The sequence below is a fragment of the Anser anser genome (genome assembly GCF_964211835.1).
Source record: "Anser anser genome assembly, chromosome: 1".
Taxonomy (NCBI): domain Eukaryota; kingdom Metazoa; phylum Chordata; class Aves; order Anseriformes; family Anatidae; genus Anser; species Anser anser.
This window is the reverse complement of record NC_139720.1, coordinates 20,357,470-20,429,558: the sequence shown is the minus strand read 5'-3', so window position 1 is coordinate 20,429,558 and position 72,089 is coordinate 20,357,470. Positions and strand designations below refer to the sequence as shown.

Genomic DNA, 72,089 nt, shown 5'->3' with positions numbered 1-72,089 from the left:
GAGGCAAAGGACAAATCTGCCTTTTTTGTTTGTTTGTTTTCCTTCTGGTCACACTACTTCGTCTGAATAGTAATTTTATATTAGTAAAAATAGCAAAGTGACAAAACAAAGCAAAACAATAATTCCATAGGTAAGGTCTCCTTAAATGTTAAGATAGACATAAACCATAGGGGACAATTCCATTTAAGTTTCAAAAATAAATTTCAGTCTTAGAAAAAGCTGCATAATTAAAACAAGCAACCAACGACAACAACAACAACAACAAAACACCTAAATGTTATTTTTACTTTAATATTCAAATCTAATTGTGCAAAAATATCCATTTTGGATGAAACATTGATGAGTTAATCTGGACTGTAAAGCACCCAGGTTCATAAGCCTAGCCTACTTAATACATAGTTCATCATTTGACACGAATTAAGAAAAGCACTACATGAATATACATATTACCATTAGCTGTCAAGTTTTGAGCTTACAGGTGTGGAGACCATACAGTGGGACCTAATAAGATAAATCAGAAAACTTCATAACCTCTGCTTGTTCTCTCTTTCCTGCCCTTTGTGCTATGCCCCATTAGGCAATACCTTCCCAGTCTTTCTGTCTCCCAGAAACTTCACTGAACTTAGAACTTTGCTTTATAAATCTTCAAGAAACTCTATGCCAAAGCAGTAGTGATAGAAATTAAATTTTAAAATAAAAAGGAAGTAGGGATCTTTGTGCAGTAAAATGTCTCAAGAAGGTATGTTATGCCTCAGCTAAACAAGGATGAGATTCAAAATGACACTGAAAGACTTAGCAACAGTGCTGTCACATCACTCTTACCAAAACCACTTTCCATTAATCATAGTGTAAGTGGTATTCGCTATTCCTTCAACCTGAAGTTTCAGTGTAAGAAATCTGCAAGCGCTTTATAATTTAAAGGTTGATGAAGAATCTTGATGATAAAATAATCAGCAAACATATATATATAAGCAAAATAGTACATTCAAAGTCAGAGATCTATTTCTGTGTGTTTTGAGTCATACAACAGTAAAATAAAACTACCAGATAAAGTACTTAAAGACTGCTTTTGCTGCCTCAGACTGGCATCAGGTACTTATACTAAGTATCTATTTAAAAACAATACATTTGCTACTGCTGTCAGGATAGTTTTACATGCGCTTTATTCACTGCTTTATATATGAGGTACTTGCTGGTTTTAATGTTAGATTTTCTGATCATCTCAGGATTATTTCAGTTCAAAGAAGAAAAAAAAAAAAAAATGCTCAATAGGTTTAATACCATATATGTTTTGGTAGCTATTGTAGGCTTCCCAATACTATTATCAGCCTTACATATCTTGCTTGTCCTGTAGTTAAGGTCTCTGTGTGGCAAGGTTTATGGAAAACTTCTTGAGTAACAGTTATCAATAAGATCTCTGTTAGCAAGTGGGAAATAGACTTGTCTCCACTTGCTTGAAAAATGTTTTTACTTAAATAAAAGCAAAGAAAATAGAGATATTTTTCTCTGATTATGCAGTCATTACTGTATAAGAGTGTCCATTCACTGCCAGGGAGATGCTGTGAGCAGGGGGCAGAAGGAAACGGGAGCATTTGCTGAGTTTGATTGTTCCCAGAAGCTGATTTAGGAAAGGGAGCGTCTGAGTCCGATTGCATACAAAGACTATCTCCTCACTCAGGATCTTATGCGGAACAAGAGAAAGCAAGCTGCAAGTTCCAACTCAGCAGAAAATTGCTGAGTTCAAGAGTCTTTTAAATAATTTCGCTTCCCTTGGTCACTTGTTATTGCAGTTAACATTTCAGTCAAGAGTGCAAACATATATGTCTGCTAGTGTCTTGATGATAGGAAAAGAACAACTGTATTTTTAGAGGTGAAATGTGCACTTTTTTACTGCATGGCAAATAATTGTGTGGAACAAAGAATAAAAATGGGAGAGGCCTTTATGTTTACGAAGTAGGCAATGTGTGCACTTCTGCAGCACTCATACTTCCTCTCTCCCAATATAATTCACTCTAATACAAAAGAGCAGAACTTGTCAAATGAGCATGGGCACCCATTTCCACTACTGAAATGGCAGGCAGCACAGATGAATGGCCGCCTCCTTTGGGAGACATTTAGAGGCCTCCAAGTCTCAAACTCTGCAGTGAACACCTAAGAAGTTGTCGTGGCATTTATGGAGTGTAAGGTGGGAATTGAGCCATGCCAAGTCTGCTATTACTCCAGAGTGGCTGTTTCCTGTCCTCACTAATCTCAGTCAAGAATCACTGCTGGACTTCATGCCAAGAACTGCATTTATACATTAGATTTTTTGTGGCTATCAAAATAACATTCAGGGTTTGGAAAAGCCCCGTGAGAATTGCTTGATGTTCACATGGAAGGGAAGTGAAGAAGGAAGTAAAGAGCTTCAACCCCCCTGGTTTTTATGGGAGGAGGTACTGGGATGTTAGGCTTTCCACTGAGACATTATGATTTCTAAAGAGGTGGGAGGTGGTGATTGTCAATAGACAGTAGAAAAAAAGGAGGAAAAAAAAAAAAAAAGGCTTATACTTGTCTTCTATAATAAAGGACCAATAATGTTTCAGGGGAGACAGAAAGAGAGGATTTGACTTAAATCTCTAGGTGACTCAGGAAAAGATGGAAAATACAAGCTAACATTCCTGTACAAAAGACCCTAATAAGTGATCTAGTAATTGGATCATCCACAACCCATCTGCTGGACACACAGAAAGAAAAAATCAGTAAGGATCATTTTATTTCTGCCATACTTCAGGTTTTTTAAACCTTTGTAACTGTTGTTTAAGATTTCACAGATAAATATTGCTTGTTCTTGCCTTAATGTGGGTTGAATGAAAGGTAACTTCAGGGTAAAGGACAATTTAAGGGCTAACAGCTAACATCAAAGCATCATTCCTGTGCAGAGCAAATTCTTGTAACTGCAGATCTAGACTGCTCCTGTGACACATGTGACTTTGGCTTCCAGAGTACAGAATGGCACAAGGGAAAGGAGGAAACTTGAGGACTGACATATTAAATAACCTACCTTGAGAACAAAATCAGCTCACCTGAAGCAAACTCTGTTCACTTGTGAGCTGAATATTTCTCTATACTCCACTGACAAGATCTCCTTTGAGTGCAGTGAGAGCTTAGATGCTCAATGGACATAGAGACAAAATCCTACCTAGATGTGCATTGTACAGATGATCCCAGGAGCCAACAGAACAGGCAAGCTTTGAGAGGAAGAACTCTCAGCAGCCAGCATTTGCTAAAAAAGCTTTCTGGCACTGGCAAAGTGCCTTGTGAAGAATATCGGCAAAGTCCAAGAGCCCTTAGTGACTATAAAACTACTTATAAGCATATGTCTATGTAAATCAAATATGGCACAAAAAGTCCTAAGCTGGTGGTGACTGCGTCTTTTAAAAAAGCTGAAGCAGTTTACTTGCTTTAGCTTTGCTGGGTCGGAGCCAGTCAAATCAGCCTTTCCTTCTAGAATCGTGCACTAGAACGAATGCAGTGCCACCATAATGCTACTCTGTTGGTCTGAGATTCGGTTTCATATTTCTGCCTGGCACTGTGCTGCACTAGGCAGACACGTCAGTTTGGAAACCTTTAACCCCACTGTGATTTATAAGCGTGCCCTGTGTTTCTGCCAGAAAGTGGGCACCAAAAAGTCTAAAGTCTGAAAGCTCTGAGCAGGTAATTCAACCATAGCCAAGCTAGGGGATGCTTTTCGTATGTGAAGGGGAGAACATCTAATGCACTGAAGAATGCAAGGCAGGAGAAGGCAATATTCTTCTAACCATCCTATTATAGCCAACAGCCCCAGAGTCAGAAACCAGGACAGAATGGGAGACTTATATTCACATATTAATCTGTCTATCTGAGTAAGAAAACTGCCTTTTGAGAGAACAGACTTAATTTTTTCCTGGTGAAATTTTACCACTTTGTCAAAGACAAATATCTGTTTAAATAAAGGTGAAACTTCATTTTCCCTTCTTGAAACCATCTTGTCTACTGAATAAAAGACGAACATTTCCTGATTCTGCTCCTGGGACTGATATCCAGGCCAAATCTCTCTTGGTACTTTAGCGACTGCTCAGCATGAGCATCAATTCCCTTCAGTCTCCACTGTGCAACCCTTTTGACTGGATGAGTCACTGCAAATGTACATGCATCCAGGCTGCAAGCAGCCCTCTTTGTTCAGTCTCAGGAGAGGGTTGTATGCAGCAACTTCTTTTTTTCTGACCCTCTGCAATATGTCCCACAACCCTTAGGTATACCAGATTTGCTGTTCAGTTACAGAATGACTACTTTTGCAAGGGAGACAGGAATTAGTAGTTTTCTATATGTGCAATGAGTCTAGTAGTTGCAAAAAGTTGTTTTTAAAGCACATATGCAATGACTCCTGCAGTTTCCCAGAAAATTCAAGCATGACTGCATATTTGCAGAATGACTACATGATGTACAGCACATACCTTCCCCTCTCGTGACAGACGATGGAGTATGGTTAGGGTGGAAAAACTCCGAGGAAAATGGTTTCTGGAAACAAGCTAGTCTTGCCACTAGGACAATACTTCTGTCCCACTATTAGCTAGTCCTGGAACAGAAAAAGCATCTCTTATGTGGGAGGTTACTTAGGTGTCTCCAAGCCTGCCTCCTGCTCCTCTGGTTCTAGCCTGAAGTAACTGGTTCACATTGTACAGACAATGGATACAATGAGGGATACAGTTTATGTATTTCTAGGTATAAGTCCTTCCAACCTAAATTCCTAAATTAAAAACAGTCACTCAGTCACAATCTGTGTCTCCCAAAAGCTTTTGTACACATTACCTAATTTCACTTTAGCTTGATTTCTGAGGAGTGATGGCCATGACCTAAAGTTCCTAAAAATTTTAAGAAATGTCGTAGGTGGTGAGATTTAGGAAAAAGCTTCATCATAAGTAAGTTTCTAATGGGCACAAGCAAATTTCAAAGAGAAAAAGAGTGTCTTTAAGCACAATAAACTCAGAGTGTGCAGTCAAGCAGAAGGCAAATCCCAAGAATATGAAATTTTGTTTGTTCTAATGGTAATGACATTACTTTTTGGGTTGAACAAAGCATTAGGTTGGCTAGCTACTAACATGGCACTATTCAGGATAGGCATAGCAGGAGTGTAAAAATGTCATCCAGCAAGTAACAAGATCCTGTGATGGGAGTAGTTGGTTGTTTGATGTACTTGAACACAGCAGTTCATATCAATTCACCACAGTACATAACGTTTTTTAACACAAAAAGTAGAGTCAAATGCTGCATTCCAGCTCCAGCCAAATTGCTATTTACTTTGACAACTAGAACAGAGAGGAATTAGTTCTTGTGTGGTCTAATGCTATTTAAGTAGGATGTTGTGCCACTTTCTCATAAGCTAAAATGATCATTTGAACACAAAGGTAAACATAATGAGCAGCTTATCTACAGAGGCTAAGGAAATATTTTATTTATTTTAAGAAAAAAAAAAAGAAAATTGAGGAAGCAATTGTAAACACTAATGAAGGAAAGAATGTTTTGACAAATATAATGCTGGTACGTTTTTATAGTAAGGACAATGAAAACTTACCAAAACTTACCTCACCTCACCTCTATGCTTTTTCCTTCTCAAATTAACTTCAATAACTACCAGACTAGGACACAAATGCAATATATGGGAAAATCTGGAGTTATGATGAATTTTTGTGTTTCTTGGTTCATGTAAATGTGGCAGCCAGTAGCTATTTTCATTTGGATTTCAGCAACAGGTTTTCTGTTTAGCTTAGGATCCCAAAGCATCAGAGCCATTGAGGGACAGCAGATCCCAGTGCTGCCTGCTAATTAGGAGCCTTACAAATGTAGGTCACAAAAACAAAAGCAAAGCTTTTCCGGGGGAAGACAAACGTGTGATTTGCGAATGAAAAGCCAGGAAGTTTTAAAAGTGAAACAGAAGTATTTTCAATCAGGCTCTTCTTACAAATGAAAGCAGTGAAAACTCTTGGCTCTTAGCACTTTAAGGGGAGAGAAGATTTTCTTAACCCTTTATTCTTGTAGATAAACTGAAATTCCAGCCAGTTAGTGTTAGAAACATCTTTTCCATTGATTATCAGAATGATGAATTTGTTTGAGAAATATAAAATGACAGAGCTAACCTTTATACAGAAGTAACAGGAAAAAAGAGGTATAATAATCTCTTGTTCCTCTAGCTGTTTTCAGACTGGACTTTGTTAAACACTGCTGTAGTCTCACTCCCTCATTCAGTACCAAGCACACTTCAAATTTGTTGTTGCTTGAATATTTATTTTCCTCAAATTTTCTTTAATTGTGAAATATGTTTCAAAGTTAGTTGAACATTTTCACATTTGAAGATCCTTCACTGGGAAAAAAAAAAAGTGTGAGTTTGTTCTTAATCAAAGTGTAACGTCTCCACTATGTGACTTCTGAAGATGCAATTATTCTCTCCTTTCAAAAGACTGACAAGCTGCCTGATTATACAGCCTCACAGATAATAAAATGTATTCTAGAAAAGAATTTACAGTAGTACGGCCCCAGTCCACACATGTATAACTGCCTTGCTGAAGAACTGCCTGTTATTAAAAATCTAACAATCTATCTTTTGCCTTACTGAAGTCAACAGAAGGGTCTTTTCTCTTACTGACATTAATTTAAATGTAGACTGATTTACTAAGAAAAGGAATCTGAGCCTGAAGTCAAAAGAAAGGTAGCTACTGCAGCCCCCCAGCTCTACATTTACATTTGCATGTATTTTTAAGGCTTGTTTTCCTTTCCCAACAAATATTTTTGAAGTAATGTCTGAAATACTCATTTTAACCACAATGAATGTCATGGCTAAATAGCAAGGCACAGTAGGTTTTATGTTTGTTCTGCAGTAACAATGCACTTGAATGAGGGCTTCGGGTATCTAAGTCAGTGAAACCACCTGCTATAGCTCTTTTTTTTGCTGAGGAAACTTTTTTTGCAAACATCCCTTCAGTGTATTTTTCCATGTTATCAAACTTAATGAATCTTTACTTTTTGTGATCTTAGTAAAGTGGTGGAGAATAGAATTCTAAAAACACAGTTACTCTCATCACTCTTTGCCACATCTGGCTTTAAGAAATTGTTCTTCTGAACTAATTTCCCTCATCTGTTCCATTGCAAAATGTAATTTTAAATTATAAGCATGAAAGTGCATTGATAGGCCTCTCACAGAGACTGTAGTAACCTTCCCCTTCACAGTAGTTTCCTCAATCGTTTAAAATATTTAGAGTCAAAATATCATCTACCTTATCAGTATGAAAAAAAAAAAAGAACAAACAAACAAAAACTTTTTGACTAATTCTTTAAATACCTAAGAAAACCTTTTTTATTACATTGAGACAGTGATTTATCATCCAAATTATTTCATATTCTTTTCCGGAGCTCAGTGTTTATGGGTTGCGACACAAGACAACTGGATTTCATTCTCTGCTACACCACAGCTTCTGATTTTGGGAAAGCTTCCAAATCCCACAAATTAGTACTTAAATTCTGCCAAAGGCCAAAACTGTGACCTTCAAAACCCATTGCTCAACTGTTGCCAACCCTGGGGGCATATTCTCGGACTGAGCGATTATCTCCCAAGACCAAAGTCATAACCATGGAATTGGTCTCTGTATGAAATGCAATAGAAGATAATTCTTTTTATATAACCAGATCCAAAGGAGGAACTTTCCTTTATTCATTTGCGCAATGATTAGAGCTCTCATCCTAAAATTAAGTACCTCATTCCCTAAAAATGCCTAAATCCAATATTCCCACCAAAAAAAATGGTGGGCATCTTATCCATTACCACCACCAACTGGCCTCTGAGATTCCTCTGGACCACAGGGATGAACATGGTTTTTTTCTAATTGTGCATCTACAGCATATTCCCTCTTCCACCCACAGATTTTCCCTTAATAAGGAGACTGTATCCTGCTGACATACAATACTTCAATTCACATTTTGGGAGTCACACATGTAATTTGCCCTTAAGCCTTATTTTGATCTGTGATACAGGTAAAGAGTTGGAGACACTTAGTATTTTCCACCCATAACATCACAAACAGTATTATTGGCAGACCCAGCAGAGATGACAAATTTCTTTTAAAGAAAGTTGCCATAATTTCCATGTGCAGGTCAGGAGCACTGTCAACAGAAAGAATGGGGGGATGTAAATAAAAGTCCACTAGCAGAATCAAAAAGATGGAATTAGATGAAGACTAATATTTCCAGAGGTGTTTACTGTACTACAAATATATATTTAATCCCCAAATCAAAGACGTTTTGAAATACTTGGGATACATATAGTAATTATTTGTTTATTGAAATTAAACTTCACTGTTTTAAGAAATTTAGTTTGACTTTTCTTTTAGTGATAGAATATATGACTTTAGATCCATTTATATGCCAAACTAAAGGAACATTTTGCCTGCTGACTTCCTTTACTGAGGAAACAAGTTTAAAATGTTGAAAATAAGAGTAAAAATATTTTTAATTGTTAAGGAAAAAGGGGAAATATATATCCATAAGGCATAAGAATGTTATAAGGTTAATACAGAAGAATCTTTCATTTCCAGAGGAAAATAACTCAGAATGAAGAAAAAAAAATAAAAAAAAATAGAAGAAAAAAAAAATCCCTTTGTAATATAGTGCAACACAGCAGAACTCTAAGGAGCAAGAATAAAACTGACTTACAATTTCAGAGCATTTTAATTGTGTAATGTATTTTGAAACAAAGTAACAGGTTTCAAATTAGGAATTAGTTACAGAAAGTTTTTTGAAGGATTAATGTATGGCAGTAGCATCTTTCAAGTTTTTGTCTGGAAATTTTCACTGTTCATTCTGAACAAAAGTATTTCTCATTAGAAGTCTGATCTTATTTTTCCTCCCCCTTCTCTCCCTCACATTCTCATTTTTTTCTCAGAGCAGACCAAAGAAAATGTTATCCATTTTCCCTCCCAGATGTTCACCCATCTCTCTCCTATCCTTTGCTTTGATCTATTACTAACCTCTTCAATCATTGCTTAACCACAGAACTGCTATTTCTTTTGAATCCTAAGTTGAAAATAAACCAATGAACAGACTAGACTTTGGTGAACTACTTTCTTTGTTAGAGATTAATTTTGGATCTTCTAATAACTGGGCTTTCCTTTCTTAGATTTCAATCAGGATGTGATCTCTTATGACAGAACTCCATAAAAATGCAAGCTTGTAACTGATCTAAACCTAAGTAAATGATGAAAAGACATTTTCACTTTATTACTCTATCTCACAATACTTCTAAGACTCACTTCTATATGAAGAAAATATTTTAACTTCTTTAATAAAATTCCATAGGTTTGCATCCTTTGCATGAGGTAGAAGATGATACCTATTAACATCTCTAAGATATCCTCAAAGTGGATCCTTTGTGCACTCTTCCCCAAACTCTTCTAATTCCTCTGTTCATAATCCATCGAGAAGCTGAAACAGGAGTATAGATTTAAGAAGTGGGGTATTTGCATGAGTCTTTTCACCCACAACATGAGACAGATTAGAATTACATCTGTGGTGGGCTTTGAATTATCAGCAGAATATGTGGGAGAAAAAAAAATATTTTTCATCTTGCTTTATTCTTCTTCCTCACTGATTAATGCAGTATTTTGGCAGTTTATTTCTGCCAAGAAAGAGGGAGGTTGTTTCTTAATAACTGTTTATTTGTTTTCTGTCTCATTCAGTTGTTCCTTGGTTCCCAATTCAGGAAGTACCTCTTTCAAGGAAGTTATGTAAACAAATAAATTATATATGGACTAATTAAAGTCCACTAGAACTATGTGCTAAATGCTTGCCAGGACACTGGTATTCAAACATGAGGTGCTGTGATAAACCTCAACACTTCTTTCTACATCACAGGGATTTACCCTTTTCAACACTTCTTTGATGTCCCTATTTATGTCATCCAGATAGTGACCATAGAACTTCCAGAAAAGAGAAAATTAAACCTGATGAAAGCTTAATTAAATGAGTATTGCAGGTTTGCTTAAGCAAACATGTATAAAATATAAACTGAAAAAAATGTATATATAAGTACAACTTTGAAAAATCAAAATAGTTGTTTGTGATTTCAGTGCTAAAACAGAAAATAATTACCTCATTTAGACATACAAAATAATCCCAACCTTACCTTGTAGGTTTCTCAGGTATTTTCTATTACAATTGAAATTTTGAAAAAATGCTGTTCAAGTAACTCATCCTTAACCTTGTGAAGTTTTGACCCCATTAAACATGAAAAGGATATCTTACCTAGTTTCAGCTGAAGATTATATTGCCAAAATTTCTTTACTGTGATGCTCATATTGACAACTTCTCAAGACAAAGGGATTAGGAAGCTTTGAGGATAATTCTTTGAGTTCCTACCATTGACCTAACCTTGTTCACAATATTGATTATAATTTTTTTCCACCCAATTAGCTAAATACATTTCACTGAAAGGTGCTGTTCATATAGAAGTAGTTATTGTGAAAGAGCCCCTTGACACAAGCTCTTTAAAGACATCCTTTTCATTTCAACTAGAAGCTCAAAGAAAAGCTCTTTGATACAGCTATCTCATTTGATTTGTTTATCATTTTCCTCGCTTCCCAAAGGTTATGGGAGCATTTCTAATAATGCTTTTCTACATTCTAGCATGATGAAGAATGGTTCTTTTATCTGTTCACATGTACAGGAACCTCCTTACATGAATATAAGGTCCATTTCTCAAGGCACTGGTTTTGCAAAATTAGAATAAACTTTTACACAACCAACCCTAACTGATGCATCTGGCAAAAGGTTTGTAAGCTGTTTATCTGTTTATAGGTATGCCTGGCATATGTTTCTGTCCCCACTTCTCTTTTATACATGGATTATTGGGGTCTAAATCCAACAGAGTACCTAATGGGACATCTTCATATGTTAATCACATGGAGTTCTCCCTACCTTTCAGTTAGAATAATTTAATGTAATTTTCTTAAATTTGCATACTTGGATGGTTGAAGGAGGGAGGAGACTTGGATTCTTGTTCTCTGCATTGGTAAGTCCTGTATCAAACAGCAATGGTTCCACTGACAACTCAGGGCTTTCCATTCCAGTGCTGAGTGGCCTTCTACAGCATAACACTAAGTTCTCCTGAACATGCTCCCATCAAGAATGTCGTGTTAAGTTAGAGTAATTTTTTTTTTTTTTTTTACCTTCTAAAATGATTGTATTAAATGTCAATAAACAGGCTATTCTTCTAGGACTGTGACCTTTTATGCCAGATATTTAGTTCATCCTACTCTTAACAAATATGTAAAATTTATTAATCCTTTAATTCTTATGAACTGTTAACTATGACTGGTGTCTACTTCTCTAAGTAATGATATACCAATTTCTCCAGGTTCAAATTTCTCATCACTGCACTTTTCCTCTCCAAAGGGGGTCAGGGTCTGTATATTAATACATCATAAAAAAAAAAAAATACAGCCTGTATTCATTTAGCTTATTTTTCTGGATGTGTGACTTGATACCATGGCAGAATTAGACTATTTTATCATCTGTGTACATATAAGCCTTCAACCTTCTGTGGAAAAAAAAATAAAAAATAAAAAAATAAAAAGTGGGGGAGATACACATTAGGGTGCTATGTTTGTTAAAGGCTGAAAAATGACTAGATCCTTCTTGAGAAAACGTGTCACTTACTACACAGTTATAAGTCACCACATTTATGGTACACTTTTAGGTGAGCATAGAATGGAGAATTTCTTTGTTGACAGATGCTAGCTATTAAATTTCCAAGCAGGGAAGCTTAGGTGCTAAACTGTCTTATGAACAGTCAATCAAGCTTCTCAGCTCAATGAATGAGACAAACTCAAGCACAGTTAGCAAGGCAGTTTATAGATCACCACTGTCAACTCAACTCCCTTCTCTATGGCCCATTTGGATGTTTCCTCTCACTAAGATCTCAGACTAAATAAAAGTATACAGGGAACTTCCAGCCATTCAGGCCCAAATTTACTCTGTTCCTACTGTAGAGAGCCTGAATTAGGCAGTTATAGAAAACCTACCTGCGTCTTTGTGTTCCTCTAAACTTAAATTCCCTTATTGACTATACAACTTTTGTCTCCCTATGAAGCTTTTCTCACTTTATTATTCAGTTTACTTTTCCAGAAGTGGTTTGTCTCAGCTTCAGTCTTTTAAACCAATGTTTGGTAACTGACTCCTTAACTACACCTACTATTTGGTGCTTTTTTAATCACATCTAAGTTGCTACAGCATTGGATCTCATCACAAGATTCAAGGCAAGTAAAGGCTGTCCTTGACTCGATACCAAGTAGGAAATGAGTACATAGATTTATAATGAAATACAATGAGCTTATTAAACATACAAATAACTCTGTGATCTTGGTATATGAAACCTGTGTTGTAAATCCCTATTAAAGCAGATGGGGACTGTCAATGCATGAGTTACTATTCTCAGAGTCATCTCTGTAGAGCCAAGGCACCCCATGTAAGATGAAGGTATTATGATCCTCATTCAGGAATGACTCAAGTACTGAAAAATGACTGATACTTAGAATGTATGCATTTTTGGACAGACTTTCCACTGCTTTGGGCCAACATTATGCCAATACAAGGACAGGAGTCTTTACTGATAAAACACTAATATAAGACAGTAAAAAAAATCAGAAGCATAAAAACAGAGGCTGTGCATACATTAACACTATCATGAAGTGAGAAGTGAGAGCATATTTTGAGTCAGATCCCCCACAGGGACATAGGAAAAAGATGACAAGCACTGAGACTAGCTAACCTGACTATTAAAATTGTACCAGAACATTAGCAAAGAATATAGACAACTCAGCTTTTCAAAATTAGTCATGTAGTAAATCTGTCTAGACTGTACCACTCTTTGGACCCCATGCCGTGTTTTTCTACACAGGAAAATGGGTATAGTACTACCGTATGGGGTGATGAGGTAACTGTCACAAGAATGAATCAGGAATATACCCAGAAATCCTGTAGATGAAAGATAACAAGCTGCTCTCCCCAATTTTGCTGTAGATCAGAGGGTTGCAGGTTGATTACCTCCCCTTCATCAGCTCAGAGGTGTTCACAATGTGCTGGCATAATCCCAAAGGCATATAAATCAAAACCATTTATACTATACTTCCTGAGCACACTTTGTTAGGTCAGCTATTAAGAAAATACCTTATAACTTTTGGCTATTTATGAGTAACAAAGTTTCACAATAAAAAAAAAAAAAGAAAGAAAAAAAAGTGAAAAGAATGGAAACATTTTTCAAACATCTCAGTAGTGAAAACAATCATTATTAAAATTTCAATCAAAATCTTTTTCATTTTTCAGAGGTTTTTCCGACTATCTTTATTCACCTCTTGATAGACAGGGTTTGATGGGCTTACTCAGCTTGAATATGTAGTATGATTCAATGTATAACCTAAGATGTCATGGTTAACTTGACAGTTTCTTCATATAAGCTGTCGCATCGGTAAGTTCTACCCTGTAATGTGGTTATTACCTACTGCTACACCAAATGCTTTAAACTGCCATTGAAATTAGTGAACTAAAGGTGATCAATATATATCATTAGGAATGCTAACGGTATAACAGTCTGTAATATGCAGTTGTTATTATCAGCAAATATATTATTATTTATATTTGAAGCTCATGTGACCTCAGTGCAGTATCAGTTCTCTTCTGTATCTTTTCTCAGATTTGATTTCATACGATAAAAATATATGTATAAGAGAATTACAGACCTCTCACATTTACTCAAAAAAATAGCTTAGTTGGGGCCATATTTTAAATTTGGCATTAGTTCTAGACCTGATTTCAGAGTTACTGCAAGAACCTTGCTTACAGGGATGACAGCAAATGATTCACTCAGTGTTATGTTGTTCATCCAGCTGTAGGGCTGAATTAAACAAATTTCTAGAAAGACAGAAAAGTATAATTTTACAGCAGACAAAGAGTGGCATGCCTTGGATCCACCAAGATGACTCACATTCTTACAAGTGAGAAGTAACCCTTGTCTTAGCCAGTTCACAAATTAGCAATGATTAATCAAGCATAAAAAAGTCTGGGTGACTACAGAAAAATGCATCCCAATACAAAGCTAAATCCTTCCCAAAACATTTGTGAGCTTTTTTTTTTCTTTTCTTTTTTTTTTTTTTTTAGTATATTCATATCTGTTATGGTTTCTTCCACTTGTATCCTGCCACTCCTGCCTGTCACTGAATGCTATAACAAAAAAGAACAGCAGAAAACTTAATTTCAGAATAATATTTGCAGTATTTTGAACACATTTGACTTCAAATTTCCATGTCAGCTTTAGGTCCAGATATGACTCAGAAACCTGCTTGTTCTATTAACTACCCTTTCTCAGTTTTATTTTATTCTGTACCTGTTTTTGTATCTTCCCCCAGCTCTTATTATTGAATAGAGTTGAAACATCTAAGCTTTTTCATAATAGATCTTAAAAACAACCATCAAAACAGGCAATTTATATATAAAAAAGAAAAAGAAAGAAAAAGAAAAAAAAGTTTTAACAACACCAGATAACAACACGTGAGCTTTCTGTACCTGTGACCGAAATATAAAACCCTGTTAATTTCTGTGACCAGAAAATACAGTTCAGAGATCAGGTCATAATCAGTCTATAGATAATAACATTGGCAAGAAAAAAAAAATAATTGCATTTTTGCAGACAGATAAACATGGGGAAACTGCAATCTATTCATAGCTACAGGCAGATGGTTTAATAGATTCATGTCCAAGAGCAGAAAAAGCAGCTCAGTTTGTCAGGGAAGATATATATTGTGAATTATTTACTCAGCTCAAGTAATAAGTGGGGTCAGGATAGAACAAAATAATACATTGATTTTTCCTTTAAAAAAAAAAATATGAACAGGCATTTATCCAAACTGCTACACCAAGCCCAAGAAGCAGCTACCTGTCCCTCAAACTAGATTTCATTTTCACTCCCTAAGTCCTTGACACCAGGTCTGTAGTTCTCAGATTGCTGACACTCCAGTCCCATCCAAGCTTAAAATCAAAATCAAATCAAATCGTTCCTTTCTTTCAACGCACCAAGTTCCTCAGGACTGGCATTTCACTTAGAGATGTGTTGGCTGAGCACATAAGCATCAGTGTAAGCTGATAAAGGAGCAAGGTAGCTAAATCTACCCTAACTCCCTACAGAAACCTGATCCATTAGACATGCTCAGGTCATGCACTGACTTCCACACAACAACCTAATGGAATAGACTAACATTTATAATACAGAAGTATTTATAATACACTCTTAGCCCTTTTTTTGGCCCACAGTATTTTTGAATCCATAGATTGCACTCTTTAAGAAGGCTTGAGACTGAGCAAAAGAGACAAGAACTAGACTTGAGTCTGATGGGGTTATAGTCCAGAAAAGTTGAAACGTCATCCTTTCTAGTAGCATTGGTTTGGGTTCACAATGCAGATTATGCAAAAAGGGCTATAGGTCCCAGAAGATGGGTACTCAGCTTTGTCTAAAAATTTTAATCATTCACATTTCTTGTGCACTTGTAAATATCCCTTATTGCTGCTATTCTTCCAGGTCTTCATTTTCACTCAGTGAAGCTTTGAACATTTTTGATACTTTACTCTTTGTCTACTGACTGAATGTTCTGTTATTTACCATAACCAGGTGCCATTATCATATTTTAACATTCATAATCTGGTTTCTGACTAAACCATGTATTTCTTACAAGCACACAGTAAAAGTTTTTTGTTGTTGTTTGTTTGTTTGTTTGTTTTCACAGAAGCTCAGAAGAAACAACAGGCATGAAGAGAAATGGGACAGCCCAGCTCAGCAACTTGCTGTGGGCTTGGAAGGAATGACCATGAGAGAACCCCAGGACTGTGACTCACTATCTGGTATTTCAGTGTCTAGGTTCATTACTTCCTTTCCCTGCTTCCTTCATTATGAAGCATGAACAAAGATGTGCATTTGGAAACTTATAAAGTCATAAGTTTTTAGTTTATCTACATCTGTGGTAGTGACAGTCCCGTCAAAAACTTCAAAAATGGGGAACTGCAAACTGGTTTATTACTATTATTATCATTATTTTCATTAGCTTTGCTAAAGAGAGTAGCATGGCATATTATCTATTGTCTCATAAGCTGGACAAAGTACTTGCAACACTGAATGAATGAGTAGAGGGAGCTATATAAAGATTTTATGCTATTTTGCATTATATTCCCACGGAGACTGAAATTCTGGACTTCAAAGGATTATTGAGATGCGGGTTAGAGACAATGCAGTGACAGCTGCCAGGATTTAAACTACACAAATTGAATTTTGGACATTGAAATTGCATTTCTGACCACATTCTATAGACCTGAGGAGTGAGATGTTGGACTTGGGATATAATTAATTTTCAGTATATTTTAGAAGAAAAAATCTATTCATGGTTAATATACGTCTATCCTTTCTGCTCTGTAAAGTCCATCAAAATACCATCTATTGTCATTTTAGATACAGCAAACTCTAGTGAACCAGACATTTGGAGCTTATACAAGCAGGCTACTGTTTGACCTAGTTTCATTACAAGCCTGAAACTGCCCATTACCCACTTAATGATGAGTAAGATGAAAAATTGAATCCAATCTACCTTGCAGGACTTGAAAAACCATCCAGACAACTCTCAGCCAAGGAAAGCAGCTTAAATTAATATGCCAGACTATGAACTCCAGTGGCTGAGGGAGGAGCTGGCATACTCACTTCTTCTGCCCCTACCCCAGGTGCCAAGTCTCACTAAGGCCAAGCTGCGGGGCAGGTATCTGGGTGAGGCCGCACCTGAGCTCACCACAGCTAAAATCACCAAAGCCTTCCTGACAGAGTCCATAGATTTTCAGTCACCTTTCAAAAGCAAAATAGCTGCAGCAGTGGGACTGCCATGCTCAGGTTAACAAGCTCTTCTTTCGCAACAGTACCTACTGACTTGGACTTAATATTTTGTTCACTGTCACCACTGGTTTTAGGAACAAATCAGTCTCTGTTTGGTCTCTCTGCATTGCACGGCATTACAGCCTGTGCTATACATAGCTATACTCATATATATGAAATGGTAGAATGAACTACACAAGCTGAAACTCTCTTCCTTTCACCACCATAAGGAAAAAAAAAAAAAAAAAAAACAAAAACAAAAAAAAAAACAAGCAAATTAATAATAATAATAATAATAATAAAAATCAGTATATCCTTAACTATCAGCATTTGATGAAAATGTGTTTAAGCTTAAATGCTTGTTTAAATCATTGGACAAATCAAGGTCTAACACTGATGACAACAGATGGCTTATCATAGATTTACACTAGTATAATTGAGGGCAGAATTTGTTCTGGGGTGTCAAATAAGTATAACAATGAATTAAACAGTGCAACCAATCTAAAAGAAAAAATGCTCATTAGTGTGAATAGAAAACCATCACAGCAGAAAAATGCCAGCACTTACTGCAATACATCAGCTATTCCTATTAACATAGTAACTAACCATTTCTGGATAGTATGATGTACAGCTAAACAAAATAGTGCAAAATGATAACTGTCATCCACATGACTAAATTACAGTTCTTCCCTGTCTTTATCATATTACCTCTGCTGATGTTCTATTAAATAATTTTCACACAGACAGTGAAAGAATTGAGGAACAAATGTAAAGTGTTTTGCATACAGTAATGCATGCATACATGAGTTGTGCTAATCCTATATAAAAATAAATAAAAATGAACAAAACAAAACAAAACAAAAACTTTGGTTTGAGAGAGATTCTCCAAAAAAAGTAATCTTTAACATGTCCCATTTTTGAGTGGCGTGATTCCAGACTGTCTTTGAAAATCCCAGTCAAAGCACATAGTTTTGCAGTAGACTCATCTGGATAGTTTCTTAGCCAAAACATTTCAACAAAAAAGCTGGTTCCAGACATACCGTATTAAATAACCTCTGAATTGGCAAAGAGTGATGCATACATTCCATCTGAGAGTCTGCAATGGGTCCGGTCAGTTGAGGTAATGTAAGTTCAGTTTCACAGCTAGAAATATAGCAGACTTTTAAACACATAATTGTAAAACAGTTCTTTTATACTTTCAGAGTTGATGTAGATAAGAAAATCTGTCTAGATAAGGAAAAAGAAGACTAATATACTACTTCAGACTTTTAAAACTTTTAGAAACAAAACAGTAGAAAAGTGGGATGAATGGTTACAGTGAAAACAGAAATAAATACAAATGTTTAATTTTATTGGCAGACAGGAGCATACGGTCATCGTTGTACAAGATCCTGTTTTTTCCTCAATTATGTCATAGTTCACATGACTGTAATTTCACTTGCTCTCTGGGAGTTATGGTCCAGATTTAAAATCAGTCTGCAAACTATAAAAATTGGATAAGCCCTCATCTTCTCAGCCTAAATTATATTTTATTTCTATTTTCTCCTGGTCTTTCTTCTCCCCTCACAAGCATGGCACATTTCTGCATTCCTCTCATCTGAGAGCCATTTGTGTAGGTGGCGAGGAGGTGGATGGAGCCACACAGAGAGATTCTTCCCCACAGCAGGGTGTGGAGGTTGGGGCAAAGCAGGAGCAGGAGTGAGTGCAGTGATCTGGCCCAGCACCCTCTTCCCCTTCCATCAGCATCATTCTCTTCATATGATTTGTAGATCCTCTGCAACTCTGCCTTTCCCACCTTTGTATGTATATATATAATTTTAGCCTGTCTTGGGTTCTGCTACATTCAGTTACTGGTCTTGATGATACTGTTATATAAAACTTCTGAAACGAAGGAAATTTCTAATGTTCACATTGACTTCAAGTAAATATCTGTGAAAGATCACAGTAATATCTCCCATCAAATATTCATTTTCCCCACATGATTCAAGGACAATCTAGTCTTTACTCAACAGTCTTCTGTATTGCAGTGTTCTTGTAGACCCGACAAGGTAGAAGGCTTGAGTGCAAATATAATGCAATATCCCAGTAGTTTCCATCTACTTTGAATGTTTTAATTATAGAATCAACAGTAGAACATTATCTAGAGAGCAGTATGGCAACAATATGCAATCTCACATGTGAATGCAGTTATACCGAATGTATCTACATATTTAAATATAGATATATAGATATGTATATCTAGTGTTCTTGTTGAGGATTAATTGTATAGCTTGCCACTTACAGAGAAGCATCCATCACAGAGAAGACTTGACATCTTTCCCCCAGTTCACCCAGAAAATTTTATTTGAACCTGTGTTTTTCTTTATGCTTTTCTTTAAAATATATTTATATATATATACACACACATATATATATAGCATTTCAGACATCCTAATAATACAAAGAATCTTTACATCAATAAGAGCAGAATTTAAGCCAGTTCTATTGATGCTTACAAGTGGTTGTAGAGAGGGACAACAAAAGGGAGAGATTGCTTATTTGTCATAAGATTTTTCCATAGAGCTTGAAATGTGCATGAAGAGTGAAGGAAGAGAAAGAAAAAGAGCTCTGGTGCATAGACTGACACAGATCTTTTACTCCAAATAAACCTCAGAGGCATTGAATGCAGCACACCAGTTTGGATTCATGTAGTCTGAGTCAATTCAAACTAGCATAGCTTGCTAGCATGTCTACTCATGTGAAAGCATACTCTTGTGCCTCTAAAAGCAGAACAGAGGCAAATTCAGTTCACATCTTTCCTACTGTAAACCCCACTTCCAAGGTCACTGGGTCATTGCTTCAGCACTGATTTCATTTTGATGAACTATCAAAATCAACTCTTCTTACGAGGCCTCATACAAAAATGTTACTGGATCTAATCCTGACAATACTTGGAGGACTATTAAAAATGCAGAGTAGAAAAAGCCAGAACTATAAATTACAACTGATGACTGCTGGTTCTTCAGCAGCTCATGCTTTGTTTAAGGTCAAAATCTGAGTATCAAATATCTATAGCAATAGATATCATTAATCAAAATTAAGCTCCCACAAGTGTTAGTGCTTTCAGTTTGGAGGCAGATATTTTACTGCTTTTTGCACATTTAGGATAGTTTGCATGTTTAGTAGCATGTAAATCTTTCACAGGAAAAATGTAGCATGGCTTGCTTTATGTACTTCATTTTGAGTCTGTTTTTATTGATATAAAGAATAGCTTCATTATGTCATAAGTGTCATGCTAGTGCCTTTCAAAACAAACAAACAAAAAACAAACAAACAAAAAACAAACAAACAAAAAAAAAACAAACTGATTGATAGTAGATATTAGAAATATTTTGGATGCTTCAGTGCATACAGGGCCTTTCAATTCACCATAAAAATGGGATAGACAAAAACACAGAACTTTAAGTGAAGTTCACACAAGGGAGAAAGAACCCACGAAGGCCTAAACTCTTAAATCATAAAAACTAAGTCCATTCCTGACTCTACTGTGTTTTCTTCTTTACACTGTAAACTGTTAAGGATTGTCCCTCAACAAATGAACTTCCTGACTAAAATATTAAAGCTCAGCTTTGCCAGGGTCTGTAGATATTAATGTAATAAAAATTATGTAAGTAATAATTTGCTTTGCAGCCCAGGAATCTTGCTTATAAAAGTTAATTACTGGATAAATCTATAAGCAGTAGTGGAAACAAAGCAGAGTGTAAGACTTTTTCTGTGGGTGTCTGACAGACCCTATGTGCTGGCTGTCAGAGATGCACCTTTCTCATTTGTTTTTTCTGTGGAAATACAAATCCTTCACTCTTCCCTGAGAAGTAGGCTGGCTGCTGTGGAAATCAGACTTATGGCTGGTGGCCATCATAGTGATAACTGCAGTAGGAGTGATTTCCTTGGCAGTAAGGGCTACAGACTCCCATCCCTCAAGATGGAGATTTTCTAGGCTGGTGTTCAGACTGTTTGACTCCCATAAGAATGGTGATACGAGACACTTTTCTTCTTGAGTGAAAACAATAACAAATGTTAGGTTTTGCTAGTTCAGTGTCTCAGACATGTTCAGAACAAGTCTGATGGTTAATGGAGAAGTTTAGGCAGTTCCCTGATCAGATATGAACTGCTTAGCCACAAGGTAAGTACACAAACTAGGCTGTGTCCACACAGCCAGAGACTACTTGGAACTCCACTGTGGACAGATTTCAGGTATTTCTGGCGAAGCAGCCTGGGCTGCTCTCTGAGACTTCTGCTCCAGAATATTGTCTGATTTCCAGCCTTGAAAGAAAGTTGGAGTAACCTGAACCCTGACACAGACCCTCAGTTTTTTTTTTTCTGTTTGTTTTTTTGTCAATTTATTGTAAAATATTCTCAGAATCAGTTGAGCAGGAATAATTTAAAAGATCCACATGCTAGGACAAGTTAATGCTCAGAGATATTTCAGTAGTGGAGACATTGGATACATGCTTGAAGAGTATAACTTTACCGCTTCTCAGTCCATATAAGCCATATAACTAATGAATAGAGCTATAGATTCATGTTGTCCTTGAAATTTGTTGCATTTAAGATGGCTTTCTTCAACTATCCTTGTGCTGAGCTAGATATCAAAGTTTCTGCCACTCCATCAAACCAGATAATCTATTTCAAAAGTAACAGCTCATTTAGCATTAAAATTGGCACTTAAGGGTTGATATAAAATGTAAATTAAATGTAGGGTATGAGTAAATGAGGCTACTCTTATAATTCAATTTTTGTATTGGTCCCAAGGTTTATATTTTTATCCGAATCATAAGTGTTCTTTCTCCTTTTAAAAGCATGGTTTTCAATTTCATTTGTGGCATTGCTTTCAAAGCAGAGAAACATCACCTTCCCTACAAATTCACATGAGAGTAATATGACTATCAACCACAATGTCTTGGAAAGAGCTAGTAAGATTTCAAAGGCAGGGATAAAGATAAAAGAAATTAAATTAAGTAATGCTAGAATGAAGCAATCAAGATTAAATGTGTTCTCAGCTGCTGAGTTAACCAGTTCTGAGTTTTTATCTAACAAAAGGTTAAAGAAATGAACTCTTAACAGCAATTTATTTCAGTTTAATGTTTTTTAAGCTCAAACTCAGTGCAGTCAATTTTCTTCTGTCACTTAAAAAAAAAAAAAAAAAGGGCAAAAGAACTGACATTATCATTACTCTTTAATGGCTCTCCAGAAGTTAATTTAACACTCATGATGATCACATCCAAACACACAGTGTGATTTTGCTAGAACCCTATCGGTTTTGAAAATCCATTGTAGTTTGCAAATTCATTGCCTGATCATTATCTGCTCAACATTTTTGAGTCTGAATAGAATTGGATTGATTATTTCATTGAAACAAATTAGTTTTAACTGGATTAAATTGAAAATAATGAAAATATTTCTTAAAATGTGAAGAAATATCAAGAAATCTTAGCTGCTAAATGCTGTCCTGGGGGAAAAAAACTTCAGTGGGTGATGAGAAAATATCTTTGACGAAATTATTGTAAATTCAAACCATGATTGTCATATCTTAAAAGAATTTCAAATAGTAATGGAGACCTCATGGCTCAATTCTCTTCAAAAATGAACGTATTTTCCTGGATAGTTTTACTTTGAATTCCGTCACCCACAAGCACCCCACACAGGACTAAAGCTGTTACTAGTGTGTTTCTGCCTTGCTTTGTGAAACATGAGATGGAAGGTCAGGGAAAGGTACATCTGGGTGATGGGTCTCATGATAAGTGCACCTTGGTCACATCTTGGAAAACAGGCTGTCACCTCCATGTCTTAGGGTTGCAGTGAGGCATCGTGCCTTCTACTGGCTCTGCTCTGGATAGTCTTCCCCAGCAGGCAACCTACAGCCCAGGGTGGCCTGCACACCATAGTTTCTCTCCTGCTCCTCAACCCATTTGTGTGTGCAGCTAGCCAGCAGATCACAAAGCTGGGCTGCAAGCAGCTTGCCGAGAGGGAGAACAATGATACACAAGTTATGGTTGCTAGCACAAGCCTTATAATGCAGTCATGTGGACTGCACAAGGCTTGAGCACACAGTTTCTCCTGAGGTTTTCTTTAATGGTATTTCCCAAGAAAAAGTAGCCCAAGTAGCCTAAAGGGCATGAAATTTGAATAGGGGAGCTAAACTACGGTAAGCTGCTGTGTCGACTTTTCATCCAGAATTACATGCCTTAAATCTAATTTCAGGATTTATATAAAGAAAGGAAATCTCAAAAAAAAAAAGATGGACAGAATGGTTTGATGTGTATTTCTTTTGCCAGTTCTTCCAGGCTGTGACATCCTCATCCATCTCTACTCCTTTCCCTCCTCACCAAGAGCCCTCCCAATTTACAAGAGCTGAAAGCTCTCCAGGTGTTTCCTCACCTAAAGCATCACCTGCTCATGCCATACTGCCTGGCCGTTTGTCCTCCAGACACAGGTCCCTGTGCTTTCCCATCTCAGCCTCTGCAGCTGCAACATCATGAGAAGGACTGAAGAATTGACCTGATTAAAGAAACAGCTCTTCTAAAGGGAAAGCATCCTTGTTTGACAATCAAGGGGAGAAGGCAGAGATTGCAGATGGGTTGGTGCAATTTCACAGTTCGTTTAAACTAGTAACAGTGTCAACTGCACTGGCAGGCACCTGAAGTATTTCCCTTACCACCTCCCAGCCGTGTCAGACTTGGTAGGTCTTGTGTGGTCATCCAGATCAGGATTTGATCTGGATAAAACTAACTCTGCAAATGAATAAGTGAGAAAGATTTATGTTTAACTCAGGTCACTTATCTAATCAGCTTCTCTGCAAAGCTCTGCAAATGGTTTTACTAGCAATATATGGGAGTGATAGAAGAATGGGAATGAGTAACCTGAGGTAAGTAGTAGGGATGACTTGTGATGCGTTATTGCTGAAATAAGTATGGGTTAAATGCCTTAGTATTTTTTTTTCCTTCTTTTTATTTTCACAAAGGGATATCTCACACTGTGGAAGAACATTGGGGAACTCAAACAAATTGGAAAGCTTGCCTTCTTCACAAGAATTCACACATCTGTTTCAAAGAGAATATCATTTCTTCAGTGTTCTTGTTTTACCTTCAAACTTCTCAGCCTCACATTTTCAAATTACTAAATTACAGATTTTTTCACTGAGCACCAGAAAAAAATCTCCAGTTGGTGCCTAAGTTTGCTAAGTATGCTTGAGTAATAACACCTCTGAGGACAGAAAATACCTAGCTGTTAATGTGCTTCTCCAATTTTCATAATATACCAACTCAAAAAATGAAAGAACGAGCCAAGAACCCCAATAGTATTTCCCCTTACAACACGTTCTGCTGTAAGGATGGTGCTGAATTTGCCTTTGCATTTCAAACTTATTGCAATTTTCTTTTTGCAGCTGATTTTATTGCTTTCCGGGCTTATTTTCAATACAAATCAATGACAGAGCCAATTTGCTTAGTAGCTATAAAATCAGCTTCAGAATCAACCATTGTAACAAGCAGCTCTCACAGAAAAATCCTTGGTGACAAGAAAAAGTGGATGAAAGGTGAACCCACATAAATAGTATTTCACTACAGAGAGGAATTAATTTTAAGCATTTTTTTTTTTTTTATGATTGATCAGCCAAACACTTGTCTAATAAAGACAAAGTTAGGTGTTTCCAATTGTAGCAGTAGCATGAGGGTGTCAGATTCCTTAAATCAACAGAAACTAAGTTTGTACATGTAGTAATCAGAGCATCCCTTTAACAAGCAAACCAACATCCCAGTAAATTGAAGAACAACAGTAGATGTGGAAAATCTTACCCAACAAGTCAAGGCAAACAATGCCTGGACCTGGAGCATCTGGAGAGCAGTCCACCACATTCCATCCACATTGGGCACCTCTCGGAGGTGTTGTGCAAGGCTCCAACTGAGGAGTGGTGGTGGTAGCTTCCTGCCCAATCTCCCCTCACCACTCATCCCCTTCCCATAGTTTGGTCATACCACCACAGCTCTTTGAGGCCAGTCCTGTAAATGAGATTGATGAAAATGAAATGTTCTAGATTACCCCAGAAAGATTATAGTTGAGCTTAACTCTACAGGATTAATTAGTTCAGATGAGCTTTTGTGCTAATATTCTCCTCTAACACCAGAGCTGGCTCTCTCACTGACTTAGGCCCTAATTTTGGAAAGGATCCCATTCAATATGCTTAAGTCCCAGTGAAGCTGGGCATATGGTTAAGTACTTTCCTGCTCAGGCGTGTGTATATGTGCTTTTTCAGACTGATGTCTTAGATCATAACTTATTTGCAAAATATATTATTAATTCTTTGGCACATTTTGCACATGATTACATGAATAAATAGAATTAAAAAAAATATATATGTTTCTTTTGCTGGGTAAATGATTTTTTTTTTTTGGCTAATTTTTCTCTGCTGTGTTCTGAACACAGTTTAAGAGTATCTTTTTATCTCTATTTTGGTAGTTAAAGAACAAACAAAATGGAATAAAGTTAAAATGATCTTAAATATTCTTAAAGGTTTCTAGCTGTTGTTTGCTAACTAATGGTAAAATGTTGTCTCTGGCAACATGTTTGTCAGGAATACTTGGCTGTTTTAGTCTAACTGAAGGCCCTAGAGTGATAAAGTCTGAATAAATTCAACAGACTTGACACATTTCTCTTTCTTACATTATTCAAATAATACAGACCCCATTTTCATTCTGGCAGAGGCTTAACAGAAGGCTGTCAATTGTGACAAATTTAACAAAGCAATTCTTGATGGGTGTTTATGTCTTTTGATGCTTTTAGCTGTCATTGAGTGACTAACTCACTGCAAAGGCTTTATTTGATAAGTTTAGCATCATTATTGTTTGTAGAATATCTATGTGGAGAATCCAGTTTCAAAAAACTAATCTTTATCCAACTTTGTCGGTAATCAGTTTTTTGAATCATTTAACTTCATAATCATTCGTGGACACTTGAAAATCAAGCTGTGTTCTTGTAGTTACGGTTGCTCAAATCACTCAAGTGGGATCATTTCTCTTCAGTGTTTCACTGGTCACGTGAACATGTCTGGCAAGAACTCTTGCAGATGCATGTCCAAAATATGCTCCCATGATCTGTGAGCAGGAAGTTTTGAAATTTGCTTTTCATAAACACCTATTTCAACAACTAAAGCCTACTGAAACTTCTGTAGGAAATGAATTTGAAAAAGGTAAATATCACTCACCAAAAAAGCTTTATAGAATTCTTCCTCAAATATTTGTTAAAATGTTTTGTCTTATTTGTCTTTCCACTGTACAGCTTTTATTTATGTCATCTAGCTTCAGCCACCTGAACAAGACATATACCCAATAGGAACAGCCAATAGAGTGAACTTTGCCCCTTGAAAGTGACTTGGGTCACCTAAGGTCTGAGCTGCCATCGTGGGCTGCCTCTCCCCACAAACTAAGCCTATAAGGTGTCTAGGACAATTAGGCCTCAAGATGAGATGGTTCAGATAGAAGCCTAAAGTGAGGTAGCCGGACATTAAACTGAACAGCTCTGAAGACTAAGTTTTCTTCTACTTTGTTCCTTGGCTAACTATTGGAGATTTTTGAAACCTAGAAAAATAAATAAATAAATAAATAAAGCAACAGAAAATGTTAGCATTTGGAGACTCTCCTACAAGGAGGAGCTATCCTCTGAGCTTATTTGATACTCTGGAAGAAATGTTCTTGGAGAGGAATCTAAATCCAAAATATCTTAGAAAGGTCACCAGGCCAAAGGTGGCTTTGGCTTATGTTCCTATTTCATGTGATCAAGTGATACTGCCATGTATCCATAAAACAACAAAAGTGTGTACATTTGTTCTGAAGTCCATGAAGAGCGAAAATGTAAAATTATTGAAAATTTTGAGGGAAAAAAAATGTAGACAGAGCTATATTTAAAGAAAGAAATGGGAGGGGAAGAAAATTTTTGAATGGCTAGGAGAAGCAGGGTGTTTCAAGTGCTTCATGTCCTTTTAATATCCATTGATATGTACGGATATATCCATTACTATCTATATCACAGAACAGAAAAAGTGTAATAACTTCTTGGAATAGGCAGCATGCATGCCTACCCCCTCTTATTCTTCTCTAAGCATCTTCCTTTAGCTATGGTCACAGAGACGTTGTTGGGCTAGACAGCCCTTTTTTATGTGACCTGGTACAGCCTCTCATATGTTCCTATTAAGGACACACAGCTCAGAGAGAGACAGGTAGCAAGCAAGTGACCTAAGACTAAGGAGTCTTTCAATCACCTGAAAATCAAAAATCAAATTTACAAGACACAGGTTAATTCATAAATGTAATATATGCATGTGAAATCAAAGTAGAGAGGTACAAAATACATTACAATTAGCAATGGACAGGCAAGCCAATAAAGAAGAAAATATAGTCTACCTACTTTAAAAATAAAAGAAATCCAGAGGAACTATGCATCCCTGCAGGTTAAAAGGAAAAATAAGGAATGTAATGGATGACAAAGTGAAAGCCATAGTCTTTGGCTTGATTTTGCCAAAAAGGTTAAACTGTCACCATTTCCTTAGTACAATTAGCTTGGACAAAGACATAGAAATCCAGGTTAAGACATAGAAATCCAGGTTAAATCCTGATTAAACTAAAGAATATTCAGGTATGTTTTAAGTGTTCTAGCTAATACTGCTTGGTGAAATCTTGGTGGAGTGCTTAAGGAATTAACTGAATCTCTGAAATCTTGTTCATCATGTCTGAAAACTCAAGTGAGGTGCTGGAATAGTGGATATGGGCAACTTTAGCACCAGTCTTTAAAATGGAGGAAAGATAAGATACTAGTTCTGATATTTTTAGAGATACTGGAACAAATGATGAAACAAACTCCAAACTGGAAGAGCTTGAGCTAAAGATATAAAAAAAGCTCTTCATTGTGGAAAGAACAAGTATAAGAGATACCAAGATACTGATGAAAAAGATCTAGGGTGGCGAGAGGATCAGGCAATGCTTACAATTTACTTAGAATAAATCATACAGTATCACAGAATCATAGAATATCCTGAGTTATCATCAAGTCCAACTCCTGACTCCACAAAGGGCAACATAAGACTTAAACCATTTGTCTGCGAGCATTGTCCAAATGCTTCTTGAACTCCCGCAGGCTCGGTGCAGTGATCTCTGCCCTAGGGAGCCTGTTCCAGTGCCCGACCACCCTCTGGGTGAAGAACCTTTTCCTGATACCTAGCCTGACCCTCCCCTGTCCCAGCTCCATGCCATTCCCTTGGGTCCTGTCACTGTCCCCAGAGAGCAGAGCTCAGCGCCTGCCCCTCCGCTCCCCTTGTGAGGGAGCTGCAGGCCGCCATGAGGCCTCTCCTAAGCCTGCTCTGACCTGGGCTGAACAAACCAAGGGACTTCAGATGCTCCTCATACATTTTTCCCTCTAGACCCTTCACCATCTTTGTAGCCCTCCTTTGGGCACTCTCTAACAGTTTTCTATCTTTCCTATACCGTGGCGTACAAAACTGCACACAGTACTTGAGGTGAGGCCACACCAGCATGGAGTAGAATGGGACAATCCCTTCCCTTGACCAGCTAGTAATGCTGTGCCTGATGCGCCCCAGGATGCAGTTGATCCTTTTGGCTGCCAGGGCATACTGTTGACTCGTATTCAACTCACCATCAACAAGAATTATCAGGTCCCTTTCTGCGAGGCTGCTCTACAGCCTTTCATCCCCTAGTCTGTATGTGTAACCAGGATTACCCTGTCCCAGGTGCAGAAGCCAGTTCTTAAAGTTCACATGGTTGGTGACTGCCCAGCCCTCTAATTTGTCAGGATCTCTCCGCAAGGCCTCTCTACAATCAATGGAGGCAACAGCTCCACCTAATTTAGTGTCCTCTGCAAATTTATCTAAGATACCTTCAAGTCTTGCATCCAGGTCATTTATAAAAACATTAAAGAGAACTGGACCTAAAATCAAGCCCTGTGGAACCCAACTAGTGACTGGCTTCTAGCCTGATGTAACCCCATTTACTGTAACCCTGTGAGCCTGACTTCTCAGCCAGTTGTTTACCCATTGTATTATGTATTTATCTAGCTGTATGCTGGACATTTTGTCCAGAAGGAAACCGTAAGAAACAGTATGGAAAACTTTGCTGAAATCCAGAAAATTACATCAACTGTCTTCCCTTGGTCATTTAGGTACATAGTATGTTCGTTATAATACAAAATCATAGAATTATAGAATATCCCGAGTTGGAAGGGACCCATAAGGATCATCAAGTCCAAATCCTGGCACCGCACAGGTCTGCCCAAAAGTTTAGACCATGTGACTATGTGCACAGTCCAATCTCTTCTTAAATTCAGACAGGCTTGGTGCAGTGACCACTTCACTGGAGAGCCTGTTCCAGTGTGCAACCACCCTCTCGGTGAAGAACCTTTTCCTGATGTCCAGCCTAAACTTCCCCTGCCTCAGCTTCACACTGTTCCCACGGGTCCTGTCACTGGTGATAACAGAGAATAGGTCACCTGCCTCTCCACTCCCCCTCACGAGGAAGTTGTAGACCACGATGAGGTCCCCCCTCAGCCTCCTTTTCTCCAGGCTGAACAGGCCAAGTGACCTCAGCCACTCATGTCTCATAGCCTCATATGTCTTCCCTTCTAGGCCCTTCACCATCGTCATCGCCCTCCTCTGGACACTCTCCAACAGTTTAATGTCCTTCTTGTACTGTGGTGCCCAGAACTGCGCACAGTACTCGAGGTGAGGCCGCACCAGCGCAGAGTAGGGCAGGACAATCACTTCCCTCGACTGACTAGCAATGCCATGCTTGATGCACCCCAGGGTGCAGTTGGCCCTCCTGGCTGCCAGGGCACGCTGCTGGCTCATATTCAACTTGCTGTCAACCACAACCCCCAGATCCCTCTCTGCGGGGCAGCTCTCCAGCGTCTCGTTGCCCAGTCTGTACGTATAGCCAGGGTTGTCCCGTCCCAGGTGCAGGACCTGGCACTTGCTCTTGTTAAACTCCATGTGGTTGGTGATCGCCCAGCTCTCCAATCTGTCCAGATCTCTCTGCAAGGCCTTTCCACCCTCATCAGAGTCCACAACTCCTCCAAGTTTGGTGTCGTCGGCAAATTCACTCAAAACACCTTCTAGTCCTACATCCAAATCATTTATAAAAACATTGAAGAGGACTGGCCCTAAAATGGAGCCTTGAGGGACCCCACTAGTGACCACCCGCCAGCCAGATGTGGCCCCATTTACCACAACCCTTTCAGCCCTGCCCGTCAGCCAATTGCTCACTCATCATATGTTGTTTTTGTTTAGCTGTATGCTGGACATTTTGTCCAGCAGGATCCTATGGGAAACTGTGTCAAAAGTCTTGCTGAAGTCCAAAAAGATCACATCAGCTGGTTTCCCTTGATCGACTAGATGGGTGATCTTATCATAAAAAGAAATCAAATTTGTTAGGCAGGACCTACCCCTCATGAACCCATGTTGGCTGGGACCAATGACTGCATTGTCCCCCAAAATAGGCATAAGTTCATTCTTTTTCCACTAATAAATAAATAAAAATCAAAATCATTCTAAGGTGTTTTAACAATGGCACTGAAATTAAGTTATGAGAAGTAATTGATTCAGTTTTCTCAATGTCCTTGAAGAAAGTCTACTGAGGACATAGCATGAAGACTGGGAAGCACAGGAATATCTTCCTACAATGAGAGAATTCCAGCTTCATAGAGTTTATGCTACATTGGAAAGAGTAATAAAACAACAATAATGTCTTTTTTTTTTTTCCCTCCTAAAATGCCAAATTACCACAACATTCTATGTTGATGTAATTCTGTCATATAAGAGCTAAACTGATGTTTGTTTTTTTTTTCTAAAAACAAACAAAAAAACCTTTAAAAACAATCTGAATGAGTTTAAGCTGAAAAAAAATATTATGTGATTGCACTAATGAAAAGCTCCTTCTTACTAAAAGGATCTTCTTCATTTATTTAATGCAACTTTAGATGTATTATGCTGATTAATGTAGTTGTTCTATGCTGGCTAAATGATCTTCTTCATTGAACTGTAAAGTTCATAAAGGAAGATGATTAATTCATATCTGTATTGTTTATGCTGCCTTTTCTAAAGAAAAGATTCCAATTATCATTTAAATAATTGTATCTGATTCTAAAATGAACCAAATATGCTAATATCATACTACTTCTGTTTTGAGCCGAGCCATTACGTTCCAAAGAAGTTAAAAAAAAGACGGGCCCATTGTGCACCAATTTATAGATGTGTGGTAACGGAGTAAACTTGCATAAAGAAAATTACCTTGGATTTACACCAGAGAATCAGTTGTGACCCATTGTAATAAATAGCTCTGGGAAACTTTAAAGTTATCTTTGAAAATATGATATTCACTTACTGCTAGGAAGGAATGATTTAAATCACAAACTTGGGGCATTAATTTCCTTGGGCTGTTGCACTTTCAGGATTTAAATCTAGCTTTGAAAGAACTGCCAGCTATCTCAATTTTCATTAATGATAGTGGAGCTTCAGCAATCTAGAAGTACATGCAACACACTGCAGATAAGCCAGTAAGTACAGAAAATGTGTCTTTGTGTAACATACATAAAAAACAAAACTACACTCCTCACAAGAAAAAACAAAACACCCCAAACCAATGCAACCCCCACCCATAGGAAAAGTTGCAAGGTCAGCAATTCAACACTGTTTTCCTTCAGCTGTATGGCCACATATTAAGGGGGTTAGGGGCATGTTAACTATGAAGGAATTTGGGATGTTTTCATTATAGCTGGGCAAATCACTCTTGAAAAGTAAGCATCTCTTTTATGCATAGATCAAGTGAACTTGGCAGCAGCAATGTCATTGATGCTAACAGTGTGTGACAGGAAACAAACCCATGTGACTGCTGTGTTTTGTAAGTCAAGCTCTTGTGTAAGATTCCGGTACATTCTTTTCCAGCTATTCTTTCAGAAATTTGAACTTTTAATTAAAAGGCAACATTGAAGTATGTCCAGCGCTGACAGTCTTAATGCTGTTTCTTCTCCACATTAACATGCAAACCAGCTTCAGTCAGCATGCAAGGAGATACTGCATAATTAGCCTCATTGTCCATTATGAACAAATATGTGTTTTGGTAAGGAAGAGAACATACTAGTGTTTTCTAATCCAATGATCAGGAGTTAGAATTTTCAATTTTTAGTAGTGATGTCATTTTTTCATAGACATCCTAATGACAACTTTATTTTACCAGTTAGAATGAAATATACATATCTAATTCAGGTTGCTTTTAAGGATATATAAGCCATTAATAATGATTCAACTCAACAAAATCATTTGAAATGCAACATTTATTACAGTAAATATTTAGAGCAAATATCAAAATGTAAACAAATAGTTAGATGCTGGTCTCAGGAAAGATGAGTTATAATACATATTGTATAATATGCATGGTCCTTTAACACACTTGAATTCATTTCAATAATGAGTAAAGAGCTTGATAATGCATGTTTATCAAGAATCTTAAATAATATGTAATGTTGACTTTTAGTAGGACAAATAGGGACTGATATGACATGACATGATTTGCTTAATGCACCAGCTGGTGAATTGAGTGTTGGGGTTGAATTCTGAAATGAATTTTGAGGTGTTAAATTAGAAACACATGAATTGTCATGAAGCAGTGAGTACAAAACTAGAAGGTATGTTTTTTTAGGATGCTTAATTTTTCCTTTGCCTGATTTGTGGACTTGTACTATGTATATTATGCAAACAGTGAAACTGCTACCTGACAACAAGTTTACTATCATTTTAATTTCCAAATTGAGCATCTTGAAATGGTAACATAAAACTATAGGATTAGATCCTGATTTCCATGCTCACTATATACATATTATTAATTTACATGGAACTAGGAAGGAAAGTATTACAGAAATAAACTCCATTCTTAGATTATTAAATATGCTTAAAAAATCAAATTTTATAGTACATTCGAAAAAGCAACGATGTTTGAAAATGTATCCAAAATCTGTACGCACAAATCCTCAAAAAATAATCAGTCGTTTAAATCTTATGTCATCTCCTCCAAAGACTACTAACAATCATGGGAAAGTCAGTCTGGACATATACACAGACTAATGTATAAAGGAAGTAGTAACTCAAAGTTATCCTTGTAACCATTGGGGGCTTCTGGATTATTCACAACTCTTGAGATAACACTCTGCTTTACAAGTGGGTTAATAAAGAGAGCAGAACAAAATGCAAAAAAAAAATAAATAAATCTAAAAGGGACTATTTGTCAGGAAGACCATTGCCAGATACATAATAATCTCTCTGCTTTGTATGTCTGCGTCACTAAATTATCATCCAAATACGTTTTGTTAAATGTTCTTTCATCGGCACAATATTCATACTCATTCAATACCACTCCACCATCCAGACTTGCCCAAATAATTGTGTTTCCTGCAAAAAGGAAACCTGTTACCCAGTTTAGTTCAGACCTCTCCTGGTCCAAGACGATGAATCTACTCTCTTTTTCTCTTTCTGGGTTTCACCCTATTCTAACCCTTATTCTTTTCTTCAACTGTCTGAAGACTTTTGAAAATTCAGCCCTGGCACTGCAGATGAGGGCAAAGACTTCATCAGAAATGAAATTCTACTACACAAAAGGGTTACCTCCAAAAGAAAACTTTGGATAAGTGGCAGTCTTTCCAATGGTTTCAGCTGACATGTAATCAAGCTTTACTGACTAACAACATAAAACGGAAGATTGCTTCAGATGTACCTACAGCTGCATTTCTTCATTATTTTAATGAAGAAAGAGATGGAAAAAACATCTGTAAACATCTACTCTGTTGTCATGCCAGTGCTTTAGTAGATTCTGAGTTTGTTCATAAGCTATGCAGTCTGCATTATAATGTAATCAATTCATCAGCATACAGAAATATGACAGTATTTTTAAAGGGAAGAACTTTAAATAATTTCTATTTCTATGGTTTCAGTTGGCTTAATGTTACAAAAAATGAGGGCCTGAAACTTCCATGAATCTGGCTCTACTTAGACAAAAATCAAGGAGGAAATTGTTTCATCACAGACCACAAATTTAGATCTACATAAAAAGTAGTCTTGATTTCCTTCATTTCATAATTTTTTTCAGTCTTTTTGTTAGTGTTGAGAAACAGACGCTTTCCACGGCCTTTATTGTTACTCACTCAAGTTTAAGAAATATATGACAATTTTTTCCCCCAAACAAGGTAAGTACAGCTGTAATGAAGTGCTGAGCTTAAAGTCAGCAGGTGAAGTATTTCAAGTTCTTTATAATTTTCCAATCAGAATGAATATCATGGCTCCTGCTTTCTCCAAAATTTTAAAGAACCTTCACTTCTATTAAGAACAAAGCTAATATTACGTACTTGATCTTCAACTAATATATAACACTAAAAGTTGCATTATATGGGTAAATTCATTTGAGAAAGCTTGGACTATCTATTAACTGACTGGTTGTAAAAGATTGTCATGAAGCAGTTTTTAAGCATAATTTTCTTATCTCTGAAAAGCTGAGCAGCTTGGTAACTGCTGTTAATGCTCTTTCAAATGCCTAATTCATGAAGCAAACCATGTTCTACCCTCTGGGATCTTGATCAGCAGGGTGGAACAGCTGGTGTTCATTACTGATGGGTTAGCCCCAGAGAATTTAGGGGTCCACTGAGTCTTTTGGTTTTAGGTCTGTTCTCTCTGTACTTAATAAAAAAAGTATGTTTTCTGATAATTGAACGTTTAAGTTACTAGTAACTCAATATTAGTCTGATCAATGTTTAATTGAAATGCATCTTTATATCATCTCGAGAACCATTCCAAAATAAATTAAAGTAAAAAAACAAAAAAAAACCATAAATTAAAAATTACCATGTCAGCTTTAGAAGACTCGCTTTACCAAACGTAGCTACAGAATCTTCTTATTGATATGTATAAGCAGTGACTGTCCAATTGCCCAAAGGGTATTTTACATTAGACTTCACAAAGATTCAGGTGTCTCTGAAAACAGAACATTCTAAAGGAGACATCTTTCTTGACATAAAAACAATATTGAGATGTTTCAGCATAACTGTGATTTATTCTCAGAAGTACCACCTGCAATCAGGATTTTTGCCAGTGAAGTTATAAGAACCAATTCATGAGTTCTCTTACCTATGTTCAAGGGTTTGGCACACATGGAGGGTCCTGAGATGTTTATGCACAGCTCAGGATCAGGATCACAGAGCCAGGGTGACTCTACAGTCCTGAAGCGTGTGAAGGGAAGGAAATTTGATAGACCTATTCCTGTTGTATATCTAAAGATTTCTTTTTGTTTTACTGTTGTAGTTGCCTCTTTAATTTACCTATAGAACACAAATTTAATTGCTGTTAGAACTGAAGATCATGCAGTCTGTAAAATTTTATCTTCCCGGTATCACTGAGAGGTGAGAAAGAACTGTTACCCTCCTATTCTGGAGGAGAAACTAAGGCACGTGCACGTGTCTACATTGCAGATCCCAGCACATGAGTCACAAGTGAGCACCTCTGCCAGAAGAAGCCATCTCACATGGGCCTTACTCTCTTCCTGTCAGATCCACACTTACACTGTACAGCCACTCTGACAGCTCTGTCAAGGAGTTAATTCATGTTAAAATTAACCACTTTTCTGACAAATTAGTCTTAATCTGATGACGTTCCTGCCTCTTTTCAGTATACTGCTTCACAATCTCTTATATAAGCAAAAGGGAAGAGACAGGAGAGTCAGGGACAGGAGGTGGAAGGAACAGATCTGGGGGAGTACAGGCTGTTTTGTTCACCATAGAAGCTTTCTGTCAGCTCGTGGTGTTTGTGAAACTACAGTGTAGTGATACTCTTAAAAGTAATTCTATATATGACTCCCCCTGAAATCAGTGCTCTGAGCCTATCTGACTTTTCAAAGGTCGTGTCAAATGTTTCTAATAGCACACATAATTAACATAAGTATGCCATCCAGAATACGTACAAGAAGCTATTTCAATCCTGAGAGTCCAGGAAGCCTTTCATATGCCTTTGGAGATACCCCATCATTACTCAACATTTTGAATATTTGCAGGCATAACTAGGTTTATCAGGAGTAGAGAGATCTCATGGCTTTAACCAACATAACTAGGCTTAAAAACAAAAACAAACAATAATAATAAAAACACAGCAGATTCTATTAAACAAGTAAACAGTTCTTTTGTCTGTGCAGCTTACCCTGAGAATGATATTGGCAAAAGAGCCCCTGCTCTTGTTGTATAAGCTGTTTTCACACTGGAGGGAGGAGGAAGTATACACCTCCAGCAGTACAGCTGTCCCTTTTAAGCACAGACAAGCCTTAAGGGTATAAGATACCGGCAACAGGGACAATCCAAAAGAGACTGTTGGGCTAAAGTCTGTGAAAAGCAGTCCTAGCTGTTCCCTGGCACAATGTCCAAACACGAAAAGATAAAACTGCCCCAAGCTGCCTGATGTTACGCCTTCCTAATACGTATTCACAACATGATTCTCCTGAAGAAGTGTACAGCAGTCAGTTCAGCTTCTGCATCTTTATTCTCTCATCTGGGTAACTCTGAGTATTTAGGCTCTCTCTGTAGTACAGCACACACTGCTGATGTTGAGGGTCCTGCATGGCAGTAGCAGAATGACAGAACATTTCACTGAGAAATGCAGAAGAGCTTTCTGCTTCTAAGTGCTGCATGTCAAGTCAGTGATGAGGCATACACTCTGAATGCATTTGTTCCTGATTCATTGCAATTAGGTCCTTCATCTCCCTGTTTTCATGGTAACATTTTCCATTTTTCTAAGAAAAGAAAAAAAAAAAGAAAGAAAAAGAGTAACATCTTGAATTAACGACTTACGTGTCACATGTAAATGAGATAGCAGTTTCATCCGCTCAGAGACAATGTCTCTGTCTTGTACCTGAACAACAGAAGCTATTATGACTGAAACAGATCTGAGATATTTCTCAAAATACTAATAGATACTGCTATGATCCTCACAAGTTCTTCCCATTAGGTCCAGTCAAGTTAATTAGCAACCAGTGTTCTTGTTTTGTGACCATCTATGTTTTGTATTATTCTTTATTTCCACTTGTTGCTGGGAAAATACTAACATTTTAAAATGAGAATGAATTATGTTGCTCAGTACTGATTTTCTGAAGTGTAAAGTAAAATGTAGCAGATCTTCTTTTCTAAGGACTTGTCAGAAACATTTCTTTTCCATCCAGCATGCCTAATATCAAATGCATCAAACACTCTCAGCCAGGACTGTGGTTAGCTTGGTACACAGACATAGATGAAGACTGAACAGGGCCAATATTTTTGGCCTACTGTGGAAAACACTCATGACACAAGTTCTGGTTTGAGTTTTCAAAATTACAGAGCCACATCTTGTATCCATTGAAGTCAACAGTACTTTTCCCACTGGTTTCAGGTGGGACAAGTTTGGAGCAAAGACTCTGATAATACAGGATGTCTCAGTATGATGATATTTTTCATATGAATGACACTACTGTCTGGAACCAAAACCTCTCTTGAAGTATATGCTTACCTATATGGCCCAAATCCTTCCATCTGTAACACTGTCTGTATCGCTTAAAAGACATGAACATTGTTTTAATTATTACTGGCTCTGCACAAAGATATTAGGCCATGAGGAATAAATTTGAGCTTGCTCAAAATGATTCAAAGATATGTTACATCACTCTATAGGCAAATATATTTGTCAGATCATTGATGTTGTTGGCTGAAGCTACATTTTTCTAGATTTCCCATGTTTTGTTATGTCTCCTTTAAAGGAGCTCAGAATCAATTCTGTTTTGTCTGCATGTGAAAAATAAGTTGCAAACAGTTTAAATGGTACTGCTTTATTCACACTTCTGGAATGATTAAATGGGACACAAACATCCATAAGAGATAAAAAAAGAAAAAAGAAAACCCAGAAAAGCAGGCCTTTTCATTTACTTTTTTTCTTATACCATCTAATTATATATATATGCCAGACTGTCAACTTTAGCTTTTAAAATAAAAGGTAAATACTGGGGAAAAATATAAACTATTGGGATTTTTTTACTTTTTTTTTTTTTTTTTTAGATTCAGCTTCTAAAAAAGTTTAAAACCAGTTTACTGTGTCTAATAATCATTCCACAGAAGCACATCAACAAATGCCAGTTACTTCATTGTGTATCCCCTGTCATCCTTGACATCCTTGACACTGCTGCCTGTACCTTGCACAAGACAGCCTGCAGTTTATATCTCTATACAGAAGCAGAAAGGCATTTAGGTAGAAGTGGGGTTCAGCAGAACTGTGGCAGTGTTATTGTATGGCAGATGCAGCAATGAGGACGGAAGTCAGGAAGCTGTGAACAGAGGCAGAGGCCTGGCAGCAACTGGTGACTGCACAGCTCAGGCCCCTGATCTGTAATGGGGAGAAGATTTCAGGGTATTTTTATTTTGGTTCTGTGTTCATTTTGACTCTTTTGGATGACCAGTGTATAGGCTGGTGTTTGGTTGGGTTTGAAACACATTTTAACCTGGCTTTTGGTAACAAAGTGCGCCTTTAGAACATATATACACAAAACCCTGTGGAAGGGGCCTGAATAGGCTGCAAGGGCCAGCCTTCAGCCCAGACAGGAGCAGCTGAACCTCACCCTTAGTAAGAGAGGATATTTGAATCTGCTTTTGAAGAACTCCAGTCTCAGCGGCTCAAGCTTCTTGTCCAGCAATCCATTCCTGTTCTTCACAGTCCTTGCCATTAAAGTTCTTTAATTGGGCTTTCCATAATTTGAAACTAAAACCATTGTTTCTTGTCCTCTAATGGACAGCACAATGAGAATGCAGGTCCCCTTTGCAACAAATGATCTGGAAAACTGTTTTCACATCCAACTTTCTATACCCTATATGGTAAACAGTGCTAACTCTTTCATTGTTTACTGTGGTTTTTAGACCTTTGGTAACTGTCTCCTCTGCCTTTTTTTTTTTTTTTTTTTTTTTTTTTTCCCCCAGTTAGTCTCGACTGTTTTGGAACTCTTGCACTCAAACCTAAGTAGAATAATCCAGCTGAGACCTTGTAAATTTTCCGTGGAGTAGAAGGACTAATCTATATGATTTGCTGATTATCTGACCTAGAATGAGGTTAACCTTTTGCAAGACTATGGCTATATTGACCCAAGATCACATCTGATCCCCTGTATCTCTGAAGTCATTCACTGTGAACTGATACCTGTTCCTTTTTTCATTCATTCCTTTTTTTTTTTTTTTCATACCTCTGTGTGGCACATAACCTCTTTCCATAGTAAATATTCTTACACATTTTTTGGTAGAGACTGATTTACGGATATCCATCAGTTCTGGTTTCTGGACATTCAAAAATATAGAAAAATGTTCTTCATGTTGCAAAGTGAAGGTGATTTGTACAAGTACAATGAGTCTGGTGCTCCCAGGTTATGTTATACATGTTGTGCTTACCCAGCTCGGCTTGACACATTTAGCACTCCCAATAGATGGGATACATCAGTTCTGTCACTGCTAGGACTGTCTGTTGTATCTACCTGAAAGGGCTTACAGGGACAAGGAATTATTTGCTTTTTTGTAGCTGAGTTTTGAAAAACAGCTTCAGACTATAATGGAAATTAATGCAAATAAAAACCACTGAGCATTTAAGCTTGAATTAACACTTTTTCTTTGCAAGTATTTATGTCTCTTACTAAAATAAATTGCTGAAAATACTGTATGAAATCAAAAAAATGAATTCCATCTAGTTCATTACATTAAAAAATAGAAATACAGAAGATTCAATTTAGGAAAAGAATGGAAAAATCAAGCAATGTCTATGAGTTTCAATTCACTGATCATAGATTGTGTTTTCTACTACCCATTGAACTACAGAAAAATCCAATTTTTAGATGGGATTTGAGTGGGGTCATGGAATGCCTGAGATGAGGCTGTCCTCCATACACTGAGAAAATTTAAGCGTTAAACTGAAGTCATGTCAGAAAAAAAGAATAATTCTATGAAATGGTTAATAGACCATAATAACTATTCACATGATTTTTAGATGTATATATAATAGCATGTCTGTGTCCATAAAAGCATGTTATTACACATCGGTAGAGTACACAAACATTAATATGACCAGCAGGTTGAGAGAGATGATTCTCCACCACACACCCACCCCGCTCTTGTGAGACACCACCTGGAGTACTGCATTCAGCTATGAGGTTCCAAATATAAGAAGGACATGGACCTGTTAGAGTGAGTCCAGAGGAGGGCCACAAAGATGATAAGAGGGCTAGAGCACCTCTCCTATGAAGAGAGGCTGAGAGAGCTGGGACTGTTCAGCCTGGAGAAGAGGCTGAACAGGTCTCTTATAGAGGTCTTCCAATACTTGAAGGGGGCCTACAGGAAAGCTGGAGAGGTACTGTATATCAGAGAGTGTAGCAATAGGACAAGGGGTAATGGTTTTAAGCCAAAAGAGGGTAGATTTAGATTAGATATAAGAAAGAAATTCTTTACTGAGAAGGTGGTGAGTCACTGAAACACACTGCCCAGAGAAGCTGTGGATGCCCCATCCCTGGGAATGTTCAAGGCCAGGTGGGATGGGGCTTTGAGCAACATGGTCTACTGGAAGGCATCCCTGCCCACAGCAAGTGAGTTAGAACTAGGTGATTTTTAAGGTCCCTTCCAACCAAAACCATTCCACAATTTTATGATCCTACCTCTACTTTGTGGTATTTCTTTTTTATATTTAAAATACTTGAGTTTCTACTACAAGAACAATCTTGTGCTGTATAAAATACAATCCAGATGAGATTGTTCCCACACAAGTTTTAGCTTTTTATAATTTCAGTACATAGTTTAAGCTTATCTAGTTTCTTTTTGTAAACAATGGACATGTATGTGGAGAACTAAGTACTTTGGGTGAAATGAATCTCTCTTTCCATTAACCACAGAGGGGATGTGATCAATTAGCTTTAGAAGGATAAAGCTAAGTAAGGTAAAGCCCCTTCCTTACAGCTAAAGGAAGCAGAACTAAGAAGGTGGGGGAAACTTAAAGGTACAAATCTGCATTCTTGCATAAGAATGTGGACAGATTCTACGTACAATTTCAAGAAAGTGATGCTGTGACCCAGCGGCATATATATATGTATTTATGTACTTTGCAGCTGAACAGAACTCCTTCTCACTGCCTCTTCCCTGATAGATTTTTCATCCCTAAATTACTCTACTCTGTAATCACAAGTGCTTTTCTTTACAAGTCAGTGACAAACATGTTGGCCTCAATCTACACTACAAAAGAACCATACTCCAGTACACAGGTGTGAAACAGATTTGTTGCCATGCAGCTTTATTGTGTAGCAATTCATTTTGTGAGTTTGTTGATGTGATATGCCTACTTGAGAATGCAAGCAACACAACTGCAAAACATAAAGTTGTCTGGCTGTATTTCCAACTGCAGTAAACTGGTGTATTGCCTTTGAGTCTCCAGAACTGTAGTAGTTAACACATGCTGAGGGCCTGAACATAATTCACCTCCTTGGGATGAAGGAGAGCACACAGCCACTCTGTGGTTACTAGCTATGTTTCAGTGTCAGCTAAGTATCTGTGTAAGTAGAGGCATTTTCAAGGAAAAAAGTACTCCCCTTTTAAAAAATAAAAAAATAAATATGTATACCTGGATTAAATGTGTGTTTTTATCTCCTGTTTTGAAGCTGGAGAGAGAATGAGTAGAAAGGAACGGTCAGAGAAAAAATAAGCAAACAAGATAAAAAAGAAAATCAGAAAACCTTAGTTGGCCCTGCTAAAAAACATATTCAAACAGCTCTCACACCAATCTCAAATGAGAGATCATTTAAAAAATAATAATAATAAAAATTAATGTTTTGCAACAGTTGAGTGCATCTATAAAAAAAGTCAGAAAAGATTAAAAAGATTATTTAAGAGAAAATATAAAAGCAGTGGAAGAAAGGCAGATACTCTTTTTTTTTGGGGGGGGGGGGGGAGAGTGAGAAGACACATAGGAATTTAAGAAAAAGCTGAAAACAAATGCTCCAGCAGTAAAAAGGTGGAGAAGGAAACTTGGTGAGCAGCTGGGAGAGAACAGAGACGGAAACTGTGCCACTGAGCGGAAAGGATTAATTTACTGTCTCTGATGCTGAGGAGAAGACGACAAAATCAAAAGTAAGTTGACTAAACCATGTAAGGAGACAGAGTTTTTAGGTCATTTTGCTGGATATCCTTTAATGTGTTTTATATATGTTTGATTAAACTGAATTTTGCTTATGACTGGCCATTTCAGATGCTATTTTCCATGTAGGATATTTTTGCTCAGAAAATGACCCATTTCTGAAACCAACCCTCAGAACTCACAGGTCTGACTTTGAGAAAGAGTTGTCTTGTGGAGAAGAGGGAAAGCTGGGTGAGGAGGCACACACCTCCCTCTGCCCAGGCTATTCTTGGCTCATTCACTTCCCTGAGCACTGAATTCATTCACAAATTGGGAACATCTCCTGCTGTTACTTTCTAGCACATTTGGTAAAGAGATGAATCCCAAATTAGTACTGTGGTGTTGCTAGGTTTTGATAAATGTGCCTATAAATTCATTGCAGCAGAAAAGTCCCTTCTTTAATCAGAAAGCGTGCTGCTGTCAATAACAGAAATATTGCTTGAAATGAAACATTTCGAAGAAAATACTTTTTTAAGGTGTAATGTTCTTCATGTACAGCTACGATAATGGCCTAGCTCTATTTGCAGAACTATGGCATTAACCCTTACACACTGACAATACTTAGGTATTTAGTTAACCTAACAAATATTTTGTTGTGTGACTGCTGCATTAACATGTATTAGTAAGCAGATGTCCATTAGGAATTCGTCAGACTGTCATCAAAGGCTAAGACAGGCAGTCCCTTCTCAGAGTAAAAACACCTGGGAATCACAGCAATCACTCTGAAGGGAATTAAAGCAATAGATTAATCGACTGTAAGAATCATTTTCCTTGTTCATGAATCTGGATTTCCCTTGGCTACTAGAATTGTAGATGAAAGTGAAAAACATCCTTGACCTTCTCTATCAAAGAAAATGCTTCTCTCTTTCTCCTTGTCTAATGTGCAGAAATGTGGATTTTTTTGAGTGATTTAAAAGGTCTGAGAATTGCAAAGAAAAGGTGTCAATAAAATAGTATTCAGGTTCTCATTTATTCTGCTGTGTCCTGACCCATAAAAAGGTGTTACAGAACATTTCAAAAGTTGTCAGCTTGTATCCTTGTAGTCTACCACACTTCCTGACTTTAAAGTCTGTGATGAAGCTCTACGAGTTAGCCTGTGTAAGTAGTATAAATACATGAAATAAGACTGCATGGATCTTAGAAAAACAGTGCTGTCTAGAGAAAGGTGGTACGTGCTCAAATCTTTGCACTCTCCCTCTGTGCAGTCCTTGGCAAGACAGCTAGTCTGCCTTCCATTTTCCCATCTGAAAAATATCCCTTCACAGAGTAGTCAGGAGGTTCCATCAATTAGTCCCTAATTAGGAAAACACTTAAACAAGTGTTTCAGTTAAGCCCTTTTCAGAAGAACAGTTTAAGCATGCTCTTAAATGGCTTCCTGAATTAAAGCTTAATACTTACAAAACTCTTCATATCTAAATACAGAAGACAGTATATACATGTTATGTAGGTAAGTTAGGGTTTATTTATATGTTGTTTAGTAAAAGACTAAACTGATCACCTGACAGGGCAATTAGCTTGTTTACAGTTTTACTGAATGTGCTTGCTGGCTCTTTCTACGTGCATTACTTCTGGACGAATTATATTAATGGACAGAGGTTGATTAAGACACGGGAACAACAGGGCTAAGTAGGGAATGAACTGTCTGACCTGTGAAATATTTTGAGATTACAAAAAAATATGTTCCATTTCCATGTCGTTACGAAATCAAACCATTTCAAAGTGGGGAAAAGTATGCCCAGGGTAAGGGTACTTATCTGGGATGCAAGAGAGAAAATCACTTTCCTGCTTACTAGATAGGTATCAACCAATAGAATTTTGCAGTTGGTCTTCCTACTCTGACCAGAAACTCTACACTCATCTTCTCCCTTTCCAATTTTTTTTTTTTTAAATCCAAGATGATATTTCTTTGAGATGTGTTTGGATTTTATAACATCTACATATTCTGATGAAATCGTGTTTCCTTGACAGATCTGTTCTCTCAGATAACCACTTCTCCGCAGCACTTTGAAACGCTGGTAAGTTCACAGTAGGATTCAGACACTGAAGCAGAATTTCTGCTAATCATAAGAGCGGAGTATGTATCTTTCTCCTCTCAAACTCCTCTTGTAATAGGTCTTTATCTAATTAAATATTTCTTTCTTGATAAAGCCTGACCTTGGAGCAAATATAATCAGTTAATCACAACTATTCATTAATAAATGGCTCTGAATATGGAGATATGATTTGCTACAGCTCACCTTTTAAAACATTGGAATGACTCACAGTTCAATTAATTTAATCATTTTGTGCCCCAGTTTAAATAACATTTGCTTCCCAGTTAAGTTCCACTATTTCTTTGTAAATAAAAACTGAAATAGAGAGATATCATTTTCATTTTGGAGTAATGACTCAAAGGCAAGGTGCAGCTTTGTGGGCTTGGAGTCAGGGAAGGTCTCATTGTGCACTGAGTTTTGTTACATCATGAGGAAGATAGACCTGATGAGATGGATGAATATGAAACTTCACAGCGTAAGTAACAACAAACATTTGGTCCTTTAGGAATTTTCTAAGAATTGACTCATTCTTTCTTTCATATTTTCTCCCTATTTCTTCCACATACAGATGAATACTTGCTAATCTGTGAGGGTGTTCTGAGAATGAATTTGTTAATGGCCATGAAATGATAAATACTACAGAAATGACTGTGCACATATGTCCACACCCTCTTATTCTTCCCTAGTTTTGGTTACTACTCTTACCTTAACCTTTTCTATGTTTGGAGCTGCCTTTTGAAGAAGATCAAACACTTCTGTCAGGAGAAAGACAACCACACATAACGAATGCTAAGGCCTTTCCCTTTGTTTCTGGGACCCCATTTCTAGCTCACTGTGCGTTACATGAGGAGGGGAAAAAAATGAAGAAAAACAAAACAAAAAGATTATATCTGTGTTATGGAGGCAAGTACTCCATTTCAGAGGGATCATTGTCATCAGCGAAGTCAGGTGAGATCTGCAGCTGCCAGAGAATAAAACCACAGTGGGCAGGTATTCCACCAGAGTGAATTGGTCTGGAACAAAGAGATTCCCCAGTGTTTACTGAACATTTATATGTAATTTCTTTTATTCCAGTTTCAGCTAATGGACAGGTGAAATAACAAAGGTTCTTCAAAGCACAGAGATGAAGACTACACATCCAGAAACAGCTCGTGCAGAGCACATTTGCTTAGTAACAGATGTCACTGTGAAAGCATCACCCTTTATCACTACATTGAAAATCACAGAATGAAGAATTATTTCATAGTATTCCTATCCATGAACAGGATCCATAGTCACCACATGGTCACCATCGCAAGGAACCCCTCATCTCCAGGGGTTATGAGAAGTGCCTGCTGTGTAGGCAGTGGGACTTCTAGGAGCTCTGACCTACTAGGCCCCCAGAAGGCACATGTGGACAGAGGAAAGTAGCTGTATTGTAGCACAGGTACCAATCATCTTTGGAAATACCAGCCTCAGCAGGCACTGGCAAACCATCCAAAATCTCAATAGTTGGTCCCCCTACCCTCCACAGTGGAGAAGTGTGCTGATGGGAAATCACTGTCATCTTCTTCCTCATCAAAATACAAGGTACTGCTAGGTGAGGACTTAAGTATGTGTCTTGTCAGGTTGGGAAGTTTGGCCAAACCTCTTTGGGCAAGAGAGTAATAACCACAGCAAGAAGAAAAATCAGATCAATTTCTGCAGGCCAGTTTAACTTCAGTATTCATACACGGGGCGGGGGGGGGGGGGGTGATTTAAGTGATCTCTAAAGGGTAAAAACATTTATTTTTGTACAAGTTTGAAAGAAATACATACGTAAATGTGTGTGTGTATTTGAGAGAAGAGCAGGCGGTGCGATTACTGAGACTTTTTACTTTGTGGCCTAAACACATATACTTGTAAGAGCATAAAGACAAAATATAACTCCACAAAAGAATTGAAAAGATCTTATGGTGAAGTAATTAACATGCTTTCCATTTACTAAAATATCTCACTGGTTGCCAGAAATACTCAAGAATATATGAAGTTAAATTCTAACGCTATGAAGTTGATCGAAATAATAATATTCCTACTAAATTCAATGTGAAATATGACTTCATCCTCTTTAGTTTTTTTTCTGGGGAATGATGCAAAAGGCATGAAAAGGAACAAGGAATAAAATAAGCAGAATACACAGGCCTCAAAATTTGCACAGAAGGAAGTGATAAAATGGCAACCACTGTTGTGAAAAAACAGAAACTGTTTTATGATATCTATAATGGTTTAGGGCTAGGATACAGGAGTTCCTGGCTCTGGTTACTACCTAACCTTGAAGAAATGGCTCTGTTATTCAGTTTTCCTTTGCATAAATAGGGATAATAAATTGTTGTTAGAGAGAACTTATTAATGTTTATGGAAATATGTTAATTAGTATCAGAAAGTGTTATTAAAAACAAAGAAAATTTTAAATAGGTATTTGGATTAATGAATCTGAAGAGATACGTAAGTTGATGAGAGAAAGTAATGAGTGAGCTCTCTCAGGCGTGTTTCCTATGTTAATAAGAGCTGTTAGTCAAATAAGTGACTTGAGTTTACTATAAACTTAGGCTTATTCTGTTTGATTTCCTCAGGAGCTTTTCCCAAGCCTACTAAAATTAGTGAAACTCTCTTCAGTGATTTCTTGTCATTCCAGAACTTCTGGGATCAGTCCCAGAAAGAGTAAGGAATGACTCTCAGGAGAAAATATAAAGGGTATGAAACTGGGGCAGAGGAGAAGTCCCAGGACAGATGCAGGGAAGATCCATTGCATAACTCAGGCTTACGTCTCCCCAGAGCAGCTGGGTCAGCAGGGCCTGGGGAAGCCATCCTCCACCCAACAGCTCACAGACCTTCCCCTTCCCATCGGTGAGAGTCAACATGAGAAACTGAAGTCAGCCTCAATCCCCAGGCTCCCTGACCCCACCTCACTGAGTTTCCCACAAAAAGGCATGAGATGCCTGCGGGACTTAATATTACTGGCTGCTTACATTTATGCAGAATCGAAGGGCACTTAATCATGTATATCAGCAGAGGGACCACCCAAAGTTTTCTAGAATTTTTCAGTTCCCCAGTAAGATATTTTAAGAAACAAGGGGATTTCCATTACTTCATCATCTTTTTTTTTAATTACTCTCGTATTTGTTTTTACAATAGTCTAAGTAAATTAATGAAGGAAAAGTCGTAATATGTGGGTATACAAAGCTTTGTGTGAAGCTGTGTAATACAGAAATGTCTGATTTAGTTTATTAATCTTAGTAAAACTTTGAGGAAAAACAGTCTTAACATAAGAAAATATGATAGGATCTAAAAGACACTTCATGTCAGAAATTCCAGAAAATGTTTATTTTAGTGATGTCATTAATTGTTTTTCCTTTAAGGAAAATAATCTCACTATGCCTCAGCTGTCTGCATTACTGGAAAGTTGTTTGTGCTTGCTCAGATGAAACTGTTTAAAAGAGCTCAGCTCAACACCCATTTGAACTACATCAGTGTCCATGTAAATAAACATTACAACCATCTTCCATTTAAATTGGTATCTTTTAGGTCGAATGGATAGTTTATTAGTTGTTAGTTGATGATGGAAATGTATCTCACCAATATTTAATTATAGCTCTGTAGAAGTTGTTTCTTTCACAAATTAGAAATGTTTTGAATACTGTGTTCTCTGAGGAGCTGTTAGTTTGCAATATAGCTAAGTGTTTCAGCTAACTGGTCATAAAGAGATGACATGTGAGTACATGATTCACATGCTGTTAATTAAAGTTGCTAATAACACTCAAAGCTTTAATACATAACCGCTAGCTACCTGGATACTTGGTACACATATAGCCTGCACCTGTAAACGTGATTCAGACATCACGTGACGTAGAAGACCATCTGGTAAGGGGAAAAAACGAACTTCACAAATGCAAACAGAATAGAACAAAGACAGAGCTCCAAGAGGAAAACAGTGCCCAGGCCTGGAAAGAAGAGTCTCCATCTCTCTTTATTCTTCTTCCTATAAACACTCTGACTTTCTCTGAAAGGAAGTACTAAGGAAGGTTGATGAGCATACTAAAAAAAAAAAAAAAAATACAAAGAAGAAATATAAGAATTGTGAAATGATACAGCATCATGGAACTATCTAAAGAAGTGCAAATTAGAGAAAAAGACAAACTTGAGAAGATTAAAAATATTCTTTACCTGGTAAATTTTAATCCTGAGTAGAACTGTTAATTTCAATAATATTCAGTAGTTTATTTTAAAAGGCCAATTTGAAAGATAATTTACAATGGTCCATTCTTCATTCGTTATACCCCAGATTTGATTATACTGGGAAATCAGAGTCTGCAAGACAAAGAAAACTGTGCAGTAATGAGATGATTAAAAATTAAACAGATGAAATTGTTCTTTTATTTAAGGCTCTTTATTTCTTTTATTTATTCGTTTCAGAGAATCATACAATATCTGAGTTGGAAGGGACCCACAGGGATCATCAAGTGCAACTCCCGGGTCCCCAAATTACCACCAAACACATAAATAAATAAATAAATAAATAAATCAGGTTATGTGTCTGAGAGTGTTGTCCAAATGCTTCTTGAACTCTGGCAGGCTCAGTGCAGTCACCACTTCCTGGGGAGCCTGTTCCAGTGCCTGACCATCTTCTTGGTGAAAAACCTTTTCCTTATATTCAGCCTAAACCTCCACTGTTGCAGCTTCAAGCCATTCCCTCGGGTCCTATTTCTGGTCACCAGAGAGCAGAGCTCAGCGCCTGCCCCTCTGCTCCCCTTGTGAGGAAGTTGTATACCATGATGAGGCCTCCCTTCAGCATCTTCTTCTCCAGGCTGAACAATCCAAGTGACTTCAGATGCTCCTCACATGTCTTCCCCTCTAGACCCTTCACCATCTTTGCAGCCCTCCTTTGGATGCTAACTATTTTCTATCTTTCTTGTACTGTGGCACCCAAAACTGCACAGAGTGCTCAAGGTGAGGCTGCACCAGTGCAGAGTAGAGTGTAACAATCCCTTCCCTTGACCAGCTAGCAACGCTGTGCTTGATGCACCCCAGGATATGGTTGGCCCTCCTGGCTGCCAAGGCACATTCCTGGATCATGTTCAGCTTGCTGTCAATCAAAACCCCCAGATCCCTTTCTGCAGGTCTGCTCTCCAGCATCTCATTCTCCAGTCTGTACGTATAGCCAGGGTTGCCCTTTCCCAGGTGCAGAATCCAGCACTTGCTCTTGTTAAACTTCATATTGTTGGTGATTGCCCAGCTCTCTATTTTGACCAGATATCTCTGCAAGGACCCACCACCCTCGATGGAATCAACAGCTCCACCCAATTTAGTATCATCCATGAACTTGCTTAAAAACCCTTCAAGTTCTTCATCCAAATCATTTAAGAAAACATTGAAGAGCACTGGTCCTAAATGGAGCCCTGGGGAACCCCATTACTTACAGGTTGCCAGCCTGATGTAACCCCATTTACAAGAGCCCTCTGGGCCTGACCATTGGCCAATTGTTCATCCATCCTATTATGCTTTTGTCTTGTATTATGCTTGTATTCTGGTCATTTTGTTCAGAAGGATACTGTGAGAGACAATACTGAAAGCTTTACTGAAATCCAGAAATACTACATCAACTGGCTTCCTTTGGTCAACTATCTGGGTGATCTTGTGGTAGAAGGAAATTTTGTTAGACATGACCTTCCTTTGGTGAACCCATGTTGGCTCTGACCAATGACTGTGTTGTCCTTCATGTGTTTTTCAGTAACTCCCAGAATCACCTTCTCCATAATTTTACCAGGCACTGAAGTGAGACTGACAGGCTCCTGTAATTGCCTGGATCTTTTCTTGCCCTTTTTGAAATTTGGGACCACATTTGCCAGCTTCCATTCATCTGGGACCTCTCCGGATTTCCAAGACACTTGAAAAATGATTGAGAGAGGTCCCTTGATGACATCAGCCAGCTCTCTGAGTACCCTGGGATGAATCCCATCAGGCCCCATGGATTTACCTGCATCCAGGTGGAGCAGCACATCCCGCACAAGTTCAGGGTTAACTGGAGGTTTATCATTCCTGCAGTCATGGTCCTCCAACTCAGGACTGCTGGGGTCCCAGAGCCCATCACTGGTGTTGAAAACAGAGGCAAAAAAATGCATTAAATATCTCTGTATCATAGTACACGTTTATATGTAACAAAGTGGCTCATAGGGAATGCATGTGACCAAGTGAGGACTGAAAAAATGGCAAGTAAGAAAGCATTTTTAAGTTCCTAAAGATTATGTGAAGAAAGAATATCCATTCAAAACTGAGTAACATGTAGCAATGAGTAGAAAACACTCCACTATCTTGTGGATATCTTGACTATCTTGTACAGTCAAGGTAGAAAAAAAAATCTGGATAACAATTTTGGAGTCTTATAATACCATCTCCTGTAAAGAAACAATGTTGAACTTTAGAAGAGAACAGTTAAAAATTGTAATTAGGCCAGAAATTCTCAGGAAAAAAAAAAAAAAAAAGAAAAAAAAAGGACAAAAAAAAAAGGACGAGAGCATAAATATGGGAGAAAAGAAGGGCAAGCACAGGGAATTATTAGATGGAGGAATCCACATCTTTCTTTGATGCAGTCCTTTAGTTGCTGGGGACAGGATATCAAGCACTCACGAGTTTCTAGGACTTTTTTTTCAGGGAATCCTAAATCTCTGCCCCATAGCTGAATTGGCTTTTGTCAATGACTTTTGTGGACATTAATGTTACACTGCTTTCATGCAGATGTACACTTGAAAATGGCTGAGCCAGAGAAATATTTCTCTTAGTGAATACATTAAAATATATGTCTGGGAAAGCAGACAGTTATTAGCATGTTAAAGGTCCATAAATGCAAAGCCTGCATTTTGTTACCTTCTGAGGAAGTCTACTCCACACATATGTTATACCATCTCAGGAAACAATAACAAGTTCATTCATCCATTGAATTCTCATTTAATGAAATGATTAAGTGATATTTTTTTCTTATTACTTAGATTTCTATTTAGCTTCTTTTTCTCTGGATTAATTCATTGCTTATCCATTTTATTGTTTCTCCTAATGTCTTATTCCCTTCTGGTAGCTATTTCATCAACGCTTCAGTACAGCTGAAGTCAATATATTATGGAGAGCTGTACTGGATCCCCCATAATATTAAATTTGGATTCTTTAGTGATAGTATATTTTCACAGTGAGGTATGAATTTCTTTCTACTTAATGAATTAATGAGATTTTGTAAAAAGTACTAACAAACAACATCATTTCAGCAGGAATTAGCTGCTTGACATATTTTAAAATTAATCTCAGAAAGCATGTGATAGATACTTGGTAGATAACTTGTGCTAATGCTCTTGAGTGGCCCAGTCAATGTCTCCTTAAAAAGCATTTTATTTGGGTAAGGGTGTAAAAGGTTATTCATCACGGTTCCCCTTGTGGGAACCCTATTTGGCAAATTAATAGCAAGAAGCAAATAGCTGCACAGTCTAGCAGTAAAATTTTCCATGGGAACTCTAGACTCTTCAACAAATTCCAAAGTTAATAAGAAATGCTATATACACAACACAGTACCTGAAAAGTGAGATTAAGGAGACCAATAACAAACAGCAACAATAACAAAATCTACCTGTGTATACTCAGCTGACATAAATCAACACCACTTTCTTGAAGTAGAGTTACAATGATTTATAATAGGAATTTGACCCCAACATTGAATAAGCTTACTGAGACATTTTGAGTTCTAGTTCCTTCCTGGTTACAGAAAATGATGACTAAAGTAATTGTGCAAAAGACCTGAAAACTCCAACCACCCATAAGTAATTGACCTTATGACAAAAACCCCCATGGCCCTTTACTGTAGAGCAGGAAAATGTTCAGCATCTTCAGTCAGCCTCCTAGCTATACATGCCTAAGGAAATCCTTTATGACCAACAAACTATTGATTCTGAAAAATGCTTTATTTGATCATAAATCTTGGGCAAGCTCAACACAGGTCAGCAGAGAAAAAACATTTACTACTCAAAGTTGCTTTTAGAGATTCTCAGATTCTCAGGAATATATAGAAAGATTGAAAGATATACAACATATACACTTATTGTTTTGTTTTGTTTTTTACATTTACATCTCTCTCTTTTTTTTTTTTTTTTCATTCTTTTTCCCCAGAGGATTATATCTTATGGTAGCACAGAAAATCCTTCCTTTCGAAATAATATGTGTAGTCTTCCCATAAAATTGACTTGAGGGTGGAAACTAGTCTGTCAGAGACAGTCAATTTATTATTTTTAAAATTGCTCCTGTATTGTCAATTGAATTAATCAATTCAGTCTAAGCACTGTGCTCCCTCCCTGAATATTTTTTGAGTTATCACCTAGTAATACATCTTTGATTAGGATACATTGAGAGCTTACCAGAGTGCAAAATATTTGTGTTTTCTACTTTGTCAAGTCCAAAATATTCAAAATACCTTATATCTGAGACTTTTCAACAATTCCAAATCGATGCTGACTGGATTATTGATCACACCTTCTTGTGCCTGGGTATCTTGGATCTGAAATGCTAGAAACTACAGGTAGTCTGCTGTCTGGTGCATTGTGTATCTGCGAGATCCTGTCTCCTGGGATTGACTTGTAAGGACATACCAAAAGTAAATTTCAAATATTTGACGGTCATGCTTTCATCATGGCCTGCATTTGTCCTAGAGAGACTGTAACACATAAAACAAAACTCTGGCCTGATTTTTACAGAAGACTGAAGAGATAATGAGCTGAAAACCAGACGTGTTTCCAGATACTTCAGAAAAAGAAGCCATTTAGCAAGGAGAAGTCATCTAAAGGATTTTTATACTTTTGATACCTTTTAAGTCTGATAATAACATGCTAAAAAGTGCTTTAGGCTTCCTAAATTTCAACATACACTCACTGATATATTTTCCCCAACTCCTATTAGTCCAAATTTGGAATTATTTTCAGATACAGCTATTTAATTCACTAAAATGAGCCTCTTAGAATCAGCCTTTTTCACAGTCTCTCACTTGCTGTTCACTTTCTTCCTTAAAGAAGTATGCAATCTTATTTAATTGGGGCTAAGGAACATACATTTAAACCCTGATGGCAGGTTCATAGACTGGACAGTTCTGCTTCAATCTTGCATGTTCTTCTAATTTTTTCCCTAAAGACATTACTGAATATTCCTTAGCACTGTGCCCACATATCCTCATAGCTTATATTCAGCAAAGTCAAACATAGTTTAGTTGTTCTGAACTAGCAAAACCTATGAAGGAATAGCTTAGTGTGAAAAACTTACACTGCAAGTAGAGGTTTTGTTCAAGTCTGTTTCAAGTGACCTAACAAACACTGTGCATAAACCAGAGCTGCCTGGTTAGTAGCCAGAGATGGAAATGATGAAAAAATCCTCTCTGTTATTATTCTTAATGCTCCAACTGTGAGCAAGACAGTGTGTAGATATGTAAAAATGCAAGGATATTTTCCAGAGAAGATTTTTTTTTTCTGTCTAATCTGGAACACAGAACAAACTAATTATCACAGATGATGGTCCAGAAAATAGGGAGATAACAAGTAAACAACAGAGACACAAATTGATGGCAGAGAATTCCTTTACAGACAGATCTATAAGCTAATTTGTTTGTAGTACACATTTTCCTTATTAGGATTATTATTTTTTTCCGGAAAAAGTCAGGCCCCAGAAAGCAAATGCAGGGACTGGGAGAATGATGAACCACCCGATGTAGGAGAAGATCAGGTTCAAAGCCAGCTAAGGAACCTGTAGGTGCACAAGTCCATGGGACCTGATGTGATACATTCATGGGTCCTGAGGGAACTGGTGGAAGAAGTTGTTAAGCCACTGTCCATCATATTTGAGAAGTTCTGGCAGTCCAGTTAAGTTCCCACTGACAAGAAGAGGGGAGGCATAACCCCCCTTTTCAAAAAGGGAAAAAAGGAACACCCAGAGAACTACAGACCAATCAGTCTCACTTCTGTGCTTGGCAAGATCATGGATCAGATCCTCCTGGAAACTATGCTAAGGTATAAAAGGAAAATAAGGTGATTGGTGAGCACCAACATTGTTTCACTAAAGGCAGGTTGTGCCTAAGAAATCTGGTGGCCTTCTACAATGGCCACCACAGCTTTGGTGGGCAGGGGAAGAGCAACTGACATTGTCTACCTGGACTTGTGGAAAGCATTTGAGACTGTCCTTTGTGATATCCTTGTCACTAAACTGGAGAGATTATATTTGGCAGATGGACCACTTGGTGGGTAAGGAATTAGCTAGATGGTCACACTCAAAGAGCTGCAGCCAACTGCTCAATGTCCAAGTTTAGATCAGTGACAACTGGTGTTTCTCAGGGATCAGTACTGGGACTGGTGCTGTTTAACATCTTTGTTGGTGAAATAGATAGGACTGAGGGCACCCTCAGCAAGTTTGCCAATGACACCAAGCTGTGTGGTGCTGTTGACACATTGGAGGGAAAAGATGCCATCCAGAGGGACCTTCACAGGCTTGAAAGGTGGGCCTGTGAGAACATCATGAAGTTCAACAAGGCCAAGTGCAAGGTCTTGCATCGTCCAAGTGCAGGGTCCTGCATCTGCACTGGGGCAATTCCAAACACAAATACAGGCTGGGCAGATTGAGAGCATCCCTGAGGAGAAGGACCTGAGTGTGTTGGTTGATAAGAAACTCAACATGAGCTGGCAATGTGCACTTGCAGCCCAGGAAGAAGCCAACAGTATCCTGGACTGCATCAACAGAAGCATGGCAAGTAGAGTGAGGGAGGTAAAGAAATTCTTTACAATGACGGCGGTGAGGCACTGGACCAGGTTGCCCAGAGAAGTTGTGGATGTCTCATCCTTGGAAACATTCAAGGCCAGGTTGTATGGGGCTTTGGACAACCTGGTCTAGAGGGAGGTTTCCTAGCCCATGGCAGGGGGTGTGGAATCAGACGACTTTTAAAGTCTCTTCCTATCCAAACCATTCTATGATTCTGAGGGAAAACAAAACAAAACAAAACAAAACAAAATGCAAATAGATCCATAATAGAGGTCAGTAACAGAAAGGAAGGTTGCTGAGTTCTGAGCAAGAATTGAAAGGTTTGTCCTGAAAAGTCACATGAAGCTTTTGTCCTTGAAAGTAATTGCAACTTGTCAGAAATACCGGTTTTTGCCAGATGAAGATAGAAGTTCAGCATTATTTATGGATCTACACTTCTCAAGTAAATAGATTTCCCTTAATTTGCAATTCTAAAATTGCCTTTAAACTTATTTTTAAATGGCCTCTCTAAACATAGGGCAGGGTCGATCAGGCAGTTTTTGACAAAATGTATTTTCTTGAAAGGTGTTGTTTTATTTAAGCTGAATCATTAGTGGAGCTGAACAGATTTTGAGGAAATTTTCAATAAGATTTCTAAAGAAAAAGCCTTTGCCTGTGTTCTGATACAACTGAATTTTGAGAATGCATCCAAATATTTTGTTTCAACTTTACGTATTCCAAACCTCAAGATTTGCTATGAAGCAAAGCCATTGTTTTCTGACCAGCATAGAGGTCAATGGGAATATACCACAGAGCTTTGTAGTCCTTATCAGATTCCTGCATTTTTCCAGATGCTTCTCTATAGACTTCAAATGAATTTTCATTTTATTCGCTCTCCAACTTAATACAAGAAAAACTTTGTGGGATCCTTTTAAGGTTTGCAGTAGTTATTTTTGACACTTGGCCTCAGAGTAGAAACTAAAAAGAAAATCATCACTCCATGTAGATAATGCAATATTTTCAAATGGTTTTGTATTGTTTCTGATATTTTATAAGTAATTTGGAACCATAATCACAATTTTGTCTTCTTGCAGTTTGGTTTTATTTTGTTTCTTCCTCTGTGTTTGTTTTTACAATGGCAGCTTGTATTAGCCAGTCTCGCTGTACAGCTCAGAAAGGCTAAAAGAGCCCATCTCTGACTGTTGTCATTAACAAGTCTTACAGTAATACATGCTGTAAAGAGATGTGACAAATCATATAGCACATACATATAACAAATATATGTTTAACATATAATAAGTCAACATTTTTTGACCAACTTGATAAAATACAGTTAAATGACTGGCTTGTTAGATTAGAAGAGAGCAGTGGATACTGTCTGCCTAGACTTCAGTAAGGCCTTTGACACTGTCTTGCATCAGATCCTCATAGAAAAGCTGTTAATGTATGGGCTGCATCTGTAGGCTTTCAATGTGGATTGAAAACTGGCTGAACAGCTGGGGCCAAAGTGTTGTGATCAATGACAAGTCTGGTTGGAGGCCAGTAACTAGCAGTGTACCCCAAGGATCAACATTGTATCTAGTTCTCTTTAACATCATTAAGGATTTGGGTGATGGGATAGAGTGCACCTTCAGCACCTCTGAAAACTACTCAAAACTGGATGATACACCAGAGGATTCTGCTGCTATCCTGGACAGACTGGAGAAATGGGCTGACAGGAAACTGATGATGTTCAAGGGGAAGTGCAAAGTCCTGCATTTGGGGTGGAACTACCCCAGGCACCAGTACATGCTGGGGGTCACCCAGCTGGAAAACAGTTTGGCAGAAAAGGACCTTGGGAGTCCTGGTAGACACCAAGTTGAACTTGAGCCAGCATAGTGCCTTTACCACAAAGAAGGCTAATTCTATGCTGGGCTGCATTAGGCAAAGTATTTCCAAAAAGAAAATGTAAAAAAGCAAATGTAAAAATCTATTAATGTTTCTGACTGTGTATTTTGAGCTTTTATATTATAGTAGCAGTTAACAACTAAGGTAAAAATACATTTGATGAAGTTTCTTGCTCTGTGCTGTTTTGTGATGCATTGATTTGTAAAATTGGACCTGATGCAAGACAGTTTGGTAAGTATTGTTAGTGGAATTTATTTATTTATTTTTGACAAATGTCAATAGTAATGACTTTCTAATCATCATGGGTTGTGTGAAAATAAACCATTTTATTTGTTATGCTTGCTCTCTAGCTCATGTTTTCTGCTATTTTTAATGTTTCCAAAGTAGACAGTTGTCTTGTTCGGAGAAAATATAAAACTCAGAGAATCAACAATTAAGGGAACTGAGCTCCTTTTTCATCCCTAGAACAAGCTCCCAAAATATTAAAGTCAAGGCTCAAGGAGTGAGATGAAAAAAATTAATTAACTATTTACTGCATTTATTTCACTACCAGAATCTTTGTTACTATTATATATTTTCTGTTCACTGTGTGTATGTCTTGATAATTTAAACTTTTGGAGGTCTTAATAACAACATAAAATGCAGTATTTATAAATACTATAAATAAATTTATAGAATGGAAATAATTTGATATTATTGAGTATCAGGGGAAGCTATGTGAATTCTGATCTACCATGCTGCAGAATCAATTCCCAAGAATAGGTTAAAGAAATCTTAACACTGAGATGTAGTGAATTCAGAAGAAAATATAATGAAAGAAATAATACTGGCAGGAAGATAGAGGAGGGATAAGATTTAATCTACCATAACTTACATGTCTAAAACTTACACATCTAAGCCTGAACTATTCACCCCAAACTCTCTTTATAGTCAATGAGGAGAAATAGGCAGAGACAGATTTGACTCATATTAAGATAGTGATTGAAAGACAGCTCACATGAATCACTCTGCTGCTAGCTTCTAACTATAAGGAAAATCTAAAACGACTAGCTTAGACTTAAATGTCTGTCTTTTAGACATTTAAAGTTAGGTTAAATGAATCTTAGCCTAGCTAACCAACAAGTCTTTTTTAATGAAATAGGCCTTATTTTAATGAAACATCTTGGAGCTTGCAGAAGCAATAAGGAACAATAAATTTTATAAAGGAACAGCACAGTCTCTTTTGTTGATTTCTTTTTTCTCTCAATACATCTCTTTTCTCTAGTTACATTAATTTTCAAATCAAAATAGGTAGTGTTTTGGGATGAATTAACACCTGCCACTCCTAATTTGAGGTTGCTGTGTGTCTGTATCATGTGTGATACCCACTCACAGAGCTGAAGAGTTAGCTTGATTTAGCACACTTACATTGCACTATTTAGGGCAACTTATCTTGTGTAGTGTAGTTTTACAGTGAGGCTTTCAAACTATTCAGTGTTGTTTGGTTACGAAAGAGGTCAGAGTGGTAGGATGACTCCACCTAGTTAATGAACTGTTATCACATAAGTTGCTGTGCCATCTTTGCATTACTATTTGACCTGTGTGAGCTCTCCTGAAGCCCCAAATCTATAGATCATCATGCAAAAATACAAGTTATACAAGGACAAATCTAATATTTAGAGCACATATACGCCATATTATATGCACTACCCCATCGCTGGTATAGTCAAACTCCCACTGAATAGCAGACACAAATGATATCTGCAGTACAATTTCTGTCAGTCCTCAATAGTTTTCACAAAAATTTCTCTATATGGTATCTCCCATGTCAGAGTTCAGCAAATACATTTCAATATTAAAAAAAATACAGTAAGTCTTCTTACTGAAGAAGTGCTTTAGTGTCTGAAGCCTTGTCTCTATTTTCTAAATATATCAGCTCTCACCTTGCCTTTATGTAGTACCATCACAGGTTTGACTTCACAAGTACCATTGCAACTCTCACCACAAATCTTATAATTCATTTGGTGACATTCTTTGTTCTTTTTAAGGTACAGGAAAACATTAAGCCTTCCGTTGGCTTTAAGAGGATTTCGTCAGGTAAAATTCATCTCACCCTATGAAATCTGAATATGTTTCCTAACTGAAACTTTAATTCTTCTTGCTTACTGAAAACATAATTTTTCTGTAAACACAATCCCATCTGATTTGAGTGAGAGTGAACAAATGCCTAACACTGCACAGCAAAATAGCTCACAGCAGTAGGCTGACATGTTATGTGTCTCCAGGCAAAGTAAGAGAAGTCTTATGACAAATCTAAAAGTTCAGTACACAGTTCAAAACATTACTGTAGGTATAGTAAATAAGCCGTTAAAGGATATCCTAAAGTTATCATTTACTTAAACTCTTAATATGGCTTAGCAATTAATTCCTTTCTATTGCTCAGTGGCTAGACTAGAACTAGAGCACACTTCACTGGAAACAGAATTAGCAGAGGTAGCATTCAAACTGCCCCAAAGCAACTTGCTTTTTTTTTTTCTTTTTTTTTTTTTTTTCTCCACAGCAGGTGATAACTTCCTAAGAAGAGAAAAGATCCCAATGTTACCTTTGAAGATGAATCCCAAAATATTTGGTCTTTCAATAAACTAATAGGTCGCAGGTTAGTATGGCAGCCATTTTCCAGGTTTTCTAGGATTTTTGGATGTCTAAGTCTACCTTCTCAGGCTTATTTCACAGGAATGGAGCCTGTTATTCTGAGAACCCACCCTAAATATGCTGCTTTTTCTTACTGCAGATGGTTGCTGCTAAACTCTGGGTGAGGCTGGAGGGGTTCCAGCACTTTGTGGTCTGTACACCCCTCACAAGCATTGTGAGCCCAAATCTGTATCCTTTAAAGTCTGAAAGATCTATGTTTCCTAAGGTTGTGGCTAGTTGTTTAATAATATGTTTGTTTTATCTCTGTTTTCTCACATCTACTGATAGCTGCTGGCCGAGATATTTAGGGAAATGAAGCTGGGGCTGGTTACAAAGGTTGTGAACTACAAGGAATTATTAACAACAGTCAACTGAGTCTGGAGCCTACGGTTGCTTGGCTTTTGGCCTGCGGCATGTTCCTGTGAGACAAATAGTGCTCCCTGGGAGTACAGCAAGTGACCTTCTACCTGGGATGTGAGGAGGCATGACAGATGCTCAGGTGCCATGTGCTATTTGGGACACGTGGCGTTCTGGCTGCCCTTCACCTGCCATCAAGATGACGAGATCTAGAAAAACAAGGACTTTCAGAGATTCTGGGCCTCATGCCATATATAGAGCTAGGTTTGAAGAAACAGCTTTTCCCCTTTAGCCTACTCATCTCCTACCCCTATTCTCTTTTACCCCGCTATTGCTGGAGAAAGTAAAACAGATCAGCTATTTTTTTCCCTTTTCTACACATGGCCAAAACTTTCCAAGATTCATTTCCCTGGACAGAAGTAAAAAATTTCCAGCACTTACGATACTACACTTTACATCTGCTTTTTACTTTTTCAGTTCTGCAGTTTAGTTTAAGAATACACAGGGCCTTGCACTGTTTTCATGCACCGAGATGAATTTCACCCTGTTCAGCATAATGCATCTGCAGGGACAGTCATCTGATGCCCCAGCTGTTCCTGGAAGACAAGGGAAAGAGCTACCCAAACACCAAGCACAGCACAAGTAACATGCACAGGCAGCTCAGAGCCCAGGACCAGCAGGAGAGGCAGCCTCTTTCTCATGCACAGCTTTGTTTGTGTAAGGGAGAAAAGAAAACAGAAGCAGCCTGGCAAAGCTCTAAATTGCTGCCGTCAGTGTTGCAGTAGATGACAAAAATCGGGAGCCCCTTAACAGGGGCTCTGTCACTAACAAAGTAACCTCATTGTATCCCTCAGAATGATTGCTAAAAGTTTTAAAAATGGTTGTCTCTTTTTTTCCACATATGTTGAGGAGGAAATTCAACTGAGTGTAATCCATTCCATCTTGTTTATTCTTTACATTAGCTATGTGTGTATCTGCGTTTGTCCATCAGATTCTGCTGTCGTTTCCCACTTTTTTAAGAGGATTATTTATAGCTGCCTTTGGACATAAGTAAATGTTTCATTCTTGCAAAAGCACTCATACAAAAGTGCACAGTATTATAGTTTGTGGAATGTCTCTCCAGCAAGCATCTGCAGGGCAGGCATTTAAGGTTGATGCCATGGTGGCCTAGAGCACCCTGGTCATAGGAAGCACTCAGAGAAACCTTTCACATATTTTCCTAGCAGAAATAAACTATTTATTATATACATAAATCAATTTCAAACACAAACCACTGAGAGCATTTCTGGCCTTGAACTAGGACATTCAGGGTTCATACACTCCAGTACTATATAAATAAGAGCAAGATTTAAATGTCTTATTTTGACTGTAATGGCCTTCAAACATGCAAGCAATCCTTATGAAGCATGTGCCTGACTGTGTGTCTAAAGTCTGCTGAGATTCCTGGAGAGAGCTTTCCTTTACTTTCTTTTTCCAGAGTTCGCTCCTTATTGACTTTTAGATGCCGTTTTCTGGGTTGGTTTGTTTGTTTTATTTTCATTCACTTCTGAAGTTACAGATAATATTTGACATATTTTGGAGATTTGTAGTGCAATGTATTATTGTTCAAGTTTATATAGAGAGAATCAGTATTAAATGAACATTCATGTTGGAAAGTAATGCATTTAAAAAACAGAAAATGATAAAAAAATACACAGACCTGCACTAAATGTCATTTTGCTCCCTATGTCTAAACATGAAAACACTCTTTAATGACATGTTCACATTATTTATTTATTTTACCCCTTTCTGAATTCCTGCCCACTTCTTCCAGCATTAGTTCTGGCTGGTGCAAAATCAATGTGGATGTAGATCAGTTTTATGTGTTGATCTGTTTTATCCTAGTTCTTCCTTAATCATTGTGTTCAGACCAACCTTCAGACCTGCTTCATTCAATGATCAGTAGATGCTCTCTGGTTCATAAGAAATGCAATAGTACAGGAAGATTAACTAGGAGAGAAATAATTAAGGTGAAAGTCATACAAATGTGTATTTTTTGTAGGAAATGGCAGTAACATAATTTACTGCCTGTTTTTTGTTTGTTTGTTTGTTTGTTTGTTTGTTTGTTTGTTTTCTAACTAAATGAAAAAGAAGGATAACAGCATTATAACTGCTGATTACTGGGTGATCTTTAAGCCATACAGCTGTTTAAATGAAGCGAGGCAGCACACTCTTGAAAAGTAGTGAGTTAACTCATAGTTATGCATGCTTGATTTACTATAGGTCACAGATCATGCTGCATGCAGGAACATGTCCTTGAAAGGGCAAATAAATTCAGTCAGTTTTCTGATTTCATTCTGGCATAACAAACTATGAGCTGAAGTGAAAGATTTTGAATGTATCTACACTTCCTTAGGGAGAAGTTTGAATCCCGTGTTTTTCTGCTTTTAGGTGATTAGTACAGGAGTTAGAAAGAAGGCTCTCAGTATCTGTGTGCTTTTAATATTTGTGTGTTCAAGAAACAAAAATTTCAAATTATAGTAAATTTTTTCACATAATCTGAATCACTTGAGGATGATATTTAGAATTTAACATGCACAAGAAATCAAATATATATACTTACCTATTAAATAGAAAATATTTTTTCCACTGATTTATTTAAAATTGTGAGCAAATAAAAATAGGTATTTGAATGAAATTCCAGACATACAGTGTAATTTTTGTTACTGCATATACTTTTACATTTCTTATTCATCTACATATGGAATAGGTAATGAAAAGTTGTGATGAGTAATTTTCCCTACTCTGAAGACGAGGCAAGCACAGAGGTTAAAACAAAAAACCTTGCCAGACCACTAGCTTTCCAGGTGTCTAGTTGCCTCTAGTCACCTGGGCACCTAACAAGTCAGAAATTCCACTAGAGAGCAAGCAGCAAAGAGTACTTGACCCTGCAACCCCAAATTTAAGCGACCTTTCACAAAATATAGCCCTTTTCTAGGACTTGGGAAATTACACTGATGCAAGTATTATGTTTGTTGACTTTCATACGGGTTTTGTTCATCCTGGGATTCAGGCCAGGGTAGTTCTGGGGGAATTCCATATTTGGGCCCAAAAGCTGAAATACTTGTCTGTATTACAAATTAAATAAAAGCTGCACAGGAGAACTATGCATATCTGCCCCAAGTCTGGAATAGTTTACCAAATCTGAGAGAAATACATTAGTAAGCAAAAAGCAAATACATGGCCAAAGGTAAAATAGACTAAAAGATATATTTATGTGTTCTATAGCGATACACCAATTTTTCTAGTTGAAAGATTGTTATTGTCGAGGTTTTTAACCTCATATATGGACTCTGGGCTACAATTAATTGCTGCTTCAGTGAAGAGTTTCTTCAGCAAATGCTTTGTTTCTTCTCTGTGAAATGGGGACTTCTCACTTTGTTGAACTGTTGAGAAAAGAAAACAAGACTTTTTCCTCAAGTATACATAAAGTTCCTAGAACAGGACTGAACCAGACTCCATGTCAGCGCATAAATAACAATAATGTTTTTGTTTACTATCTGCTGGTTCCTCTGGGTAGATTTTCTTTAAGACACAGGGGTAATACACCCTAATATTTACTTAGAGTTTTTCACGTTATGCGAATACTGGTTGAAGTAGGAGGAACACTAGGGTCATTAACACCCTCTTAAAGTCACCTTTAACTTTTACCAACAGAAACCATCAGAATATATCCTGCGCCCAGACTATAGTATGTCCAGAAACTCAGTACCCCCCTACAATGCCTTTTAGGCACACTACTGTTCTGATTCGCCTTTTGTATGAAAGGTTCAAACAGTAGCAAATATACAGCAGAAATTTAGGCTATGCTCTCTCTTTGTTCTTTTTTCTTCCCAGAAAAGCTGTTCATTACTGGTCAAAGCACTGCAGGGATCAAAAAAAAAGAAGATATTCTTTTTGAAGATTTTCTAGAGACATTATTCTAATTAAGGAGGTATGAGAACTTCCTATTGCTGAAGCTCCTCAGTTTATAACACCTAGTACTAAATCGTACATTTGAAATGGATATTAAAATAAAACATTAAATAAATATTATACTTGCTAATATACATAGGCCATCAAAATATGCTAAGAACATTTAATATAGGGTTTTAATATTCTATTACTGGGATTCTCTCATGGTTTACATCTGTCAATATACTGACTTTAATACAGATATTCTGTCTAACTAATACAGATATTATGTCTAACAGAGAAGAATCTGAGCAGTTTTATCTGATTTTAGGGACAGTACTTGAAGCTTTGAAATCTTCAGAACACAAATATGCTCAGATTTTGGATTAAAAAAACCTATTATCTGAGTCCATTTCTCAATCAAGAATATTTATCACATCCTTCTGGCAATTTCTTCAATTATTCTTTTTGTTGAAATTGTCAGACATTTGCAAGATGTCTATGACGTTGGGTAAGTCTCTCTGTGTGGTGGTTTTCCTTCTCTGAGTCTCTGGATCATCAGCTATGGAAGAAAATAAATATATATATATATAAAGCTGTTTGAAGGGTTTTCAAAATAGAAAAATATATATTTGATTTGTACCTTTTGGACAGTTTGTGGAATTATAAGCAAAGCTGTTGTTGAGTATATTTAAGTATAAAGTGTTAATTGACAATGCACATCTTTCTTGATATCAGCTTCTTCATTAATGATAAGTAAAGGACACTTAACGAAAAGAGGAAGAAGCAAAACTTGGAGGAAACTACCTGGGATTTTCTATAAGAATCTAACCACTCCTTATACACATTACAGCCTGAATCAAAAACGCCATCTGGTTTAGAGTTCAATGAAAGATAAGAAAAGGATCATTTTATTCTTGTCTTTTGTTTTCCCTACCTACGGTCATTCCATAGAAGAGAACACAGAACAATGAAAGGAAAGATATTCTCTAAAAATATTGCTTCTCTTTTTTTTTTTTTTTTCTTTTTTTTTTCTCCTTTGACAGGGCAGAAGTGGAAGATGCTTTTCTGCTGTTCTCTCTCCTTTTCTGAGAAGAGAAAGTGACAATATGGAACATTACAAATTCCTAATTTCCTAATACAGGAGAAAGAAAGATTCTCCTCTACCTGTCTCTTAGTAGTCTTTGTTTCTCCTGATTACCTCATTTACCCACAGGACTGATTAAAGGCTTTTGCTAGATGCTACTAGCAACTCAAATTATTAGACAATTTTTTTTGTCACTTCCACAAAAGAAAATCCTCCAAGCAATTAATCTTACTTACTTCTTTGGCAAATGATCTGTCTTAAGGTGCAAATTTGAAATAGCTCTTTGATACTTAATATTTAGTTTCTGTTTTGTAGCATTTAAGTAGTTCCCAGGAAAGAAATAAATAAGAACAAGTTTCTTTCATGCACTGTCCCAAAGTTTCACTCACTGTAACATCAGTTTAACAACACACTATTTAGCCACTTCTACAAGAATTGAATGGTTTTTCTGATGGCTAAGCTATAATCTAGCATGAAAAACAGTAGCAGCACGTGGACTTTGAGGTAGGATTTGGCTTTCAAATCAAGACATCAAAACTGTTTTCCACTCATGAAACATGTAATTGTCCTTGTAAAGAATTGAGATTGGGTTACTACTGCCAGTGAAATTTTAAAAGTGATTAACCAAACTTAGCTGTTCATGTAATGTTTTGTTTATCTAGATACCTAGATACAGGTGTTTTCCTTGGTGGCCTGAACTCTATCCTTTGCATGGGATTCATCTACCAAAGCACAAGCATGCAGTGTTGTTCCTCTTGCCTAAGGCTATCCTATCTGACCTCCACCTGCCACTCAGCAGAAGATTGTCTCTCATACTTCCTGCGTCATATCCAGCTGTCACTGACTGTCTAACTGCTGAAGTCTCAAAATGGCATAGGACAATATTTTGAGGCAACTTAGTTAAGTCTTGCACAGACTGAAGTTACTGACACTTAAGCAAAATTTGGAAATTAGTTTGGAAGATTAAAAAAAATGTGAATATAACCCAGTATCAAAAGGTCCTAGTTTTGAAAGCAATTTATTTTTTGAAAGCAGTTTTCACATTTTTGTTTTTTTGAAAGCAATTTAATTTAATTGCATTTTAATTTGATTTGCATTTTGAAAGCAATTTAATTTTGAAAGCAATTTTCACATTTTTGCTCTGTATTGTTGTAATGTCTCAGCTGAAGCTAAGGGCTAGCTCTACACTACAGGGTTGGACAGAACTGCTTAGTGTGATAGTTCTGCCAGCCTTATGTAACCAAACTATCCATGAACTTAATTTTGCACTGAAGTTTAGGATTTGTTCAAACTCTTCTTTCCCCATCCAGACATATCATTGACAGCTTGAGATAGCTGAATCTAGCAAAATGCTCGCAGCAATCTGTGACAAATGATTTGAATTTTATTTATTTTTTATAGGTCTAATTAGCATTTTATCAGTGCCTTTTATACACATTCTATACTTTTGTGCAAAATTCCCTGGGTTGTTTTTGTTTGATTTGGTTTTGCTTTTCTTTACTTTCCCTCCACCCCCACCCCCCCTCCAGCTGTTAATCTGTTATTTTCTTAGGAAACTGTGTTTAGTCTTCCACTATTTTTCTGGCATTTTGTCTTTAATGACACTATGAGGAAAACATAACAGTATAGAATCTGGGTAAGGACACATCTGAAAATAGATATCTAATGCAGATATGGCAAGTTAAAACAGTGTCCATCTAATGGCCCCCATTTGTTTTCATATGGTCACCAGAGGTCAGTTCAACAATGTCCCCATTGATCCGTTTAACTTTCACTACCATAAGAACAAAGCCCACAAAAGAGAAGGAAGAATGTGCTCATTGTGGTTCAACCGGAATTCACAAACACAGAAAAGATCCTCTCTATTGGCTGTTTCCTCCTGCAACTTGACTTCCGAAATAGGGCTACTCTTTTGTACGAGATGCAAAAATGAGATGCGAAAAAAAAAAAATCCCACCAGAAAGCATGTGACTTCCAGAATTGCCTGTAGCTTTCCTGGCACTGGATTGAGAAATATTTCTTCATCTCGTGTTACATAATCATCCCTGACGCACTGTTTGTTCCAGCTCAGTGCTGTTTTCATCAGATAGGAACCAAAAATCTAATGGAATATGAAGAGTGTCCCTCTGATTTTTTTTCTTGCAAGTTTCATAATTATGAAAATTATTTAAAAATATGTACTGGAAGGAACACTTTTTGAAACCATATTTCTTGTTAGCTAATGTTCTTCTTCACAGTACACATTTCCCCTCTTTTTCCTGTAAGCACACTGTTTACAGCACACTGAGATCCCATTCAAATGAATGAGAGGAAGAACAAGGAAGTGAATGAATGAACGTATACTTGACATAACAACCCATTAAGATAAATTTGCTAAGCAATAACTCAATTTACTTTAATAAAATTACTCCAGAGATTAATTTATCCAGTAATGTTTCAATGGCATATTCTAAAGAATTTACTCCAAATCACATGAAGTAATTGTAATCTTTCCATTGATTTCTGTGATCTGGATCTAGTTTCAGGAGGATTAAATAACTGCTTATCACTTCTCCTTTGCCTTTTTTTTTTTTTTAATTCACAAAATAGATCATTTTATCCACGTAAACCATTTCTCTGGCTAATTGCTCCTTGAACTGTCTATGAAGACAGCTCTCTCATCTCCTTATCAAACTATGACTTCCTTCTGTGCAGTTTTCTGTAAGGTTTAACAGCTCAGACGTCATCACTGTTAAACTTTTTTGTCCTTAAGTTAAAACTAAGTGAATCCTTCTTTCTTAGCATTCCTTTTATTTTGCCTTGTGGAAGAGAATGCCACAAAGCCCTTCATAGCCCACGTTCTGGTCCCTCTGAAATCCCCGATGTCTCTGACCTCTGTGCAACATTCAGTGGTTATGTATTCATCTTTTTAATCCAGTCACTTTCTCTGCAAAGTTGTACCAAATTTGATTTAGAAAACTTACCTTTAAACATGCCCTTGTAATAGCCTTCATGTTCTTTCATTTAATTTTTCTACTGTTGATTTTTTCATCTTCCTTGTCACCATATCATAAGCTCTATTTAATATTCCAATACATAAGATTTGCTCTCTCCATGAAAAGAGTTTCACTGGACTCCATTACATATCTAGTGAAGCACCTGATCTCACTGTCTCAGAAGCACATGGAAAAACAAAAAGCACCTGAATCACAGTTTGATTCACTGGTTGTCATCTTGTCTCAGGGTGAAGAGAAGCAAATTGGCTCAATTTATAAATTATCTCAGATAGTTCTCTCATCTTCATGTTCACAATGAAATATGAGGACATATTAAGTGAAGCTTATTGGATGTGTGCTTTGAGCCTAATACTTGATATTTTCATTTAAAAATCTTGAACGATAGAAAAAGGAGTAAGCACATTATTTCTTCAAACAAAATCTAATTGAAATGGCCTGAAAGCATATTTGTGGATAGGACAAAGACTCAAAATGATTGTGTTATTTGAATAAATAACCTGGAGAAGAAAAAATAATTTTAAAAATGGAATACTTGTAAAGAGAAGTTGAACTTTCTACTATTTAGAGAGAACAATATAGGCAAGGCAAGAAGGGCTAGATAAGCTCTTTAAGTGAGGTGGTAGGAATTGTGCTGAGTTACCATCTGGACTTGAATCATCAGTCATGTTGTAGGAAGACAAATATCAGACAAACAGGACTATGATCTGTAAGATGGGGGAAGGATAGCACTGACAAGGTCTTGCTCGGGATCTTCTGATCAGGGACTGTTTTGTCTGCCTGCCCAAACAACATGTTCCATGTGCATGCTCTTATGACTAATCACAATGATTTTAAATTTCAGTAAGGGAACTTCAGTTATGATGTTGAGAAAAACATCCTAAAAATAAAAGTAGTGAAGCACAGAAATAGATTACTTGAGATGATCGTGGAATCTCCAGTTTTGAAGGCCTTTCAGAATAAATTAGGTAAACTGTCAAGAGTGCCATAACTGATCCTTTCTTGGTCAGTGAGATAGATTAAATGATCTTTTGAGGTATTTTCTAGCTCAATTATTTCATTTATGTCTAGGACTATGCTGGCCTTGCTATACAGACTTCTAGGCTGGTGAATCCAAGGCTTCATCTATACCTTCTTGCTGTCCAGTCATGTCTCATGTACCAGTGTAAGACAGGAAAAGAGCTGTACAAAACAGGGTATTCAGACTTCTAACTTGGGAAAATAAGATAGACGTCTAACTTTTTGACATATATTGTATATTTAAATTTTAAAATATTTAATTTACCAAGGAAATGTATCTCATGTATTACCTCTGGGACAGAGAGTTACTATTTTTCCCCATTTCCAAGGTAAGGGAAATAATGGTACTAGAATTTTATCCATTTCTTAAAAATAAAAAGCCATGTCAAAAAGCAATACACATTAGGGCTCAAATTTGTACCTTTTTACAAGATTAAGAGAATATTATTGTAACCAAACTAAGCTCTCTGTCCAGAAGCATGGAAAGGTTTAATCCACAAGATAAGCCACTCATGGAGAAGTACAAAATTTAGAGAACTCAGCATACTGTTTGACAATTTGAAGTGTTAGCTTTATGTTGTTATCAGAAGGAGAACTGATAAGATCTAGAAAAACTCAGGTCCTCTTTTTTAGAAAACACTATGATGAAGAGTATGTAAGCAGACAGACAAGCAAATACTTTGGTCTACATCCCAGGTGCTAAAAGTTAAGAAACTGAAGGTTAAGCACTGCTTGAAAACTACTAGCTTTATAAAGGTGTTTTACTGTGTAGTAGAAACATGAGGACACAGGTTTCAATAGGTCAGTGACTCTTTTTTTGTCCCTGAAATACAGTATATTTTACTCAAGATGGTATGACCACTTGTAATTCAATGAACTTTTCCACTTTGCTATATGTATTCTCTTTCTGTAAAAATAATTGACTGAAAAATTGCTGCTGTTTTAGAGGTAATTACCATGGATATATTCAGATTAGAATACTTCTATGAAATATATTTAGGTCCCATATGGATAACTCTTCTGAATTGCTCTTTAAGTCTTGCTCTCGCATAATCACTGGCAAGTTTTCTGCCAAAGATGTAAGTAAACTGAAGAGAGTGAGGGCTGTAAAGGGAATTGTACTTCAGCTGGTGTCATCAGACGGAATTCTGTCTGAGTCAACCAGGATTTCTTTTACTGCTTTCCAGGGTAGAATGTACCAAAAACAATAGCTTCGTCACCCTCAGAAAGGGTTCTTACCAGTTTACACCATCAGCATATCATTCATCCAAGCTATTCATAAGGAACTATAGCACCGGTTTTGGACACCTAGGTAAAGATCTAACCTCAAAAGTTGGGTTCTCAAAACCCTTATATTTTTTACCTAGAAATATTTGAAGTCCCTTGGCCTCAACATTTGTCTAGATGGTGCAATGCAGCATCATACAGAGATGATGATGATAGTTGTAAATGAATTCATTCAGGTGCCAGCAGTTTGATAAGCCACAATTTTAACTCAGACAGATCTCTGTACTAACTTCTGTTGCTACCAGTATCCAAGCTGGATTGTCTAGAATTGGATTAGGTAATTATGCATGATATTTCATTATTTCTACTACTTAGCAGGAAGTCACACCCATTACCCTTTTCAACAAGAGGGAGAGCACAGCCTGTGTTTTTTGTGTACAATTTAGAACAATGTACAGGAAAAAAAAATAATAAAATTTATTATCGAATCTGCAGGCCTAAAAAATTATGATTAATAATGGAGCAATGCTGATTTACATACACTGATCACATGATCAATATGCCCTTACCTAGGGCACAAATTAAAAAAAAAAACAACAAAACATTAAAATCACATTGTGAGTTCATTCCTACATAAATAAAATAAAGAAATACAAGTAAATACAACAGCATACCAGGGTAAGAGGCCCACAGACACTGATAGCCTAGGATGGATTGTAAGCTTGGCTTCAGCCATTACCGCCACACTGATGAATTTAGATGCTAGGAAATAGATCTCAGTGACTATTAACCATACTAACCAGTCTGAATTCCAATTTGCAAGCTCTATTCTGTCCTTGGGGAGTACACACTGACAGCAAGGATATGTCAGTGTTGGCCCTGTTACCCATGGGAGGCAGTTAGCAGTGTCAACCATGCAAATTAGAATAGTTGTGTGTCAGATTCAGTTTCTGTAGACTGTTATGTTTACCTCTTTTACGGCGCCAGTACAGAACTGCACAGCACAGAGAAATGCAGAGGGGAGATTACAAACATAAATGAAAAACCAATGGTTAACAGTCCTCATTCTTAAGCTTTTTGCACAATAACCAGTAAAGAGTAGGAGCAGATATGTTGCGTGCCCTGTCTTTCCCCTCGCTTTGAGAAGGAGGTAAGTATACTGTCTGTGGGGCAATACTTCTGGTCAGGTCCCTTCTTCATCATGTAAGAATCACAGGGAGCCTTCAAGAAGAGTGAAAAACTTGAGTCAGTTGTCAGAACAAGCTAGAGGGGAGGCCTGAGAAGTGGGCCAAATTTATTTGCTCAGCTGACAGCATGATAGGAGTTGCTATTAAAAGGAGCCATTGGATGATAAAAAAAGGTCCCAAACATTCTCTGTCAAATCCTCCTTTCAGGCTTTCATGAGTTCACATCAGGTCACTATGGGATTCTTTTCATCTCATAACACTGACTTCATTAATTTCCATGACCTATCTGAAACAGTAGCGTATATGGAAAAACCCCTAAATTTAGATGTATGACTAATCTGCTTTTGTTTTCTCTTCCTTGGATCCTCTTTCACATACAAAGTGGAAGTTCAGCCTTGCTGCAAAACATCATTTTGCTTGTTATATTTCCAGAACGTTGGTCTTATATCTGGTGCTCTTTGTGTGTATTGATGCTAATTGGTAGTAGCAGGGCTGTGACACTGCAATAAGTTTTCCCACAGTACAGGCGAAGCCACGGCTGCCAGCCAAGCCAGTTAATGCTTCCCTTTGCATTCCTTTCAGCTCCCCAGGGAAGAGCTATTTTATGGACACCTGGCTGTTAAAGGTCCAGGACATTATCACCTCTATTGCTGCTGTTAAAAAACTTACATAGAAATGGTGTTACTGCACAATCCTAT

At 37.3% G+C, this 72,089-nt stretch overlaps 1 long non-coding RNA gene across 2 annotated transcripts; it reads left to right on the top strand.

Moving 5' to 3' along the window:
- The first annotated feature begins 42,197 nt into the window (after nucleotides 1-42,197).
- Nucleotides 42,198-50,265, top strand: LOC310898387. 2 transcript variants are annotated; one of them, XR_014583266.1, is made up of 4 exons: nucleotides 42,198-43,680; nucleotides 44,202-44,248; nucleotides 45,341-45,835; nucleotides 48,698-50,265. It is a non-coding gene; the product is annotated as an uncharacterized lncRNA (long non-coding RNA). The 2 variants fall into 2 exon arrangements; XR_014583267.1 differs by lacking the exon at nucleotides 48,698-50,265 and having other exon boundaries at nucleotides 45,341-45,963.
- Nucleotides 50,266-72,089: the final 21,824 nt, after the last annotated feature.